The 72089-nt window shown below is 38.6% G+C and overlaps 2 protein-coding genes across 3 annotated transcripts; both read left to right on the forward strand.

Moving 5' to 3' along the window:
• The first annotated feature begins 14330 nt into the window (after positions 1 to 14330).
• On the forward strand, positions 14331 to 15239 carry Foxr2 (forkhead box R2). Its single transcript, XM_057758970.1, has one exon. The coding sequence runs from the start codon at positions 14331 to 14333 to the stop codon at positions 15237 to 15239; it is 909 nt and encodes a 302-aa protein (XP_057614953.1).
• A 9998-nt stretch (positions 15240 to 25237) lies between these two features.
• Positions 25238 to 59006, forward strand: Rragb (Ras related GTP binding B). Of its 2 annotated transcripts, XM_057759416.1 has the most exons (11): positions 25240 to 25897; positions 26680 to 26713; positions 30376 to 30475; positions 34776 to 34859; positions 36678 to 36744; positions 38674 to 38896; positions 45039 to 45134; positions 47256 to 47378; positions 49747 to 49838; positions 56986 to 57101; positions 58303 to 59006. In XM_057759416.1, exons 1-11 carry the CDS (start codon positions 25806 to 25808, stop codon positions 58398 to 58400), a joined length of 1125 nt encoding a protein of 374 aa, XP_057615399.1. In that variant the 5' UTR covers positions 25240 to 25805; the 3' UTR covers positions 58401 to 59006. The 2 variants fall into 2 exon arrangements, with proteins under 2 accessions (XP_057615400.1, XP_057615399.1); XM_057759417.1 differs by lacking the exon at positions 34776 to 34859 and having other exon boundaries at positions 25238 to 25897.
• The last annotated feature ends 13083 nt before the right edge of the window (positions 59007 to 72089 follow it).

Here is a 72089-nt window from a genome sequence, read left to right on the forward strand (position 1 = left end):
CTTAGTATATATAGATATGTAAATAAATGGATACCAAATTGTACAAAATTCTATCAAAGCCACCAGTAATCCTGTCCTATTGACTAACTGTGACAGTGTCCTCAGTATGCTTGAATCATCTATTTAATTCTTTCTCATTTTTGGATATTTTTATATTTTTCTGTTTTCTACACAAAGTATTAAACATAACTTTTTGTCTCTTTTCATCTGTTTTCTCTGTTTTCATTTGTTTATGTCTAAAACTTATTGTATATTTTTGCACATAGTGGTGATCTCTAAGAAATCTCTGACAATGTCTTTATTTTGTCTTCACACTTGACTAATTCAAAAAGCCCAAAGATCTAAGTTATTTCATTTCAATATTTCAAATATTTCTAGCATCCGCTGTTACCTGCCCCAGTGTAATTGATGGGCCTTTAAAAGAAAGGGTTTTGAAACCCTCAGCTGGTTCGTAAGGTTATTTTTACTTTTTGTTGTCATCACTGTATAATTCTTTTTACATAATAATCTATAGCAATAAAAGCTAGAAATGAACTGCCAGAATGAGTAAACACAGACTATGAAGAGAATAAGAAAATCCTCTCTGGCTAGGCAGATGATCTAAAAGTTATTCTGGGTGGCATTTACATATATGCATCCATTTTTCAAAATCGACCAAACTGAATATGTACATTCTATGCATTATAGGTATATTTCTAATTGTAAATGTGTAAGAAGGCGGCAGTACTTTGTAGTAAACATGCTGCACAGAGATCTCAGCACCTTCTGTGTAGAGTCAAGTATTCAAACATCTTAGTGCAGAAAGGTCTCAGTAGAGTCCGTATGAACTATTGGGAAAATTCTTCAAAGGAAAGAAGTATTGGTATCTGCATGTCCTCCAAATTACACAGCAAGTTTGCATCAAACAGAGCTACAATCTCCAGTGCCATCATTACATTGCAAAAGAAACCGATGGCTTTGTGCCTGCACTCTGGCTTTAACAATTAAAGTCTTAACATAACTAATTAGTCTGCTTCTGCCACAGCCTCAGCACCAGTGTCTACTATTGTTTTGCTGCTGCAGCAGATTAAGGTTAGATTGTCATCTCTTTAGTTAGGCACATTCCTCTGAAGTCTGGCTTCTAAAGGCATTGTAAAACCCATTTATTCATCATTGTGATGAATTCATTTGAAATAATCCTGTAAATGTGGAGAGAAGATTATTTTAGATAAATAATATGTCAGGAGGTGTCTGACCTCTCAAAATTCTGAGGACCACGATAACTCATAAACTTCCCGCTATTTCTTTCTTTTCTGCTATGAGGTCTTTTTTCACTGCATCTAGGAGTAACTAGATGTTTTATGCTGCTCATTTATATATGAAAATAATGTCACTACTTAAATCTAGAGAATTATCAGGAGTTTCTTTTCAGTTATTCATTCTTCATCATTCACCTTACACTCCTCTAAAAAGCCTCCATAATCTCGGTATGGCCTCCTTTTCTCTTGACAGTGCTTTTATATTTTATTATGATTCCTACTATATGTTGACTGAGTCTATGAGTACTAGTATTTCCCATTCATTGATCTCTTCTGTGACCACGACATTTTCATTTACCTATTGGAAAAAAGTGTTACATTTATTGTATGCATACGCGCGTGCACACACACAAACACTTGTGTGTGCACATGCATGTACCACATTGTACATACGGAGGTCAGAATACAACTCCTTCAGGCATTCCCTGGGAACCCGAAGGCCCCTCATGCCAGGAAGACGGATAGGCTAGCTGCAGATCTTTGCTTCTCCCTCTACTCCTCCAAATCCAACCCCCCATCCCCAGCCCTTCAGCAGAACACCTGCTGCAGCCTCCCTTCCCCCTCTTCCCCATCTCCAGTCTATCGTGCAAATCTTCCCCTGCTAGCCTCCCTCCCCCCAATCAATGCTTATCCCAGCCCCCAACTCCAACAGACACTCCCTGGACACACGCAGGCCACTCCTGGCAGGGAAGCAAGTAGGCTAACTGCAGATATTCAGCTATCCCCACTCTCCTCCAAATCCAATCCCCCAGCCTCAGCCTTAGCTCTGCAGCAAACCACCTGCTGAGGCCTCCCTTCCCTCCCCCGCCCCCATCTCCATTGGATGACACAGACCGTGCCCTCCTAAGCTCCCTGCCTGACTCAGTACTTTATCGCAGACCCCAACTCGGGCAAGCATTCCCTGGGAACCCGAAGGCCACTCCTGGCAGGGAAGCAGGTAGGCTGACTGCAGATTTCCGCCTCTCCCTCTCTTCCTCCAAATCCAATCCCCCAGTCTCATCCCCAGCTCTGGAGCAGATCACTTGCTGCAGCCCCCCTTTTCCGCTCTGCCCCCATTTCTAGTGAATCCACAGATCTTCCCCTCCTGCTCTCTCTTTCCCTACCCATTGCTTTAACCCAGCATCTAATTCCAGCAGGCAGTCCCTGAGAACGCACAGCCAGAGAAACAGGTGGGCTGACCGCAGCTCCTCACCGCTCCCTCTGCTCCTCCACATCCAATCCCCCCAGCCTCATTCCCGGCTCTGCTGGAGAACACCTGCTGAAGCCTCCCTTCCCCCTCTTCCCTCTTCTCCAGTGATTACCCAGATCTTCCCCTCCTACTCTCTCTCCCTCCCCTCATTGCTTTGTCCCAGCCCCCAACACCTGCAGGTCCTCCCTGGGAGCCTACTCTGGGAAGCCAGTGTTCTGACTGCAGACCTCCACCCCTCCCTCCATTCCTCTACGGTCCCCCAGTCACACCCCCAGCGCAACGGCAGATCTTTTGTTGTGACCTCCCCTCACTCTCTACCCCCATTCCTAGGGGACTAAGCAGACCCTGATGGAAGATTCTGCCTTTCTCCCTCCTGTGGACCCCCTTCCCTCCACTAGCCTATCTCCATCCCTACATGTCAGCTCCCAATACCCAGAAACACATGTTCACTGGAAACTCCCGACCCTGATGGCCACACCTATCAGGACCCCAGATAAATTTCCTACAGGGCAACAAACAACCACCACACTCTTCTAAGAACCAAAAAGGAACCAGAAACTGAACAAAACACCCACCCAACAAAGACAAGACCAGATATCAGCACTACAATCTTCCCGAACCTGGATGCTGAGACTCCAGCATAAAAACAAAATCAATAACAACCAGGGCGATGTGGCTCCATTAGAGCCCAGCAACCCTACCACAGCAGCCCCTGAATATTCCAGCATACTTGAAGCACAAGAAAAAGACCTTAAAACAATCTTTATGAATACTCTAGAGGACCGTAAAGAGAAAATGGAAAAATTCCTTAAAGAAATCTATGAAAACACAAACAGTGGAAGGAAATGACTAAAACAACAGTTCAAGACCCAGAAGTGGAAAAGGAAACAATGAAGAAAACATAAACTGAGGGAAATCTGGAAATGAAAAATTTAGGAACTTGAATGGAAACCTCAGAGGCCTCACCAACAGAATACAAGAGATGGAAGAGAGACTCTCGGGGTTTGAAGACACAAAAAAAGTTAAATCTAAGAAACGTCTGGCACAAACTATCCAAGAAGTCTGGTACACTCTCAAAAGAACAACCACAAAAAAAAATTAAAAAAAATAAAAATAATAATAAAAAAAAAAGAACAACCACAAGAATAATAGAAATAGAGAAAGGAGAAGATTCCCAGCACAAAAGCACAGAAAATATGAAACCATAGAAGAAAATTTGCCTAACTTAAAGGAGGAAATGCCTATCAAAGTACAAGAAGCACACAGAACACCAAAGACACTGGACCAGAAAAGAAAGTCCCCTTGAGACATAATACTCAAGACATTAAATGTAAAAAACAAAGAATATTAAAATCTGCAAGGGAAAAAGACCAAGTAGCATATAAAGGCAGACCTATTAGAATTACACCTGGCGTTTCAATGAAGATGCTAAAAGCCAGAAGTCTGAGACAGAGCAATAAGGCAACTGAAGGAGATCAAGTGGATACAAATGGAAAGAAAGAAGTCAAAGTATCTTTATTTGCAGATGATATGATAACATACATAGGTGACCCTAAAAATTGCATCAGGAAATGCCTACAACTGAAAACTACTTTTCAGCAAAGTAGCTGAATACAAAATTAATTCACAAAAATCAGTAGCCCTCCTATATACAAATGATTGACAGAAGAGAAAGAAATCAGGGAAACAACACCTTCCAAAATTGTCTTGAATAATATAAAATATCTTAGGGTAACTCTAGTCAAGCAAGTGAAAGATTTGTATGATAAAAAAAACTTCAAGACATTGAAGAAGAAAATTGAAAACATATCAGAAGATGGAAGGATCTATCATGCTTATGGATCAGTAGAATTAATACAATAAAACTGACCATCCTACCAAAAGCAATCTACAAATTCAATGCAATCTCCTTCAAAATGTCAGCACAATTCTTCACAAATCTGAAAGGACAGTCTTCAGCTTCATATGGAAACAACAACAAGAAAACAGGAGAGCTAAAAGAATCCCGTACAATAAAAGACCTTCTGGAGGTGTCACCACCATCCCTGATTTCAAGTTGTACTACAGAGCTATAGTAATAAAAATAGCATTTTGTAGCAGTAAGACAGTATTGGCACATACAAAAAAGACGTGTCGATCCGTGGAATCGAACTGAAGACTCAGACACAAATTCACATACCTATGGACACTTGACTTTTTTTAATAAAAAAGTCAGAAACACACCCTGGAGGAAAAAGCACCTTTAGCAAATGGTTCTAGTCAAACTGGATAGCTGCAGGTACAGCGATGCAAAAAAAAAAAAAAAAAGATCCATACTTAGCACCCTACACAAAACCAAGCTCCAAGTGCATCAAAGACCTTAGCATAAATCCAGTTACACTGAACCTGATAGAAGAGAAAGTGGCAAAAAGCCTTGAATTCATTGGCACAGTAGATGACTCCTGAACAGACCACCATTAATTAGCACAAGTACTAAGGTCAACAACTAATAAATGGGACTTCATGGAACTGAAAAGCTTCTGCACAGCCAAGGACACCGTCAGTCAGACAAAACAGCCGCCTACATAATGGAAAAGGATTTTTTTTTAACAACTACACTTTTGATAGAGGACTAATATCTAAAATATAAAGAATTCAGAACACTAATTATCAAGAAAACGAAGAACCCAATTTAAAAATGGAGTACAGATCGAAACACAATTCTCATAAAAAAGAAATTCAAGTGACCTAGGAACACTAAAATAAATGTGCAACATGATCGGGGAAATGCAAATCGAAATTACTTTGAGATTTCACCCTACACCTTTTAAAATGGCTAAGATAACAAATGTGAAAACTCATTCTGACAAGGATGTGGAATAGAAGGAAGACTTTCTCCGTTGCTGGTGATTGTGCAAACTTGTACAGCCACTATGGAAATCAGGGTGGTAGTTCCTCGCGAAGATGGGAATCAATCTACCCCAAAGTCCAACTATACCACTCTTGTGCATATACCCAAAGGATGCTTAATCCTACCACTGAGACACTCGTTCAAGCATATTCATTGCTGCTCTCGTCATCATAGCCAGAAATTGGAAACAACCTAGATAGATATATTTACACATCATGAAATTAACAGGTAAATTGGTGGAACTAGGGAAACGTCACCCTAAGTGAGGAACCCAGACCCAGAAAAAAGAATATGGAATTATTCACTTAGATGCAAATAATAGCTGTTAAGTCAATGGTAATCAAGCTGCAATCTGTAGAACCACAGAGGGCATGTATCAAGTAAGGGACTATAGGGATCAGATGGATCTCATAAGGAAAGGCAAAGGGGAGAGTTATGAATGAATTGGGGTGGGCTGGAAGGGGAGGATAAAATGGGAAGAGGGAACAGAGAGGGAAATGAGGGAGGGAATACAGGAAGAGACAACTAAATTAAGGACCATTTGAGGGGTAGTATGGAAACCTAATATAGTAGAAGCCTCCTAAAATATACACATATATGAAGGTGAGTCAAATGAAATAGACAAATAATGGGGGAGACAGAGTCCCAACTGACCATCTTCTGTCGCCAAATGAAGCTTGTCAAAACTATAGGTTGCTCTCCACAAACTGACAGCAAGGTCCCATTGTTGAAGACAACACCAACAGAACTCATTGACCATGGAGAAGCCAAGCAGGTGCCCACATAGAGCCTTCACCCCTATGTTCCAGCATCTTTGGTACAGGAAAATACTCTGAGGGCTACCAAACAAGAAATGTAAACACCAAGCCAGCCACAAACCCTTTGATCTACAATAGTATCCTGCCTACAAGATACGCTAAGGCAATGGTGGCACAAAGCTTGTGGAGGTGGGGATAGATCACTCCTCAACCTTGTGAGTCCTGGGAATTGAACTTGAGCCATCAGACTTGAGATCAGGTACCTTGCCCATTGAACCATCTCACTGAGTGATTTCTCACATTTTAAATGACTTCCTTCTCATTTATGTATATGTTCCTTTCTGTATATACATTTTAATATATCCAATTTTCAAATATCATAAGTAGATGGATTTATTGTATAATGTTTTTGGAAATGTATGCATTGTATAGTTGTTAAGTTTTCTTATTAATAAATTTTGTGTATTTTGGGGGAGTTTTCAGTCTAATTTTAATTAAAACTTGATGTTTGTATTCTTATATACCTTTACTCTTTAGTTTTTGCGCCTTGTGATGATTAATCTTGATGGTTAACTTCATTGGATTCAAAGGCATCTAAGAGATCAGTAATGTACACTGGGTATTCCATGAGAGCATTCCCATAAACGATTTAGTACAGGGGCTTCATCTTTTAGGTAGTACCATCCCATCACATAGACTTGCATTGAAAATGGAATAAGACTGGAGAAGGGAGAAAGGCAGAGGCACCCAGGCTAGGGCTCTCACTCTCTGTTCCTGTTGTATAATCAAAGGTGTTTTCCCGCCGGGCGGTGGTGGCGCACGCCTTTAATCCCAGCACTCGGGAGGCAGAGGCAGGCGGATCTCTGTGAGTTCGAGGCCAGCCTGGTCTACAAGAGCTAGTTCCAGGACAGGCTCCAAAATCACAGAGAAACCCTGTCTCGAAAAAACCAATAAATAAAAAAAAAAAAAAAAGGTGTTTTCCCCACCCTCCTCTTCTCTCCTTCCTGACTTCTGGAATCAGTTTTTGAGAACTTTTATAAGTTGGTCATACCAGCTAGAGAAAGCGTAAAACACTGTAAGCTGAGTACAATAGGTAGTAGAAGTGGGTTCCCAGATCAGGGCGCTTATAGAAATATAGTCAGGGAAGACTATGTTTAGGAGACTTTAGGTAGCCACAAGCACTGTATTGGGAATTAGAACACAGGGCATTCAGTCTGACAAAGAACTTATGCGCATTTTATCTTATACCCTAAGACTTTGTGGAAGACTGGGTTAAAACGCAATGGACTAATACAGTAAAGGAAATTTTATGGCATACTAGCATTGAGATTTGGAAAAGTTGGACAGACTTGGTATTTGCCTAGAAAAGAGAAGCCTATTGAAGCTTAGGAGATTGTGGGTGCTTTAAGGATTAGGACAATTCAAATGAAGTCAAGTAATTTGCATCACAGCAATAGGAACAATGACTTGAGGGAATCTGAGAAATTGGCCAGACCCCACCCATTTCCATGTCAAGAATGCACAGGATTTTTAGTTCATTGGAAATACTGTTTAGAGAAGAGAATTGGTAGGATAGGGCACACCTATGCAAGTATTCCCAGAGTCAGCTACTCAGGCACAAAGATTTGTTTTGGAATTTGTTGGGGCCAAAATAAATCTTTCGCCAAGTTGTTCTGCACATGTATTCTTCCACAATGAACAATATCTAACACATACTCTATTTCTTCCTAAAATAGTTTTGGTTGCTCCCTGCTGGCACTCGAACGTTCAATACACTGCTGGATGTCAGGAGGAGGATTCTGGAAAGATTACTGCCACACTCTGGACTTCTAATTCCTGCTTGGTGTTCAAAAGGTCAGCAAGTCAATGATTTCAGCTCTCTCATCAGCTGTGTAAAGTTTCTGAGATTTGTTGTCTTGTGTGATGTATCTCTTTCTCCGTGCAATTTTATTCCTTATATGTTTGAAGCAAAAATGAGGGGTTTACCATAATATGTGAGATCACTCTGTCAAGTTGCACTGGCTACTATATACATAGACATTTAATGTATGGGTGCTGCTGTGAATTGCCCTCTTGGGAATGACAAAAAACAGATGATGTGGTGTGAAGTATGTACTAGACCTAAGAGCCCGACACTTCTCTATGTACTCTATATTTCTACAAGTCATTTAATACCTATTATAAAACAGACTCTTGCAGTGGATGCTGTCACATTTGCCCCGGGATAGTTATCTAGACAAGCTTTTTATTTGATTTAATTTTAGTTTTGTTTCATAGAACCTCTTTTGCTTATCCAGGAAGGTGAGGCCATAACTTTAGAAGAGAAGTAGTAAGAGATAAAGGAACTATTAGCCTTCAGGCTGTCTTTTAATTTAAAAGACATTACAAATAAGTTAGGATATAATTTTAGGACTTTCAAAGTGTTAAAATAAATAAATTTGTCTGAGACTTTTGAAGTCATAATGCAGAGTTCAAAGAACCTTTAAAATTAACATTAAAACCAGTTCTCAAGAATATTTCCCCATATAGTCTCTATAACCAGTTCTTCTTATCTTCCAATATGGTTTATGTATGAAACATTCTTGATTAGGAGCCTATACTTCAGGCTGGAGAGATGATTCAGTGGTTAATAACACATGCTGTTTTTCCAGAGGATCCAAATTTGGTTCCCAGCATCCCTGTAGAAAGGCATACAACCACCTGCCACTATAGTTCCAGAGGCTCCAACAGCCTCTTCCAGCCTCCACAGGCACCTACACACATGTACACACACACACACATACACAGAAATAAAAAATAAAATAAATTTTAAAAATATTTTAAAGAATCCATACTTCTCTTCAAAAGAATAACATAAATAAGATCTTATATTTAATGGAACTTCATATGTCAAACATTAAAATTAGGTATTAATATACATTATAAATTAATTTACATTATTTCATTTTATATCAGTGACTAATTGGGGTAAGTTTCTTTCTTTCTTTCCTTCTTTCTTTCTTTCCTTCCTTCTTTCTTTCTTTCTTTCTTTCTTTCTTTCTTTCTTTCTTTCTTTCTTTCTTTCTTTCTTTCTTTTTTGTTTTTTCAAGACAGGGTTTCTCTTTTGCAGCCCTAGCTGTCCCGAACTCATTCTAGCCTGGCCTTGAACTCACAGATCTGCCCACCTCTGCCTCCCAAGTGCTGGAATAAAAGGTGTGTGCCGCCACAACCCAAAAGGATAAGTTTCTTATTATGCTTATTTCATAGATGAGGAAACTTAGCATGTCATGGCAGAGGTAAGTTGATGAATAAAATGACAGTAATTTATTCTCAATGCCTACTATAGTTTCTTACAAACATGGCTTCAAACATACCTATACTGTGTTCAAAATTCAATTCTGTTGTGACTTTTCTTGCATTTATTTGTTTATATGGGGGGGATGTTCAGATCACGCCTATATGTGGAGGTCATAGGATAACTTCGTGGAGTCCAATTCTCTCCTTCCATCATGTGACTCTCAGTGATCAGACTCATGCCATTGAACATGATGGCTAGTGTCTTTATCAACTGAACCATCTTGCCATCCCCAAACACCACCAATTTTGGTACATGGATATGAACTTTAATTTGATTGCTAGAAAGAAAAACTAGTAAAATAATAAATTCTTGTACATGTTTTTGTACACTGAGGACAACTCATTACTATTTGTGTTTTGCTTACTGTTCAACTTTATTAAATTCAAGTAGCTCATGAACCAGATGTTTAAACTATTTTTAAACCACCTTTTATTGGCCATCTAAATATTGGTTATCAATTTTGATGAACTGACTATCTTAAGGTTATAAACAGTAATTACAAATTTAATGTGGCTTTTTTAGAAGCAAGTTAAACTGCTTAAGAAGTATATGAAGTCTACACAAATACAGCAATTAAAAATACATCACATACTTCCTTTTAAGTCTAATACAAGATATAGACAGTGGGTTTAACTTATTGTTTTTATTCCTGCACTTGTACTTTTTCCTCCTCTGTTTAATGTTACACTTATTTTATTTTGATGTCTTTTCAGGATTTTACTTCTTTTGAATTTCATTAACTTTACCCAACTACCTAAAACACACATCTTAGCCTTGCCAAGGTAAAACAGTAAAACTGATTTTCTGGGCTCATCTCATAGGTATTGAAATGTGTGCAGTGGGTTGGGAGTTTTGCAGAACAGTAGTTCATTTGTATCTCTTAGAGCTGTTTCTTTGCAACTTGTTTTTATCAAAACTGAGGCATTCTTTAGTTTATGCATGGCTTGTAATCGCCATTATCCTGACCTCTTACTATGAATTTAGTCTTTTAGCATTATTCAGATTTAGAAATTCATTATTTGCATTTCATTATAATTTTCATAAATTTGTAGATAAGGGATGGAATCTTTTTTTGATTATTCTCTTCTTTAAAATACATTTTCATCTATTGGGTTTTTTCTACCTGATTTTTATGTGTATCCACCAGTGTTTTTCATTCTTCCAAGTCCTTAGTTATGTGTGAGTCCCTCTCTACACTTGTGTAATTTCTGGTTAATAAATGATTCTTCTGTATGAATTAGAAAGAGGCACCTCCTGCAGAATGACAGCCCCAGAACTTGGGTGCCTGGTTTTGAAAACAAAGACTGGACAGATTTTCATTTTCTATTTTTGGGCACCCTTGAACTTTACACAATCTAAATACTTATACATAACAGCCATTGATATGATACTTGTTTTTTCCAAAATAATTTATGATTAACTCATTGCTTTTCCTATGTTCTTTCCTGCTTAGCCACTTACAGAAACAAGTATATATCTATATTTGCATATGCTTAAATATTCATGTATTTTGCTATATAAAAAAAGCAAACCTTAACTACTCTGCAATATTTGTTCTTTTCATAAGTTTTGAGTATATCATCATATACTCAGTTATTTACTAAAATAGTTTCAATTAATGACAATACATGTGTTCAAAAAATAAAATTTAGTTATGGAAGCCCCTTGATGATGGTTTTCCATTCTTTTAATACTGCCTCTGACATTATTAAAACAATTCAGGAGATTCGTCATAGCAAAAGGATTTTTTTTTTTCATGACCTAAAACATTAGCTATCTCGTTTACCAGTTTTTTAGATGAGAAGCAATATCAGGGCAGAGGAATGCTTTGGAATATCGAAGGAGCTGGGTGTGGTGTCTCACACCTTTGACCCCAGCAATTCAGGCTAATGAGATGTCTCAGTAGGTAACCACACTTGCTGCCAAGCCTAATGACCTGAGTTCCAGTGGAAGGAGAGAACTAACTTCTACAAACTGTCCTCTGAGTTCTATTTCCATGCTTTAGCATGTGTAAATGTGCTCTCTCTTTCTCTCCCTTTCTCTCCCTTTCTCTCTCTCTCTCTCTCTCTCTCTCTCTCTCTCTCTCTCTCTCTCTCACACACACACACACACACACACACCTGTGCACACCTACACGAGAATACACAGTAATGAACTCGTTTTATTAAGCACTCTGAGAATTGGGCTCTATTCTCTAAAGATGAAAGAGACATTCTATAACAGTAGAGCCTGCCTTTAAAGAACAATGGGCTGCTGAAAAACTCCGATATTGCCAGGATGTCTGGAAATTGGCACAATCTAAGTATTTCAGTTTCTATCCCACGCTTTCTCCAGGCCAGTAAAAAAGATCCATTTATATGGAGGTGAAAGCAACATTTCTTCAATCTTAAAAGATGAGTAGGGGTCCAGCAAAACAATTTAATGGATAAAGGTGCTTTCTGTGCAAACTCCATGACTTGAGATATATTACTGGAACGAATATAAAGGTGGAAGGAGAGAATCAACTCCGCAAAATTTGCCTCTGACCTCTACAGACATAATGGCACCAATGTTCCCCCTTCTCATAAACACAAACAATAAATAATACTTAAGTGATGAGTAGGTATTAGCTAAACCAAGGTACTTGGGAGAAGGGCATTCTATGGAGAAGCTCTTGATCAAATGGACACAGGAAAAAGATATAGTGAAAATCCTAGCTGGTTAGTACTTTTGACACATGAATTATGAAACAATGATACTAAAACTATAGCTATGTTGTAGGGTTCTGTATTGTGATACAGAATCAACAGAAATTAATACAGTGAGTAAAGGCACAAGTTCTACATAGCTTTGAAAGTCAGCTTCACCATTATCTAGCTGTGTAATTTATTCTTAGAAGTTTTTACTACATAAGGGAAGAATGATTGCTTATTTCATAGAGTAATTTTTGGCATAGAGTTAAGTCATGTAAAATACTTACAGAATTCAACAAATATTGTCAATTCATGCTATTGTTGTTAATTCTTATATTTGTGCAATAGAAAAGTCATTCTAGATGCTTATGCGAACAATATTTTTGACCACATTAGTACCAGAAAATAGGAAAGCATAGGGAATTAATGCCCTTTAGTAGTTGCCATGCCAATGGTGTCACAGAGATCCCCAAACATTGCAAGTTACTGTCAATACTTCTGGTCACCCTCCAGAACTTGTCAGTTAGACCTTATTGCTGAAGACACCACATACTTGAACCACAGAACATAAAAACACCAAGCTGATACTTACCTGCTGGCTAGCATCCATCATACTGGAAGGTGCCAGAAGGAGAAAAGTAAATCTCAATCGTATCCAGCTGTGAACCCTGGAAGTTACAACAGTGAGTGGCCCAACAAGATAGGCTCACTACAAATGCTATGAAAGTATCTGACCACTTCCAGATTGGATCGAGGGCCCACTCTATGAAATGGAATCTATACTGACACTGTTATTAAAGGGGGCCAAGACCCTGTAGCTACATAGGTCATGGGCCCTAGGGGAGAACGCATCCTTATTCCTTTGCTCAACAGTATTCAAATAACTCCTAATACCACCCTCCCTTTAATTCCCCCAAGGAGAAATCATTTTGGCCCATGGGGAGGAGAACATTGTCACACTGTTATCCATCATGAAACTGTTAATCTTCTGCTGCTATTCTAGTCTAAAATGTTTTCATCAGCCAAAAAGAGCATTCCAGAAAGACTAAAATCATCCACCTGTTAGAGTGGACAGATCCAAGAACATAGAATTCCTGAGTCTTTGGGAAGGAGAAGACATCAGTCTGTTACATGTCCATGACACTCAGTTCACACATAGGTCCTATTTGTTCATGCCCTCTGTTGCCCTCAAGATGATCACTCTTTTAAGGTGAAAATGTGAATCTGGGATGCTGGTAAGCAACGTTGTTTCACACGTATGTGTATACCTTTGTGGAGATAAATTAGAGACACGAATAAACCATAAACCACCTAAAAAAAAAGTAGTTGCCATGGTCATTTGCTGAAACCTTTTCTGATATAGTCCTATATAATGATTTTAGTGAAATCACATACTTTATAGATTTTTTGAGACTGGCTAAGTGGCACCTTTCTGTTGTTTCTTCTTGAGAATTTCCTTAACATGAACCTACATGAAAGATAAGCTCTCAGATGATGTAGCAAACCTTTGTTAATGCAGTGTTTAAAGTACAGCTTAGAAGCCATAGTCTAGGAAGGCAAGCTGGAGAAGTAGAAGCCTGCAGTCAGAAGAGTGCAGAAAACAGCTTGAGTGTGAGTCTAATGGGCAACCTTCTTGTAGGTACAAATATAGTCTACAACTCAGTTTTGTGCTTACTTTATGTAGTACATTGGATAGATCAGCAGGCCATGGGTATTGTAAAAGGCTAAGAAAGGAGTATAGATCCAGCTACCCTATATTTATTTAGGTATGCAGTTCTAAATATTCTGTAAATGTCATTTCCCATATCTATGACATAGGGTTAATAATATGTACCATGTTATCTTACAGAGCTATCAAGACACCTTGTGGGGGTCAACGGTGAGACAATACTTGGAAAAGTTGGAAAGCAGGTTTTTCTGCTAAAATGATCTTCTTGGTTAGTTTTGAGCGGTGTTCCAGAGAGCTAAGGCTTCTCTGAGCCAGACTTCTGATCAATGAAGTATCAGTGTCCTCGTGAGAGCACTCCCAGCAGGCCTACTGATAGATCGCATTATAGCCGAGACATCTTGTGTTAAACAGTGCCCTAGCCAAAACAAAAACAACAAACAAACAAACAAAAACTTTCCAAAGTGCCAGAGAGACTTTACAGTTTGAAAGTTTCCCTCCATCTATCTCTCTGGTAAAGATGGATGTAAAGCTAAAAGATCGGGAATTTTGGTACAGTCTCCATGGTCAAGTCCCCGGAATGCTGGAATGGGACATGGGGAATGAATTTTTCCTGCCTTGTACCACAGATCAGTGCTCTTTCGCTGAGCAGTGTCTTGTCAAATACAAAGTTCAACTGCTAAAACCACCGGCGCTGCCTCAGGAGAGGAAACCCAATCCTGACGATGATGATCCTCCCACAGAACCCAGCTTGTGGATGTGGGTGAATCCCAACATTGTGTACCCCGCCAACAGCAAAGAGGTTACAAATCCCAGTCATAAAGTTCTGCCAAGTGCATCAATCCCAAAGACTGACGAGTCTAGCTGCTTAGGGACTCAGAGGGTGTTACAGTCCCTGTCTGTTCTCCGCACTGAGCGTTGTCAGCAACAAACGCTGTCCGTTTTATCCACTGGCCCTGATCTCAAAGACGAGGAGAGTGAGGAACAGGGATGCACGTCCTCTAACAAATACACCAAGAAGCACACACTGTACCTTGATCCACACCAGGACAAGGAGTCCTGGCCACGCCCTCCTCTCAACTACAGCCATCTAGTTGCCCTAGCATTAAAAAGCAGCCCTTCCTCTGGCCTCAATGTGCAACAGATCTACAATTTTACTCGACAGCATTTCCCCTATTTCCGGACTGCACCAGAAGGCTGGAAAAACACCATTCGCCACAATCTCTGTTCCCTGACCTGCTTTGAAAAGGTGCCAGCCCCGGTTGAGGAGGAGACAGATGGAAAACCTCGTGCTTTCCTCTGGAAACTCACTGACGAGGGACACCGCTTCTTTCAGGAGGACACCCGTGTCTTGGCCTATGCTCGAAAGGAGAGCATTAAGCAGTGCATGCGCCAACCAGAACTGATAGACCTTCTCTTTCAACTTTAATGTTTTCTTCTTTTCTTGTGTGTGTGTATGTGTGTGTGTGTGTGTAAGTGTGCGTATGCATGCTTTTGTATGTGTGGGCACATGTGTGTGGAGGCCCAAGGTTGACATCGAGAATTTTCCTCCATTGCTCTTCCACCTTATTCTTTGAAGTAGGGTCTTTCAGTCAAACCTAGAACTTATAGATACTGTTCGTTTTACTAGCCAGCTTGCTAGGATCCCTTGTCTCTGCTTTCCAAAGGCTGGGATTGTAAGCAGGTCCTCATGTCCACCCAGTTTGGCTCTGGGGATCTGAACGCAGTTCCTCCTGCTTGCATGGCAAGCACTTTAACTGCTGAGCCATCTCCCCATCCTCCTCTTTCGTCTTTGAAGTACAATTGCTCACTTTCTGGAACAGTGCCCTGCTTACTGTACCGGACTAACCTTCACTTATTTGTAATCCTACCCTGTTTGATTAGTGCCAAGCCTATCTCTAGCCACCGTTAAGTAGTCAGAGGCAGCTACAGATAGGGCAGAGATTAAATCCAGATGTAGAAGGATGGAAAGTTCCACGACAGCTGCAATTGCTCTGTGCTTTGGACAGAGACAGAAAATCTTAGGAACGATGGCAGACAAGCTAAGGATAGAAGAGCATGTTATGTTTATTGGAGTAAACTGTGAAATATAAAGGACAAATGCAAAATAAACCCAGGTTATGGGAACCTTGGGTGCCATGTGAAGGTATATGTGCGTAAAGAGATCTAGACTTGGTGTTTAAAGTCTGGAGACTTAAATATCCCTCTCTACCAATCATCGATTGCATCTTCTTTTGGAGTGACCTAACAGCTTTGTTCTCTTGCTATCCAGCTTTGGTAGTGACAAATGCAGGCAGCTGTTAATTGTTTGAATATTGAAAGTCTTTACATTGCTTCTGTATTAATTCTAAGCTTTATGATGACAATGTATGGTGCTCATTCGTGTTTTTCACCAAACTTTATTTGAGAAAATGTAAGGTCCATCTTTAGGTGTTAAATGCAAACACATATTTGTGAAGCCTAGATAATTTATGTGTAATTAAAAAGAGGTGGGAAGTTGCCATGGAAACAGGGAGACGTCCTTCCTGGAAACAGGAAAGCATTAAAATTGAAGTGCCTTTTGAGTTAGGGTTGAAGAATAAACGGGAATTCGCCGAACACATAAACTGGTGAAGAAACATTATAGGGGCAACAGTGTGAATCCTGTTAGCCAGGTGTTTGGCGAATTCTAGGAACATTCGTACACTAGAGCCCGGCGTCACTGTATTAAAGCTAAGCAAACAGCTTGTAAGTTGTACTTTGGTGTTTAGGGCTCTACAGTATTAAAGACATAATTTGTACATTGCTAAAAAGCACAAATAAAATACCAACATAACAAATACTTCAGGTTTTGGCTTTCTAATTTCAAAATTCATTTTTGTAGTTACTAAGTTCATTAAATTTGAATAGTTTTTTGCCTTTTGTGCTAATGCATTTTTAAATATATGCTAACATCTAGAAAATAGCTTCTAAATATGTATTTAGTTGCCAAGTATTCAATGAGAATATTAAAATGTCTGTACAATATAAAAGCAGCTAATTTAATATGATTACAATAAGGGAGATTTTAATGACTTACTACAGTAGACACAAAAGTGCTTAGGTTTAATTGCGAAGGGCGAATAATCAAACAAAATTATTTCTGAAAATAATTGTAAATGCTGCTTCTGTAACATAGTTACTTTGAAAATGTTGACAGGACACTCGGGAAATAATAACATTTTTTAGCTAAAAGACTTGATGTTTGTTTCTTGGCTTTCACAAAATGGACACTTGCGAGTGGAAGATGCTCTGCTGAAACTCGGAAGCCTTTTCCTTATAAGCATGATCCCTGATGTGTCCGTTCTGTGCTTTTCACAAGTGACACTCTTCATAGGCACTCTTTTTACATTTCCTATGGAGAGAAACATCCATTTTAGAAAGTCAACCATTGTTTGCAACCTGACACCTTTAGGTTTTCCATCCCTGGAGTGGCTCTGGTCCTTCCTTCTGCTCTGGCTCCATGAATGAAGCAGTCACTTGCCTCAGATAATTCCAGAGTCACTTAGTTTCTCTTAATTATTTGAGCCATTTGAAGTTAAACAGAATGGAAAAAACAGATATACAGTTGGCATAGGATTATGTTCTCCTAAACAGTGTTATCTATAGGTTTCATTTGTCTCATTTTAAGACTTACCACTCCCCCCCCACCCCCGTGTGCATGCTGGCACACAAACATGGATGCCCAGGGTTGATATCTGGAATCATCCTCAGCCACTCATTCACCTTTTACACTGAGCTTCAGTCTCTCACTCAAATGCAGGTATCATGAATTCTACTAACCTTGCCTGCTAGCTTACTCTGCGAATGCCCTTTCTTCTGCTTCCGAGGCTGAAATTATAGGCAGGCTACTACACTCATCTGGTATTTGTGTAAGATTTTAGGGATTTGAACTCTGAGCCTCTCACTGGATCAAGAAGTGCTTTAACCAACTTAGCCATCCCCCAGCACTGAGAATTGCCTTCAATAAGAATCAGGTAAGTAGCAGGTTTATACTCCTCATTTTATGCTTTAAAATTTAGTTTTATTATTTTTAATGATATGGGTGGGGGAATGTGCATACATAGGCAGTACCCCAGGAGGCCAGAGGCTTAGGATCCCCTGGAACTGGAATTACAGGCAGTACTGTGTGTCATGTGGGTCCTGGGAATAGAACTTAGGGCCTCTGGAAGTGCAGGAAGTGTTCTTAACCTCTGAGCCATCTCCCCGCAACCCATGCTTTATTTTTAACCTGGAGAGCTTTTGTCATCTTCATCGTCTATAAAAAACAGTATAAGGATTTCTGTTAAATCTACCAAATCTCCACCTTTAATTTTTCTAGATCTCACAAGTTCTTTATATCACCAGGCAAAATACCTTTGGATATTATCCCTGCCATCACCTAAGTTTCAAGCTCTTGCATTTGGGAACATTTGAAAGCAGCAGGCAACTCCTTTCTGTGTCACCGCTAGTGTCTTAGTTTTTTCTTCTCTCAAAAGACTTGTTTCTCTTATTATCCATGTCAAGATAACCTTTATGTCATTTAAATCATTTTCACAAAAGGATTTGCTGCTTCCCCAGTGGGTTCTCACCTGCCCTGAACACTTGCACTTTCCCTTCAAGTAGTAAGTTACTTCACTGACATCAAAGCATTCTGGCACGAAGGCAAGAGAGACAAATGGTACTATGGTACTGTGATATTAATTATCAGCTCTTTTCTGATGATGTCAAGTTTTCCTAAGACAATGTTCTGCTCAGGGAGGTCCCATAAGAGTGAATCTTTAGGGAAAGCAGCAGGGAGCAAGAGTAGCTGTTGGGATCCCTGGCAGCCTGTGGAGTTGCGTTCTTTGTTGTTTGTTAGGTTTTTTTTTTGTTTTGTTTTGTTTTGTTTTTTTTTTGAGACAGGCTTTCTTTGTGTAGCACAGGCTCTCATAGAATTTGCTTTTTGACCTTGAATTCACAGAAATGTGCCTGTCTCTGCCTCCTGAGTGCTGGAACTAAAGGTGTGAGCCACCACCACCTGGGACTAAAAGTGTGTGCCACCACCACCCACAGAATTGTGTTCTTGAATGATGATGGGAACAGATGCAGGGCCTACTATGATCTCAGGTTTCAGGAGAGGTAACAGGACCAGGATAAGGTTCAAGAATGGAAGAGGAGCCAGACAGGTGTTTGAGGTGTCCAGAACAGGAAGAAGTGGGCTGGAGAGCTAAGCCTCCAGCTTCCTATGTCTTCACGGCCATGAAGCCAATCAGCCAGGCTGGGTGATAGCATCAGTGAGACAACTATGAAAAGTACTCTTGGAGACAACATAGGTGTTTCTTTTCATTGTGGAACCTGTGTCTGACCACCCATAATGCCTTGTGGCCATCACTAAGGATGACTTTGGAGCATATAATTAGTCAAATATCAAATTGAATAATGACAGTCAAAGTCATTGTTGTCAATGGCACTGCAACAGGACATTTTTGAAAAAGAATAATTTGTATGCTTGAAACCTGGAGTTCAGTGCACCTTCAAGCACCATAAATCTTTCTGGTCTCTTTTGCTAACCATTCTGTCTTGATTAAAACAGCAAGCAGAGCCAGGCAGTGGTGGTACATACCTTTAATCCCAGCACTCGGGAGGCAGAGGCAGGTGGATCTCTGTGAGTTTGTGACCAGTCCAGTCTATAAAAGCTAGTTCCAAGAAAGGCATCAAAGCTACACAGAGAAACTCTATCTTGAAAGAAAAAAAAAACAAAAACAATAAATAAATAAAAACAGTAAGCAGCTAACCATTCCTGGTTCTAAAAAGATAAAATGGATAATGGAACTAGACATCATTTTTATTTTGTTTCTATTCAGCTGACCTGCTGGGATTTATTTTAGACAAAAAGACCTAATTTTTATTTTATGACAAATTGCCTGGTGCCTTAGGAAAGGTAAAACAAAGAGAAATGGAAGAGGGTTTGCTCCGCTAAGGTTAGTCTGACAGCATACAGAGGCTGTGGATTTGGCCAATTGTCAATGACTATTTTACTTCTATAAACAAATTATTTGAAAACCACTTTCGTGTCACCTGTAAAATGAAAATAGAATTAACTTCTGGAAAGTACATTACATGGAGCAGTTATCTGAAGTGGCCTGCTACCTGATTCTTCCTCAGAATTTATTACCGCACACATAATTACATGTTCTTGCCTAGAGGTCACCCTGGCCCAGTAGCTGGCTTCTCTCTTTGACAAAGAATGAAAATCTCTAGACTTCTTGTTTAGCTTATTATAGACAAAATAGAGAAAGATAAGATTGGCCCAATTATCTTTTAAAACAGCTAAAAGACCTCATAGTAGATCCTCTAAGTCATGTGAATGCTTTAGTGAGGAAACAAGTTTGAATTCTTAATTCTGTCATTTGGACAGTAAATAGGATTATATCAATCATGCAGAATAGAAACGTCCCGAAAGCCGGGCGGTGGTGGCGCACGCCTTTAATCCCAGCACTCGGGAGGCAGAGACAGGTGGATCTCTGTGAGTTCGAGACCAGCCTGGTCTACAAGAGCTAGTTCCAGGACAGACTCCAAAACCACAGAGAAACCCTGTCTCAAAAAACCAAAAAAAAAAAAAAAAAAAAGAAACGTCCCGAAAATATATAAGAAATTAAATTCTGACCATTTCACAACAATTCTAAAACTTACTTATTCAATCTTTCAGAATAGATAAAACATGAATCTAACACAAATACAAAATGACCAAGTCTGGCTTAGAACATACCTCAGTTGGTAGTAGCTGCCTAGCATGCACAAAGTCCTGGATTCAAGCCCTAGCAGTTCATACAACTGGTGCGGCAGCACGTGCCTATATTGCTGACACTCAGGAGTTAGAGGCAAAAAGATTAGAAGTTCAGTGTCATCTTTGGCTATATGGTGAGTTCAGGGCCAGCCTGGAACACACCACATCCTACCTCAAAAAGAAAAGAAAAATTTTAAATATATATTGGGGCTGGGAAGATAGCTCATTCAATCAGGTGTTTGTCATGCAAGAAACAAGACATGAGTTCAATCCCCAAACACACACCAAAAACACTAGGCACAGTAGTGCATGCTTATTCTCCCAGCACTGAGGAGGTAGAAATAGGCAGATTCCAGAGGCTCAAGCCAGCGAATCGCAGTTGCCATTAGAAATTTAGTCTCAGGCTTCTGAGGAATGACACCTGGGGTTGACTTCTGGCCACACACCTGCACACACATGTAATTTTTTCCCTCATTCATTAAGAAAATTTCACATGTTACAGTTGTTTCTAAGGCAAAGTCAAACCTCAGATTTGTATCATTAAAGGAACACTAAGATGAACTGCAAGTGTTTTTTCCAACTAGGGATGGGAGAGCTCAGTATCCCTGGGCCTAAAGGACACATGTGCACTGTGCTTTCCTGTTCTTACAGTCCGAGAGTTTCGAGGTGACTCAGACAATAAACAATACTCAATTTTTGACAACCGAAATGACACAATGAGCAATTTCCCATTGAAATACAAAATAGCTCTTTAGTCTTCCCTCCATTTTTTAATAAAAAATAATCTCAAGGAAACATTATTCTTGCTTACAAAATCCCAGTAGTGACCTTATTAGAGTGAGTCTCATACTTTTTCCTCTTCTAGCAGGCTTCATGTGGGTTCCCAGGTGAAACTTGAAACTTTCTGGATGCTAGATAGCACAATCATTGACACACATTTCCCCCACAATACTTACAAATTTGAGAAAAATCTCTTTCAAAGTCCCCAAACATACTCAGCTGGTTGGGCCCACCTGGGAGTGACTTTATTTACATACTTGAAATTTTGGGGGCCTTGTAAGCTTGGTGCCATTCTGACTTTCTCAGTAGAGCTTTCGAAAAATTGATTCCAGAAAGGCAACCTTAGGTCTCTAAAACTGCATGCTCTTATCAAATTAAACGCGTTTTGTTCTCAAACCTGACATAGCAGTTGAAAACTTGACAATCTAACAACTGTCCAATTAGATCCAGGTAACAATGAAGAGAGACTCTTGTTGCCTCTCCTTATGCCAAGTTACCTTGCCATTAGCATAATTATATTCAGTAAGAGCGTCCAAATTCTGGAGGAGTCAGACAAAGAGACAAAAAAAATTAACTGTTTTAACTTTGAAAATCAAGATGGATGAATTAAAGTACTCAGCAGTGACTTTTTCCTTCATAAGGAGAACGAAGATCTATAGCCACATTTTGAAATGAATGACTACGGGGAAAGTCAACAAGAGGGTGGTGTAACTTTCTAATATTCATAGACCTTAGGAATCGTAAAAAGAGAAAGAAAACATCCGACATATGGTACTCAAGCTTCACGGCTGCAGGAAGTGAAGACTACCCTTTGCAGGGAAGAGGCAGACTCACAGTAAACTCTCCCAGTGTGCATGCTGGCGACTCAAAACTGTCTAAGTCCTCACAAAATTGCAGCCCACTTCTACAAACAGTGTGAAAAATGCACAATAACCTTGCCTTGGGAAAGGACCTTACATCATCTCCCAGTGAGCCACCAGGGTGCTGGAGCCAGAAGTTATCTCAACAAGGAGCTATTGTGTGAGCTGGCTATTGAATGGGTCAGAAATTCCTGCATTCTCCCCCTCTGTGGGAACCTGAAGAGCCTATTGCACTGGCTAAGGGATTAACTGCCTAAACCCAATCTGTCAGTAAGAGTGATTGTGAATGGAGCCCACTTAGCGCCTTGCTCTGTAGGGTATGTGTGCTGTAACACAGCAGGGATTGCAAATACTGCTTTCCTAAACCAGATCAGCCTTTCTCCGTAACACAGGCAGCGTGGCCAGCAGCATGTAGACCCATGCCATGGCCAGGACTAAATGCAGGTGCCCATAAGATCTCCACCATCCCTCCCCACTGCACTATGTATGCTCAGTGCCCCTTACAGGTAGGATGATAGGGGCTACTATGGTTCCCATAGGCACATGCTGAGGGGACCTTGAGCAACCTGAGAGCTCTGGCCATCACAGTAACAGCCAGGAGCACAAGCCCAAAGAGACTGAGAGGAACTATGCCTGATTTCAGCTCTCTTCCTGCTCTTGGATATACACAGAGTCAAGGGCAAAATGCCAGGCTTCACCAGCTTCCCAGAGGAAAACGTCATGCTATGACAGTCAGGCGAGGATCCTTCTGCATCAGTCTCCTGAGCATCTGGATAACAGGTCCATCTATCTCACCAGCAAGAACTCTTTTTTAGGTGAGCATGTGATCTTACATTATCTATGTCAGGGATTCTAGGAAAATTGAAGCTCTGAATCCTTTGTGGGAATTAACCAGTTTCCTTGAGGTATTTTCTCCCATGGAAAGCATGAATACAGGTTGGGTTCTTTCTATTGGCATCTTTTCATCACTTCTTCAGAACATGTTGACATAGATGCAATCTCATACTATGTACCACGTACTGACAGAATGTTTCTTCTTATACGATCCTCTCAGGTCCTTACAAGTTTATGCCTCAGGGCTCTCAGACATTCAAAGTGAGAGTACATTGGGTCTTTTGGGCCAAGAGCCATTCTGCCTTAGGTCATTTTTTTCTTTGTAACAATAAGTCAGTGTTCATAGTAAGAGAGTTTAAGAGAGCTTGGTTGGAATTTGTTCTTCCTACAAACAGTAGTTGAAATATAAGCAACTATTTTCACTTCTCTCTACCTCAGATTACTATCTGTAAAGTACAAATTTAGTGTGCTGCCCTTTAGATGCCCCAAAGTTTTAATATATGTACTCTAAAGTCGTCCTATTTACAGTTAACGTATTTCTCTTTTTCGTTGAAAGGCATCTGTCTCAGTTTCTTTTCTGGACTGGAGATAAAATACTCTGACGAAAGCAACTTAAGGGAGAAAGGGTCTGTTCATTTTGTTTGGATCAGAGTTTCATGGTACAGTCTGTCATGGTGGAGAAGCCATGGCGGCAAGAGTATGACAGAGCTGCTCGTCGTCCATCCACAGTCATAAGGGAGAACAACAGATGCACACAATGCTAGTGCTTGGCTCCCTTTCTTCACTCCTACAGTTCATGACATGTCGTCTACGGAACGGTGCCACCCACTTAAGCGCCAGTCATCTCATCTTGGTTAACATAATTAAAATAATCCCAGAGATTATTACTCAGAAGGCAATCTCTCAGGTGATTCTACATTTTTTCAACCTGGCAATTAAAATCAATCATCACAATATTGTATATGTTTACAGTACATACAATGTGATGGGGTGATAATTTTATGAAGAACATAAATCTTCAGATTAAGTAAATTCATTCAAATCAAGATAGAATACACATAGTAGAGTCATAAAAACCAACTATTGCATCATATGATACACATATGATAAAAACAGGAGTGAATTGAGATTTACCAAAATCCAGGATAGTCATTACATCTGGAAAGGAAGATGAAAAAGCTCATAATATATTAGTAAGTCTTATACTCAAACGTCTTATAGGGTGAACGGAGTTTTTTTTTGCTTTGGTTTGGTTTTTTCGTCTTTTTGGTTTAGTTTTTCAAGAAAGGGTTTCTTTGTGTAGCCCTGACTTTCCCAGAACTTGCTTTGTAGACCAGGCTGGCCTCTAATGAACTAAGATCCACCTGCCTGTCTTCCGACTGCTGGGATTAAAAGCATGTGCCACCAACACTCAGCTGTGAACAGGTATTTTTGTTTCTAAATTACACACACACACACACACACACGCACACACACAAATATATTTTGATAAGTAGAAAATTTATGAACTACTTCCATTATTGCCAAGGGGCATTTAGAAGTATTCCTCTCTTAATTTTCAGGAACATCTTGGGAAAGATGAGGAATATTTTTTCTTTAGATTTTGAATAGAATTTAGCTATGAAGCGTGGTCCCTTATCAGTTTTGTACTTTCCTAACTTCTTATGAGAGTACATTCTCTTATGAGGATTTATTTTCCACACTAAATTCTGTATGAACAAATATTACATGTTAATCAGAAAATTTAAAAACACATTTGCAACTTTTTAAAGCTAAGTGGTGAATGTGCTACACCCTGTGTGTTTTTGGTCCTGGCAATAACAATTTATTGAGAATTTTCTATGTGAACGACAGTTTAAAGCACTTTAGATGTACTAATTTTTTTAAATTATTAGAACTGCCATATGGGCTAACGGAAGGAAAAGTTACCACAATAGCCTTTTCTGTACATACTCCTAAGCCTGAGCAGCCCTGAAAACAGGTACCTTGCTGGTACTGAAATTGCAACCTTCTCCTTTAACTCTGAGCAGCGGGTGGGCGGGGCCAAGTCCGCCAGTTTCCCAGCACCTGCGGGCCGCCTTTAGGGCCTGTGGCGCGGAAATGCGAGCCCAGGCCACGTGACGGCGGGCAGTACTCTCTGGCTTCCCTAGAGCCGACTCTATGGTATTCTCCCCAGCCCCCTCAGCCCCCCAGGATAGCGGCACGTGACCGGCCCGGGACTACGGCAGGTTCCCACGTGATCCTGGCCTGCAGTAGCGAGGCTGCGGTGAGGCTCCTGCGCTCCTGAAGGGCGGGCGCAGAAGTCAAGGCGGCCTCAGGCGGATTCTCACTGGTGGCGAGGTTGCGAAGAGCCCCCAGGCGGTGACCGCTTTGCTCGGGTCAGCTCGTTCCCGTTAGCTCAGCCTTCGCGGGCTGCGCTGTGGCGGACCAAGTTCCCTTTGGGTCTGGAGCCCTTGGGGAGTGAGGCCCCAACTCGGGACCAACTCCTCAGCCACCTTGCCCTCCCTCTCCTCCATCTCTTCTTCGCACGCCGCGAGTCGCTGGTCCCTTTGGGCTGGCCTGCTCGGCCGTGCCGGAGACTAAGTTCGGGGCGGTAAGGGTAACTGTGGGAAACGCGGCCCCCCAGTGGACAAAGGTGGAGGCAGGGCTAGAACAGGCCCAGGGCCGCGGGCAGTGAGCAGAGGCAGTTGAGGAGGTGAGCCAGAAGACAAGAGTACTGCGCATTTAGAAGGCACTGTGAAGGACTTGTTGCGCGATGGAAGAATCTGACTCCGAGAAAAAGACGGAGAAAGAGAATCTGGGCCCAAGAGTGGAGCCTCCACTCGGGGAACCGGAAGGATCGCTTGGGTGGGTGAAGGTTATATTATGTTGTACCTAGGAGGGAGGGTGTGCTAATTGGAAAGAGTATTGCGAACAGCAACAACCCCTAACCTCCAGGGATAAATTGCTGTAATTTACCCGCATGGTTGATTGATATCATGCCCTTGATGATAGAGAAAAACGGAGACCAGAAACAGCCCTTTGCCTGAAGCTGAGATTCCTGGTTTCTGCGTAGTGCTTTAATTGAGGCAGTTCTGAGTTGTTTTGCGTTTTCTACAAAGGTGATTTGGTGATATCACCTCGTTGGTGATAAAAAGGGGGAGAGGACATTTACTGACCAATGACGTATAGTTTGATATGCCTGTTTGCGAGCTGCGTTATGTGTACTTGGTGCTTTAATGAATGAAATGCAGCTTGGAAGGACGATTGAAGGTCCAAAGATGCTTCCAGCTTTGAAAATGAGCTAAATTAAAAACATAGTATTCAAATTAAAAATATTGTTTGACTTATAGAAGTGCACAGAGTATTGTGTTAGTTTTATGACAAATATCAGATCTTGAATTTAAATTGTTTTTATTTCTAAATATGTCTTCCCAGGAAGCATCTCCTGAGCTAACGAAGGAAACAGGGAACATAGACCCAGTTTTATAATTTAGAAAAATGAAGACTAATGAAACGAGGTCTCCTGCGTACTTAGCTGTTTTAAACAGTATTCTGCTTCTCTCCGTTTACTTGCCTTTTTTTTTTTTTTTACAAATTTGTAAAGCAATTAGATCATGGAAACACTGTCTTTTGGTTTATATCTACAGGTGGGCAATGCCAAACGCAGCCATGAAGAAAAAGGTAAGATGTGTTAGGTACATTAGAAACATGAAGAAAAAGGTAAGAAGTCACAGTTCAGGAAATCTGTCTTTTCCTGAACTGTGGCAATAACTTATATGGTCTTTTGGACTCTCATCCCTTTATTTACTGCCAGATTCCCTTTGTCTAAAATTATGGAGTCATGGAGTCAAGCCATATACAACTATTACACAGCCCTCTGCGTGCACATTGATTCTTTAACACAAATCAAATGTTCCATGTGTTTTGCTAGCTGGAATTGAATGTTCTTTGCTTTGCACTTTTATTGGGACTTAGTTATTATCCCTAAGACTGTAGCTATGAAGCAAATTTCTTGACCTTTGTGAGATTTAGTGCCATCTGTGAAGGGGTCATAAACCTCCCAAGACTGTTAGGAACTTTACATGAGTAAACTCCCTGTAGAGCTCTTATATAATTATCCTTGCCTTTTCATGAAAAGGCCTAATACTTTTAGCCTGACTTCATCTAAAATTTAATTCTGTGCCTTAAGTTTGCTAGGAGGATGTTTTTGATGAAATGTCTGAAGTTGCTATCAACAAGCATGCCTAAAAATGCCAGAAATCTCTACATGATTAGGAGCAAAAATTAGAAACAATTGAAAATCTCAAAAAATTGTGAAAAGAGAAAAAGGGTAAAACTTTATTTGATTTAACCATTCTACAGTGTACATGCATTAAAGAATCAGTTTGTACCCTCAGAAATATGTAGTTATTGTTTTCAATTACATTTTTTTGCAAAGGACGGGGGGAAACTTCCATATTAATTTTAGACTGGCTAAGCAGTTACATTTTCTTAGGGAGGTAAAGCTATAAATTGTTGGATTGAATAAATCCATGTCCGGTATGTTTTCATTAATGTTCCTTATAATCAGACATTTCAATAAAATATATTGGGACTGAAGGTAGAGACTAGGTATCCCTTTCATTTGAAAATGAGACGATTATGAGAATTGTATTTCATCATTTTTGTGTTTAGAAGGACTCTTTGAAAGTCTTTTTTAAGTTTTTTATTTATTCTGCACACCAACCACAGTTTCTCCACCCTCCCCTTCTCCTCTCCCCCTCCCCCACTCTCCATTCACTCCACAGAAAGGGTAAGGCCTCCTGTGGTGAGTCAACAAAGCCTGGCACACCAAGGACCAGGCCCCTCCCCCCTGTATCAAGACTGAGCATGGTAACCCACCAAAAAGTCAGTTCATGTTCCAGGGATAAATGCTGATCCCACTGCCACGGGCCCCACAGAAAAACCAAGCCACACAACAGTTACCCACATTCAGAGGGTCTAGTTTGGTCCCATACAGGCTTCCCAGCTGTCTGTCCGGAGTGTTAACAGTCTCTGTGGGCTTCCCCATCATGATCTCGACCCCCTGCTCCCTGCTCATTTAACCCTCCTCCCTTTCTTCCACTGGACTCCCGGGAGCTCAGCCCAGTGCTAGGCTGTGGATCTCTGCTTCTACTTCCATCAGTTACTAGATGAAGGTTCTATGATGACAATTAGGGTAGTCCTCAATCTGATTACAGGGAAAGTCCAGTTTAGGTAGCCACTCCACTATTGCTAGGAGTCTTAACTGGGATCATCCTTGTGCTTTCCTGGCAGTTTCCCTAGACCCGTAATTGCTCCCTCTATCAAGATATTGCCCTCATTGCTCTCCCTCTCCATCCATCCCGCAACTCGACCATCCTGGTCTCTGATGTTCTCATCTCCCTTCCATTCCCCTCTACCCTCCCCCACCCCAGTTTACTCAGGAGATCTTGTCTGTTTGAAAGTCATTTAGTGCAAGAATATGTGGCATTATTCACAGGTTAAAAATCGTAACACAAGAAAGATGTGTGTCAGGTCTTGCTTTCAGACAGTTGTCATTGCATTTTAGTTTTAATGGCTTGTTCATTTTTTGATGAAAATACTTCAAGCTTTTGTTACATATTAGGCACTGGAGATAAAAAAGGGCACAAAGGATACAAAGAGACTCCCTCTGTCCTTCAACAGTTTGAAGTCCTGAGAAGAGTTCCCAAAACAAGGGACTGCAGAGCTTTATGGTCTGCAATGATATAGTAAGACCACTAGAGGGCAGGCAAGATACCTAAGTCAGCCTAAGGCAGTGGTTTTCAGCCTTCCTAATGCCTTGACCCTTTGGTACAGTTCCTCATGTTGTGGGGACACCCAACCCTAAAATTATTTTTGTTGCTACTTCAAAACTGTAATTTTGCTACTGTTATGAATCATTATGTAAATAACTGTGTTTTCCAATGGTCTTAGGCAACCTCTGTGAAGGAGTCATTCAACCACCTTGTGGGGGTTACACCCCACAGGTTGAGAACCACTGGCCTAAGGCATTTGGGTCAGAGAAACTATGGGGAGAATACTGGGGACTGAACCCAGGGTTTCACTTGTAGGAGGTAAATACCCTAGTACCGAGACACATCCCCAGCTCCAGAGAAAATTCCTGAGATGATTGTTAAAGCAAGTGTTGAAGGATAAGTGGGACTTAGTTGAAAGAAGACTAAAGGATGGTAGAGAATACAGAGTGAATACAGACATAATCAGGACTCCCTAGAGGGCTGGAAACAATGAGACTGTATGCCATTCAGTTAAATGTGACTGGATACTAACATTTCTGGGCTAGGAGAATCAGAAGGTGAAGACAGAAGTAGATAAGCTAAACCAAGAATGGCCTTGTGTATAATTTTAAGTGCCCAATTTTGTAGGACATAGGAAAGTTAAAAAGAAAAGACAAAAAACTGATTGAAAAAAGTTATAGAAAGATGCGAAAGGGATGAGATCATGGACTGGAGTGAAAAGAACTGACCTTGAACAGAGAAGTAGGAGGAACTTTTCAGTTACTCTGAAATCTGCTAGTTGGGTCAATGTATGTACAACCTTGAATTATAGGAGAATAGGGTGAGTTTCCCATTAAGATGATAGTTTTCTTTTTTAAAAATTTATCTTAATTATTTGTATTTTTCAAGATATATTTTTATGTGCATTATTTATTTATCTGTTGTCTGTGTGAGGGTGTCAGATCCCCTGGAACTGGAATAACAGTTGTTAGCTGCCATGTAGGTCCTGGGAATTGAATCTGGGTCCTGTGGAGGAACACTCAGTGCTCTTAACTGCTGAACCATCTCTCCAGCAAGATGGCATTTTTCTAACATTGTTCTAAATACATATTATGTATAATAACAAGAAACTGCAGAGATGGCTCAGTGGTTAAGAGCATATACTGCTCTTCCTGAGGACCTGCCTGAGTTTGATTCCTAGCAACCCCATCAGGTGGCCTTAAAACTGCCTGTCATTGCAGCTCCTAGGGGACCTCACATCTCTGAAATCTGCAGATACTTGCATTGATTCTTGTGCACATACCTCCCACACACATATGCAAAATTAGAATAGTAGAAATAAATCTTTAAGAAAATATTATGCATAATAATAAACTCATTGCCATTATATTGCTAAAATGATGTGCACGTGGTAGCAGGTAAGTGCTTGGCATTTGGAATGTTATTTGGGGAAGAGTTGAACTAATTACAGATGTCCATACTGGTTATTGGTACTTACACTTCAGTAAAATGCCAGCTCCAGAGGACAAGTGGTTCCCTTTACACTAGATTTGCTCTAGATTACTAACGTTTTTCCTTTGTCTTTAGGTGCTGTTAATGGGTAAAAGTGGATCTGGTAAGACCAGCATGAGGTCTATTATCTTTGCCAATTATATTGCCAGAGACACACGTCGCCTTGGTGCAACAAGTAAGATGTTTCATCTTATTGTAAAGCAAGGTGACCTTGGCTATTAATAATCCGCATAACACACTTGATTGCAGCAGCTTCGGAATGCACAGGTTGATGAATTTGCTTTGGAGCATGCTTTCCCTTTTTGCATTTCTCCTCAGAATGCGTGGCCTAATTCTGGTTATTATTTCTCACTATCCTTGGGAGCTGCTCTCTTTTCTAGGTTGCTTGCAAAATGGGATGTTCTTAGCTAACTTCCTGTGTATCCTGCTGTTTCATAGTCAAGAATAGGAACCCTTTGCCTGCTTATTTTGTGGGGAGAATGTTTGTTTGTAACTTTTTATACCAAGAGGAACATTATAGGCATTAGCTAGCATACAGTAAAACCGAAGATGTTTTTAATGCAGGAGTTGGTCCTTGTCCTTATTAAAAGGAAAACTTGGGAGTAGTAAGGCGTTCTACACTCTGCCATTTCTCTTTCTTTATATGCCTATAGCTTCTCTTTGGAGCATCTTCTCTGAGTTGGGAGATAACTTAATAGCACTTTGTGACTAGACTATTAGTATAGACTTTTGGGTTAGCAGAACAATGAATCAAGAATCCTGTGAGTACCTTATTCTGAAGCAGATTGCTATTTCTTTCTGAAGCATCTAAGCATTTCTGAAGTCTGCTTTGTTCTTGGCTTCTGGATGAGCAAGGCATCACTCTGCCTAGACTTCAGAGATTTCTGTCTGGGTTTTTAGCATCTTTAGTATGTTTAGCGACAAGTTAGCATTGTTCTATCAGGTGTCCCAATCTGATTTTAAGAATAACAAACATCTTTTAAGCACATTATGCTCCAGACTCTGAGATATAAAGGAAAAGGAACTTTATTTCTGTTTGGGGTTGGTGTATAGTATAGACTTCTATAATTTAAGCAGAAGCTTGGTGATTAGAAAGCTGTTTCCGCTGGGTGGTGGTGGTGCACACATTTAATCCCAGCACTAGGGAGGCAGAGGCAGGCAGATCTCTGTCAATTCGAGGCCAGCCTGGTCTACCAAAGCTAAAGAGAAACCATGTCATGAAAAAACAAAACAAAAAAAAAAAAAACAAAAAAAAAAGAAAGAAAAGAAAGCTGTTTCCTAGATAGAATTCCAAGTCTACTTTTCTTTCTATTCTGTTCTCTACACATATTTGAGAATACACAATATCTCAATTTATCTTATTCATTCCCTGCCTCTGAAATTTTGTTATCCTTACTTTAAAACATCTCTGGTTCCTCATTTGACATAATTTTGAATGTTTTTAAGGACTTGCTCAAACTTGTCACTATTTTTCTTATATGACATGAATGCAAATGTGGTTTTATCAGAGCAAGGCAGGCCTACTACATCTCTTATTTTGGGCATTGCTTTGCTGTCAGCATGGTGAAACCCTACGTTCTTATTTTGCAGCACCCTTTATTTTACGGAATTGTAATAAAAGTCCCAATTCATATTTGCATATATTTTATTCAAGCGTACACATCGTTTGGTTTTTGCACAGTTCATAACTTGAACTTAGTAGTGAATCCTTATATTAAATGGCTCATGTTTATTTTAGAATCCAAGCCATTGGGTTAGTTTTTTTATGCATAATAAAAAGGACTTCATATTTTCATTGTAACTACTTATTCTCTCACTTGATATGGTTCTTATTCCTCATAGTTCGATACAGTTTTATTGATAAGTATCTCAGTTACTGTAAAAATGTTGGTCCAGATAGTTTCCTATGGCTTATAATACTTGTAGAGCTGATTTCTAGCCTCTAAAAAGTGTACTCGTCCAAATGTTTTTCTGTGTCTTGATTTGATACAAACTTTGTCTTCCAGCTTAAATAGATAGGCCTCCTATCTGTGTGTTTTTAGTAGAGTAGAGATGCTTATTGAAGTACTATGACTTTTATTCTTGCTCTCATTTACTTTAGTTTTCATATTACCTTTATTCCTATAGCTAATAAAAGTATAACTTAAAAATTAATCACATTCTGCTAGTGTCAGACTTGGGATATTAGTCTGTGCTCTTCTCTTTATTATGACACAGCCTGTTTATATTTCCACTACTCAATTCCTAGAAGACCTTTTCTTCTTATTTTAAATCCTACACACTTCGTTGAAACATCTTTTCTTAATACCACTGATTTCTGTTTCTAACTGATCAACAGTTGGTTTATAACCCTGAATCCAACGTATAGTTTCATAGCAAGATTTTCACAACTATTGAAACTGCTGAAAATAATGTTGATATAATTCAGCAGCATTATAAGCATAATGTTGCCCATTGTATAATCCTGTTCATTAAAATAGGCTATTTATTCAACAAGTATATACCTAGCAGTGTCTCTTGCCAGACTGTCAGTAAGATAGGGCACTTGCCCCTAAGAATATGTCAAGTAGTAAATTGGTTGGTTAATATTTCCTGAATTTCCTTAAAGAGGGTATAAATATAATGAAAAATATTGGTATTAATGTTTTAGCATATCATCAAAAACTGGTTTGTCACTAATGAAGACAGATCTGTGTTTGTTGCTAAATGTATAGACGAGTTCAGATTACATTTAGTGCATTGCTTCTTATTTGTTAATCTTTTTGATGCAGCTACTGATTTTCTTTAAAGGTAGTAAAAAGAGTACTACTTTTACAATGTTGTTTGACTTAAATGTGTTAGTGTTTTCCTGGTTTTTCATTCCTAAAATATGTTGTTTTATTTTGTTAAATTTAAAGCCTCCTGCATTTTGAAATTTGAAATAAAGAAGAAACCATGATGTAATTAATTCATTAGGTAGATGTTAAAATTTGTTGTGATGGTAAATTTGCCACTAAAATGATTATGAAGTATTTTAATATCAAACACTGTTGACGGCTCCAATATTTTCTATCTTAAAATTCTATTCTCTTGGCTTTTTATTTAATGCTTTATTGCCCTGATTTTTTCCTTTATCTTTAACCAACCTTCCCTGCTTTTTAAAAATGATAATCTTTATCATAATGTTTTCTTCTTTCTGCCCCGTAAGTGTAAGTGATTCCCCAAAGCTCCGTTCTTTATTCTTTTCAGTTGCTCTCATGATAACAGAGCAGGAAGGTTATAAAGAACCATAGGTACACACAGTAATACAACATTTAACCCGGAAGCAGGAAATGGGATTTACATGTAAAATGCCGTATAAGCCAAGCTTGACATATAAGATAGTCAACCTATGAGAGAACTTTAAACAATAAAAAGTAACATGATCAGAGCTACAGTTTTAATTCAAAATAATACTTGTGAAAGCTTCGAGTGTTATTTAAATATAAAAAGTCTACTTTGTTCTTTATTGTCAAGCCACTTTCCTAGAGACAACCACCATTAGTGCTTCTCAGGTACCATTCTGACCCTCTGCTCAGTGCATACAATTATGCATGCACAGACATGGTCTTTTTAAAGAATGGTATAAAACTCAGCAATTTGGAGGAATTACTATATGTGTAATGTGGACGGAAGTTTAGCGTGATGGAAGAGTAGAAAAAGGTACCATCTCCAAGCCAGAGTGCTGGTTTGCACTGAACTGGTGGCTGGATTTCAGAATTTTCAAGATTTTGGAACCGTGAGAAGTAAATTTCTATAATTTTAAAAAACTTTGGGAAATGGTAGGGGCTTGATTTGGACTAGGGTAGTGGTAGTAGATATGGTACAAAGCTACAATGTTGGGGGATATGCTTGGTGACAGAGTCAACAGAACTTTCTGGGGAACTTGAAGAGAATTATAAGGAAAAAGAAGACTTGAAGGATGAGAGGTTTTAGACTAGGTGGCTGGTTACATTCACCAAGGTGGAGCCAACTGAAAGGAGAGCTGAATTACATTGAATAGATTCCATTTGGAATGCTTACAGTACAGACAGAACACATTGAGAAATCAGTACTGGTGTTACCTAGTTAGTGTCCAGATGATAAAGTAATATTATATGACAGTTATCTTGTCTTGGGGAAAAATGTTTTGATGAGAAGGTGGCCACTGTTAGAGTCCCAAAGAACCCTAACATTTAAGGGACAGAAAGAAGAATAAGAATCCATGAGGGAGGATCTTCCAGAGAGTTTGTAGATGTGATGCCAGAGACCAAGAGAAGAGAATTATTTTTGAGGAGAAGTGAGTAGTCAACAGTGTCATGCTGCAGAAAGTAAGGACTAAAACGTCCACTCTGTGCTATGGGAGTAGAAACCTGATTTCTATCCCATATGCCCCATATTAAGTCACTGAATCCTGTCACTGCTTTTGTTATTGTCTTTCCCTTTCTCAGTAGCACTTCTTTCCATTTTTTTTTTAGTACTAGACCGTATACATAGTCTTCAAATTAATAGCAGTTTGAGCACCTACTCTCTCGTAGACTCTGTTGGAAATACAAAGACATGTAAGATATGATTTCTTTTCCAAGGAGGGGGAAGTAAAGGGTAAAGGGGAAGTAGTTTGTGCATCTACTATGTGCCAGGCACTTTTATGTATATAGCTCTTTGAATCCTCATAGCAATCCTGGGAGGTCAGTACTATATTCCTTCCTTCCTTTTCACAGAAGTGGAAGCTAATTCTAAAAGCTTTTATGACTTGCGCAAAGTCATACAGAGGTAGCACTGTCATATAAACTAAAGTCTGTTTGACTTTAAAATCTGTATGATGTACATTATCATGAATGGTTTTTGTCTATATATTATGAAACAATAAAATTGTATAAAAGTAGATAGCTGTTGGTTTAGGTAACAGCTTGGGGATAAACACAGGAAATATTTCAATGTGACTGAGTTGACTAGAACATAAATTATATAGAACAAAATTGTTAGACTGTGAAAAATATTCATGGCAAAATCTTAAATTATTCCTTCTTGAGGTTTTTAGTGCCTGGCAGAGAGTAGTTGCTTAATAAATGTTTGAATGAGTTCAGCTTATGGTAAGTGGGATTTTTGTCAGGCAAGGAGGACTTTTGGAGGAGGTGGGAATTAGTTTGGATTTTAGAATTACCTTTGAAAGGAAGAAGGGATAGCACTTTGTAGCAAAAGATGGAAAAGGTAATGGGTTGTAGGAGGGAACCATTAAGCAGAGGTCGCAAACAGCCTGTGTGCTGGAGAAGGCCAGTGGTTGTGCTTTCTTTGACTTTGTGCATTGTTTTAGAACAATTTGAACTTATAATCTCCTGTAAACGTTTTCATAAAAATCTAGAATTCAAGCTACTACTTAAAATGTTGAAGATCTAGTAAACCTGAGCCAGTAGTAATTTTGCATGGCAAATGAACAAGATTTGAGTAACTATCAACCTCTGTGAGCCCATGGTAGATGTTTACCATCACGTTTAGCTAGCTTAAATGGTATAGGTTTGCTCACATGGCCTGATTTAGCAAGTTTGCGACCCCTGAATGTGAAATATGTTGGGGGGTGGGGAGGTAGTAGGTTTGGGAGGACTATGAATAAAACATAATAGGTTGAAGTGAAAGGATTTGTTAGTGGGAATTTCTGGGGATTATAAAGGTAGATTGGAAGCCAAAGTGAAGGACCTTGAGTGAAGGACCATTAAATATGTAGGGGCCATTGAAAGTGTTTTGAATGGGGAGTGATATGTTCAAAGTAGTGTTAAGAAGATGAACCTTGCAGTAGCCTAATGGATGATGTATGTAGTGTAGGCATGAGGTAGTAAGGGCCCTCCTTGATGTTGAATGATAGAGTATGAAATAAAGAATGAAATTAAGAGATACTAAAAATGATTCAAAGAGAATTGAGCATGGTCAGGTGAGTCAAAATTAGGAAAATCAATAAAGTCATTAACTGCTGAGGAAATCAGTTAATTTTGTTATGTTTTATGTTTGTTTTCTGTCTTTAATTTTTGGGGGGAAAGTTGGAGAAAGAAGGTGGGGTTGGGAAGATCTGTTAAATGGTGTATGTCACTGTCTTGCGTGTTAAAACTTAACATTAATATTATAATTGGGGATTGTTTCTGCTTTGGGTACTAAACTACTGAAATTTAAAAATTACTGACACAAGGCAATCCTTTAGCTTAGGGTAGTGTAGGTGCCTACCTTGCCACTAAACCACATGACTAAGCTGAAAATCACCTTCTTGTTATGGCTTTGAGCATTTCACTCCACTTTGGTCCTTCTAAACACCACGGGTTAGTGGTTTTTTTTTTTTTCTGATCTTAATGGTCTTTACTGCAAACACTAGATTTGTAACATTTATCTTCCAGTTGATGTAGAGCATTCTCATGTTCGATTTCTGGGAAACCTGGTTTTGAACCTGTGGGATTGTGGTGGGTAAGTACTATGTGCCTACTTGTTTGTGAAGCTGATAGCAATAATGATGTCATCTAGTATAATCAGCAACTACACCTAGAATAACTATTTTCATGGATCCACTGCCTAAAAATATTTCAGAATTGTCAGTTGATTAATAAAGATGTGTTTTGTACAACTCTGAAAATGCCCTCTACATAAGAGATATTTAAGTAGCTCCAATCTAAGCTCCATCTAAGTATATATAATATGGGGATAGATCAGCCCTCTTTTGCAGTGGCGTAAATTAAATCTGCCTCAGATATTGACACTAGTATTGAGTTGAGTTCTTAGCTATTTTTATTATACTAGACTGTTTATAGTCATTTTGGTAATTACTTCTAGGCAGTCTTATCACTTGTAGATTGCATTCTGAGCATATAATATCTGACCAAGTTACCTATTATTGGGAGAGTAAGAGAGCACTTCCTTTCATAATCAATGCAATCATAAAAAATCCCCACACAAATGTACACTTACTATGCCTGTATGCTGAGTTCATATACATCACTGTGCTGAAGCAGCGGTAGTGAATGCATAGTGATTAAGAGCATAGGTTCTTTGCCTGGCATATGTTCAAAGTCTCTGTGCTGTAGCTTCACCTGTACAATAGAGCAAAATAACCAACTTGTTGGTTTATTATGATGATTAAGCAGGTTGAAATATATACAATATATACTGTAGTATCTTACAAAATAGATATTATTGTCTGGTGGTTATTTCCTAGCTCTAAACATACAAAAGATGCTCAGTGAGTATTTTGACAGAATAATGTAAGACCTAAATACTCTTAAGAAAGTAACTCTTTTCTTGCTAGCACCTGGATTAATAATATCCTAGGATATAAATCTTCCCTCATTTTGATTGCTTCTAATTCTCTATGTCAACAGATATATCCAAGTTCCTTGCTTTTAGGTACTAAAATATGAAATTCAATTTTGTAGTTCAAGTATCTGTTGTAACTTAGAGAATTTATGATTCTTCCAAGGTTGCACAGCTGTAATTAGCAAGGTGCAGGATTAGGATTAGAAATTTGTAAACACCACCCCATATACACCGCTAAATGATACTACTGTTTTGTTGATGTCCTGCTATTGAGATTGTTTTTGGAAAGTGGCACCCAACCTAGGAGCAGAGAGTAACATTCTGCTGAGAAGTCACCGTTAGAGTCATTTTCATATAGTTTAGAATATTTGACTAAAGTTATTCAGCAAATGTTCATTAAGTATTTACCACCCTTCTTTAAAAATCTGTGAGACAGTGGGAGATAATATTAGGGATGATCCTTGGCTGGTTGTATAGAGAATTGAACACTATTAATTAAAAACTCATCCAAATAAGTGTAGTATTGCACTTGTGGTAAGTGTTGTAAATGACAGGGATGTGTTGGTAAAGAGCCTACAGTAAGTGAGCTGGCTCAAGGTAGGGACGGTTTCTATGAGGACATGTGGATTGGACTGAAATCTAAAGGAAAAAGGTGGGATTAATTAGATGAAGAAGTGAAAGAGTGATCAATATGTGTAAAAGACTCATGAGTTAAACCATCAGCCACTCAAAAAATGAACAGAAGGTGTTTAAATTGAAAGGAGAGAGGCCAGGCATGGTGGCATGGTAAGTATACAAAGGTAGACTGATCTTTATGAGTTTGAGGCCAGCTTGGTCTACACAGTGAGACCCTGTCTCAAATACAACAGCAACAACAAAACAAAACATAAGAAGAAAGGCAAATAATTTTACAGGCTTGCAAGTTATGACTGAAATAGAGTAAGGTAGAGCTCAATATGTTTGCCTGTTCTTTGCTCTTTGAATTGAAGTTTAAGATTATCTTTCTCTTGATCGAGCTAAGAAAATTTCAAGCAGTAGTGATTAAACAGAGGACTTGTTTACGATCTAGATTTTCTTTCCTACCAGACAAGACACCTTCATGGAAAATTATTTCACTAGCCAGCGTGACAACATCTTTCGAAATGTGGAGGTTCTAATTTATGTCTTTGATGTGGAGAGCCGTGAACTTGAAAAGGACATGCACTATTACCAGTCATGCCTTGAGGCCATTCTGCAGAATTCTCCAGAAGCCAAAATCTTTTGCTTGGTACACAAAATGGATCTGGTCCAGGAGGATCAACGAGACTTGGTAAGAAACTAAAAAGGTGCTGTACCAAATGGTTAGCATGCTTTGTAGACTTTCTTTATAAAAGTGTAGGTAAATTTGTAGCATTCTGTATTTCAGAATTAAGAAGATACGACCATGTACTTTTACTAAGTAACTGTTATCATTTAAAAAATAGTTTACTACCTCTATTGTATTATCACAGCTAAAAGACCCACCAGGGGTAAAAATGAGGAGAGGTGGCTCCTGTCACTGGACTGATTTCGGGAACTGCTATGCACCAGTTCAAGTGCCTCCCAGTTTGTCAAGCACTATTTACAGTCCCTCACAATTGTGCTGGCATGAATGAATTTGTATACACGAGTATAACTCAGACATGACCAAGAATGTTAGAGTAGGAAATATCAACCTTCACCTCAACAAAAACACATAAAACTAGTGACCTGTAATTCAGAGAACTCAGTGACTCAGTACAGAAAAGGTGTAGTAAAATAGGCAAATTCTTAGGTAAGAATCTATGAGATCTGGTGCTAAGAATCAGGAACTAACCTTGAGCCCTCTGCAGAGGCAGTAAATGTTCTTCACTGCTGAACCATCTCTCTGACTCCTTATTCTGTTATTTTAAAAATAATTTTAAGTGCCGAGGGTGTTACTTAGTGGTAGAGTGCTGCCTGGCCCATTTGATGCCTTAAGTTAAATCCCCAGTACACCACAATTTTTAAAAATTACTTTTTAGGGGCTGGAGAGATGGCTCAGTGGTTAAGAGCATTGCCTGCTCTTCCAAAGGTCCTGAGTTCAATTCCCAGCAACCACATGGTGGCTCACAACCATCTGTAATGAGGTCTGGTGCCCTCTTCTGGCCTGCAGGCATACACACAGACAGAACATTGTATACATAATAAATAAATAAATATTTAAAAAAAATGACTTTTTAGCCAAAATTGCAATTTAAAAGCTAGAGCATTCCAACAAATGAGCTCCTTGTTGATGTTTCAATCACTTGTAATTTCTCTTACAGTTTTTTAATTGGTCATATAAATACTTTCCAATATATATTAATGGTCTTTTAATATATATAGCTAGTATATTTCAAGTTAAAATACCTATATATCTAAATAAATATTCTGAGAAAGTCATTAATTTCATTGAATATCAATTTTCAATTAATATTGTATTGTTAAACAATATATGTTATAGTTAATATAAAATCAATATTAAATATTAATTATTTTAAACAGAAAAGTTTCAAATAAAAATGATTGTATGTGCTTCTCAAAATAACAATTTCAGCTAAGATAAATATTTCTTTTTTTTTTTTTTTTTTTTTTTTTGGTTTTTCGAAACAGGTTTTCTCCATGTACCTCTGAAACCTATCCTGGAACTTGCTCTGTAGACCAGGTTGGCCTCAAACTCATAGAGATCCTCCTGCCTCTGCCTCCCAAGAGCTGGTTTTAAAGGCGTGTGGCACCACTGCCTGGCCCTAAGATAAATATTTCTATGTATGTTTATGTATGTTTGAGTTTTCCAGAGAAACAGACCCAATCAGATGTGTTTGTTCATAGAAAAACAAAGGTACAAACAAATGGGAGGGTATTTATTTCATTTAAGGAACTAGCTCAACTGATCCTGGAAGCCTCCTAGAAGGAATCTGGAACCTGGAGAGCAGAGAAGATAAGCTAGAGACACGAAAGTGAGAGTATTATACATAGAGGAGGAAGTAAAAGTATCCTTATTTTCAGATGATATATTTCTGTACATAAAGACCCTAAAATCTCCACTAGAAAACTCCTAAGCTATAAGCACATTCAGCAAAGTAGTGGGATACAAAATTAAAACAAATAAGTAGCCTTCTTATACACAAAAGGAAAAGTTGATTCCTATACCAGTAGAAGAGTTGGTATTTTAATTGTATCTGGTCCAGTAGTTGTAACTTGCAGTCAGAAACTTCTTAAGCATATGATACCCCACCTTCCAAGAGCCATGTCTTCTACTGAAATTGAATAAGCAGACTGAATAGAATTGCATCAGCATCTCCTTAAGTTGACCCAACCTCCTCTTTCATTCAAGAATTTCTGGATTTATAAAGTGGCACAGATCTGGACACCAGTCGAGAAACTATGGCATTTTATGATTTGTTCTAGATTTTTGGTCATTTGACTTAAATTATTTCGTTTATGTAGATCAAATAAGTATGTAGTAGATATTCCTTCTAGATCATTTATAGGAGCACCATGATCAGCTAACCAAAGCTATAGGTTTCTGTGAGTCTGACCTTTCTGTTCATTAAAATAAGGGTACTCTCCTTGTTTTTTGGCGAGGGAGGAGTTCAAGACAGGGTTTGTATGTGTAACAGCCCTAGCTGTTCTGGAACTTACTTTGTAGACCAGGCTGTCCTCTAACTCACAGAGATCTGCTTGTCTGAACCTTCCGAGTGCAGGGATTAAAGGTGTGTGCCATCACTGCCCGGCTCTCCTTGTATTTGATGATGAAATATTTCCACATTGTTATCACTAGTATAGCACCCACTTTCCCTTTGTATTTAGGTTTCCCAGTTAAATGGTAGCAATTACCACTGTAAATTTTGGCCTACAGAGAAACATGATCGGAGGGCAGGGAATGGAAGTTGGGGTTCCTACAAATTTGTTTCTCATCAACATTGTGTTCTGGAACCTCCCACTGTTGATGAATAGGTTATAAATGACAAACCTTGGGGACTGTGAACTCCCTATATCATTAGATTCTTCCTGGGTAGTAGATCAGTGCAGATCTGACATTTTAGCTTCAGTAAGTATAGGTTATGTTTTGATTCATTTCACAGGCAATTACAAGAATATTTTCTTTACCCATCACCTACAAATCCTCTGCTTATTGGACCCGTATACTAAATTTGGCCTGCGTTAATGTTATGTCCCTTCCACCATATTCTACATCTTTAATATCTGTTCTCATAGTTATCTTTGTTTTTTATCTGTATTTATTAGAAAAATCATGTGCTTCTTTTAGAGGCTAGACTAATCTTCGTGGTTCATGCTTTGTATCCCACCTTCAGGATACTTCTGATATTTGAATGTGTATAGACATAAAAGCAAAGGGATATGCTAGGAGTGAATCAGAACTCTCTTGTTCTTCTTGGACTTCTGAGGAGTCCATTTCAGTTTCTTCAGGAAAAGTTGGATTATTCTTAGATAAGAATGTAGTGGCTGTCCAATCTTCATTCTACAGGCCCATCGTAGTATCCAGCAGACTTTTCCATGAAGCAGGAAATTTCAAAGACAGTTCAGTCACTTTCTTCTGTGTCCTGCAGAATGTTGTCTCTTACAAGTTCTTGATTAGTATGATTCAGTATCTGAATTTCTTTTTTAAAAAAATATTTATTTATTGTGTATACAATATTCTGTCTGTGTGTATGCCTGAAGGCCAGAAGAGGGCGCCAGACCTCTTTACAGATGGTTGTGAACCACCATGTGGTTGCTGGGAATTGAACTCAGGACCTTTGGAAGAGCAGGCAATGCTCTTAACCACTGAGCCATCTCTCCAGCCCCAGTATCTGAATTTCTTATCACTAACAGACTCCCTTGAGTATTCTCATTTCTCCTTGAAATGACATCTTTAATTCTAACCTGATTAGAGAATTAATCTCAGTTACATCAAAATCAATTCAGAAAACTCATTTTTAAGATTCTGCTCTAAGTCTTAGAATCTTTCTGACTCCTGAGTAGATTTCCTTATCCTTTGGTGTCAGGGGCAGGATTACAGACATCCCATATAGGGCTGAGTGTGCCAAAGTCTCTCAGTCTGGGTACCATGTCCAGTGTGGGTCTCTGTTAATTACCGTCTACTTTAAGAAGAAGCTTCTCTGAGAAGGGTTGAGTGATGCACTGATCTATGGGTATAACAATGTGTTTTGATTTCCAGGATTTATTTTATTTTATTTTGAGAGAGAGAGAGAGAGAGAGAGAGAGAGAGAGAGAGAGAGAGAGAGAACACAAGAGAACATGAAATTGAGTGAATAGGAAAGAGGGGAGGATCTGGGAAAGGAGTTTGGAGGAAAGATTTGATCAGACTATATTATATGAAATTTTTTTTAAATATTTATTTATTTATTTTGTATACAATATTCTGTCTGTGTGTATGTCTGCAGGCCAGAAGAGGGCACCAGACATCATTACAGATGGTTGTGAGCCACCATGTGGTTGCCGGGAATTGAACTCAGGACCTTTGGAAGAGCAGGCAATGCTCTTAACCACTGAGCCATCTCTCCAGCCCATGAAAAATTTTTTGAATAATTAAAAAAGGTTTTACTCTAGAACCCACTCTTAGTATTAAAATCTTGTATTAAAGGTTCTCCAGAGTAGCAGAATAACAGAATGTAAAATAGGGGAGAGAGGGTAGAAGTTGAGATTGATTTATTGAAAGCAAGTAGTTCAACTGAATGAAGTTTGGAGAGTAGGCCAACATAAAACTTCATTGTTGTACTTGAAGTAAAAAGGCAGTGTAGACATGTCTAGAGAAGGGTGTTTCACAGGACTGCCTCATAGTCTGGCTCTTAAAATATTTCTGCCCCCTGTTCTGCAATGTAGAATAGGTGGATGCAGGAGTTGTGATGTAGAACTATCCGTTGGGGCTGGACCCCACAAGATTTGTTGGGCTCAGCATTGTGTCTAGTTGTTTTCTGTGATGTTCTTCATTTGCTATTAAAAGAGGCTTCTTTGATGAGTGGTGGTGGCTACACTTATCTGTGGGTATAAGAAGTAAGATTTAGAATATAATAGGGAATTAACATATGTAGAAAAGTAGTAGGTTCTCTTCTAAGATTCATGGCTTCACTAGTCCCGAGAAGTTGACTAGATTTCTAGTAACAGGCATGATTTCCCACTTGTTGGACATTAAGTCATATTAGACAGCGTTTGACTACCTAGTACAAAGTGGTTAGCCCTGAAATAAAATACACACAGTCAGCAAAAATGAACTCAGGACAGGCAGTGGTGATGCACACCTTTAATTCCAGCACTTGTGAGGCAGAGGCAGGCATATCTCAATGAGTTTGAGGCCAGCCTGGTTGACAGTACATATTTCAGGATAGTCAGGACTGTAATATTAGAGAAACCTTATCTCAGAAAACAAAACAAAATGGTTGTATTTATATATCCATGCCTGTGTGTGTATGTGACAATAAATACCAAAGAAAAGACAATCAATTTAAGAAGTAAGGGGGACAAGAAAGGAGTGAAAAGGAGGAGACTTGGGAGCATCTGGAATAAGGAAAGGGAAGAGGAAAGGCAATGTAATTAGATTTTAAATTAAAATGTAATTTAAGGGCTGGAGAGATGGCTCAGCGGTTAAGAGCACTGACTCTTTTTCCAGAAGACCTGGGTTCAGTTTCCAGCACCTATATGGCAGCTCATAAATGTCTATAACTACAGAATCCAACACCCTCCGAGAGATATATATGCAGGCAAAATTCCAATGCACCTAAAATAAAAATAAATAATTATAATGTAATTTAAAAATGAAAGTATGTGTATACACCCATACTAGCAATTCACCTACACAAGGAAACATCTTGAGTATATATGTTTTATATAACTATTTTCTCTGTATATGTGTGGATGTATACATAGAAACAAATCCTAGCTGGCTAGAGCATAGTTGTTTGTATGGGTTATATATTTGTTGTAAATTAAGTATACTACACATATAAATATATGTATTTGCATATATGTATGTAATTAGAGAATATTTCTATAATGGAGAACTAAAACATTTTAATTTACAAAATTTTAATATAAGTGTTGCCATATTAAAATGACCTGGATTTGGCAGATTTGAGGGTGTGTTTATGTGTATGTGTGTGTGTGTGTATGTGTGTAAAACACATATATGCTATATGTACATATAATATATCATACAGATAACTCTGTATGATAAATTTCATTTTCTAACAGTGCTCTCAATAAATATTTAGCAAAACCAGGATGAGTGAAGAAATCTAGTAGCCATTATCACATTTGTACTCTTGTTTGAGAAATAATAATACTGATGGTTCCTATGAAGACAAAGTAAGGGTCCTTGTCAAAATATGGTAAAATAATTACACGTCAGATTTTGTAGTGAAGGAGGAGAGCTGTTACATGCTGATCTGTTTATTGGATTTTTTTTAATTCAGATTTTTAAAGAAAGAGAAGAAGACTTAAGGCGTTTATCTCGTCCATTAGAATGTTCTTGTTTCCGAACATCTATCTGGGATGAAACTCTGTATAAGGTGTGTATGATTCCTCCATTTCCTATTTTTGGAGCATGAATAAAAGTTAGAAGGATATTAACAAAACTAAACTATTTAAAACTTTCATAGCCATCTAGATTTGTTGTACTAAAAAGAAAATAATCTTTAACAAATTGTTCAAAGAACATCAGAGTTAACATCAAAAAGAATTGTATTTTAATCTTAGGTTGGTTTGACATTGTTACCAAGTTTGCCAGTTTGAATATGATTAATCAGCTACTTTTCTTTGTCATAGCAAAAATGTTGCTTAATATCCTCCATCCATTTTGACCTGCTGTGGTCTCAGAGATTATTTTGGTATCTAATACGCAGGTATTTCTACATGCTTATGGTATAAACTAATCTGCCTAAATTCAGATAGCAATGGAAGAAAACCATTTAGTGGAGAATGGGAGAAGTGAATTTTAGAGTGAGATATGATACATGTAAAGTATATTATAACTTGAACTTTCAGGCCAAATTGGAGACTAGCATTCATCCTTCCTTGATAGCATTGCTGGAATGATTATCACACTGTTTGCAAGTCTAGAGGTTATCTCAGTAGTTCTGTGGATGAAGTTGAAGTTACCTTAGTGGTACATAGTCTCCTGCTTCTTCCAATTGTCTTGCATACAAGTGGTTTAAAGATTGATTATTTCTGTATCCTCGTGTGGTCAGACCTTTCCTTCAGACCGCTTCTGGTGTACATTGACAAGTGTGACGCTGGGTGGCAAAGGATCCTTCTCTATCACTGGTAGCTAGAGCTTCAGTTTCAACTCGTCTGACAAGTGTCTACAACCAGATACACAGAAACCTGACTTGCCAAGGAGAAAAGCCACTGGACTTTTAAAAATAGCATTTGATTTTTTTAACTAATTCATTCTTCCCCAGTCTGATGTTGACCCAGGCTCACTCTAATTACAACATTTTGAGATACCTGTCTAGGAAGTACTGTTCCAGATTAACATGGGCCGAATTTCTCTCAAAGCCTTATTCCCATAGAACAGGTAACCGTCAATAAGGATGGACATGACGCACTGATAAGAACCAGCTGCGGTGTGAAGGATGGCTATACATAACACGACCAAAGACAATTGGCTAATCACAACACTGCTGTGAGTGACAATGTCTCTGCTGTGGTTAGCTTTGGTGCCTTCTCCAAGGTAAATTCAGCAGTGACATTAACACCAACCTGGGAACTTGGAACACTATGCCTAAGTAGTAAAACTAATTGGAACAGAGACATGGCGCTACTACTATCTCTTACATCAATGTTGCATAGAACTGACTTAAATTTTTATATTGTTTTATTCAACAAGCATTCATTGTCTATCTATTGGATGCTGTCACATTCACAAATGGCTAAGATAGGTTCCTGACGTCTTAGGAGGAGAGAGAAGAACAAAGTACACCTAACCAGAAAAATAGTAAGAGTAATGGAAGTGTTCTAACAGAAGTATGAATACAAGCACCTGAAGAGGATTCTCAGAGGGTGAAACTAATCTCGTATGCATGCATTGGTCATACTCCTGGATTAACTCAGTTTCAGGCAGTCACACGATAGACTTTTGAAAATTCAATTGAATCAGTAATTTTTACAGATGTGACCAAACATTTAAAATTTATAATCCCAGTTGTTTCTTGCATAATGACATGTTATATCTTTGAAGGGAGGGGCTACTTGTCTTTGTGGCTCTGATACCAAATTGGCTCTTGAATGTATGCAGAATATAGCATTATTTCTTCTTTTAAAGCTGTGTATAATGTTGGACTTCAATATTTGTTGGATGTCTGGGTTAGAATGGTTTTAGCACAATAGATCATACTTTGCAACTTTTTTCCTAAGGCTGCATGATGGTACTAAATTACCTGTTTACTCATGGAAAGACATTTCTCCAGCATTTTTCAAGTGTTTGAACTCTAAAAATTCAACTCAAGGATACAAATAAAGTATTAGGTTAATTTGCTTGTTTGATTTTTGTTATATTTAACGTCTGTATTTGTTTTGGACTCAATTACCAATGTATTTTGCTGTCTGTGTCTTGTAGGGTACTTAATCATTTCAAAGGCCTAGAACTTTCTATCTGTTAGTAATAGTTGATTGTGCTTCTGTCCTGTTAGGCTTGGTCCAGTATTGTTTATCAGCTGATTCCTAATGTTCAGCAACTGGAAATGAACCTGCGAAATTTTGCTGAAATTATTGAGGCTGATGAAGTACTTCTGTTTGAGAGAGCTACCTTTCTGGTAAGGACTTTCTGCTCTACAGATGTATTTCAAGCAGTCTTCTTGCATTCAGAGGACAGGATTTTACTACTTTTAGGAAGAACCACCCCCTTTTACATCAGCATATATGGTCTTATAAAGCTTTATTGTCTGCAAGTGGTGTGGAAAAAGTCCTTTGGTAAGTAACCTTTTAATAATTAGTAAAATTTAGATTTTTGTAGATATGCCTTATTAGAGATTTAGATTAGTTCTACTGATAACTATTTAACTATGATAAAGAAATCTTATTACCTACTGAGCTTTATTAAGAAATACAGTGCATTTTTCTTTTAAGAAAATTCTTTCCCCACCCATTTATCAAAAAGATTGATACAATATGAAAACTTCTAACATGTAAAAGGCTCAGTGACTTAAGAGTTTAGATTGAGAAGTGGAGCAGGTAAGAGGAATATTAATAGTACCACTTTTCTTATAAATTGAATTTAGCAATGATATCAGGGTATGCTGTACAGGCATGAGTCGGTGATACAAAAATCTTTATTATATATATATATATATATTTTTTTTTAAAGATTTATTTTTATTTGTTTGGGGGGGAGGCTGCCACTTATATGTTGGGTGTCCATGAAGTCCAGAAGAAGATATTCAGATTTTTTTTTCTTGGAACAGGTTTTCTCTGTAGCTTTGGAGCCTGTCCTGGAACTAGCCCTTGTTGACCAGGCTGGCCTCGAACTCACAGAGATCCCACCTGCCACTGCCTCCCAGTGCTGGGATTAAAGGTGTGTGCCACCACTGCCTGGCTGGTGTTCAGATTTCTTGGAGCTAGAGTTACAGGTAGTTATGAGCTGCCTGGCATGGATGTACGAAACCAAACTTTTGTCCTTTGGAACACCAAGAAGGATTCCTAATCACTGAGCCATCTCTTCAGCACAGTGAATACATTTGGAAAATAGTAGTGGTCACTGTGCAGTGGTGGCACTCACCTTTAGTCCCAGTTCTAAGGAAGCAGAGGTGGTAGATGTCTGAGTTCCAGGGCAGCTTAGTCTACAGAGTGAGTTCCAGGATAGCCAAGACTATGAAGAAACCATGTCTCAAAAAAACCAAAGAAAGTAATTGTAAAAGCTAATTTGACAGACACATTTCCTGAATAATTGGTAATAGACTCATTTAATGTACCTCTCAAAGCAGCTCCCAGTGAAGAATTTAGTTTTTGATCTTTACCTGTGCTGGGTGAGTTTAGACAAAATGATTTAGTCATTTTGTGTTTGTTTCTTCTTCTGTAAAACCAGAATATACTGCTTATATCACAGATTTATTGTGCGCTTTACAATGGGACAGTGTAATGGTAAGCAGCCAGCACAAACCCTGACATTTAATTGGGAGCAAAAGAGAATATATGCATGTACTTCTTCTTTGGTAGAAGAATTATATTTCAAATATTTAACATCATGTCAGAATTTCCATGACAATTTTCTTCTGGCAAAAGAGGTGGATTTTCCTCTGCTAGAAATTTGCAACGGATTTTCAGCTCTTAGGGTACTCGTGGTTTATTAAAATTGAAAAGTATTTTTACCTGGTGTGTGTATTTGTTCTGAGTACATTAGTTTATGTCAGTACTTGGATAGTCAGTACTTGCAATCATCTAATAAAGGTTTTTAATATGATTCCAACAGCCACTTTGTTACAGACTTCTTCACAATTATGTTAGAGACAGCCAAGAGCAGCTAGATAATTTTATTTTCTCTTTATACCATTTTAAGTCAAAGATCAGCTTGTGAAATGTTAATAAGCTAAAATTTAGTGATTAAGGTAATTGAGAAAAGCACCGAATGCTCCTTGACTAGAATAAGGTATGCTCTGACAAACTCTTAACTTGAAAACCTACCCAACACTATATCTTAGCAATGCAAATGCTCCAAAGATGATCCGTTCTTTATTTTTATAATCTTGGAATTCACCTTCATAGATTGGGACTTATGGCTCGCTAGTGCTGTTCAGTATTATAAAAGAGTATTGTATAATATGTGTACAAATACAGTATATGTACAGTATATTCCAAGCCTGGAAAAATTCAAAATATGATTTCTATGGAATGTGTATTGCTTACCCACCATGATTAGTCAAAAGTCATATCATCATGAGACAAAAATCATTTCTGGAGAATACACAAGTTATCTAATAAACATAACAAAATGATCCTGTTTATGTTATCTAAATGAATATGGAAATTGTTGACAAGGACGTGGGACACAGGGCAAGAAACAGGATGCCAGGTAACAGCTCACTTCTTAAAACCAAGATGACTAAAGTACTAATAGATGTCTGTTTTAATTAGTAACAGAGGTGTGGGTATTTGCATGGATTCAAATCACAATCTCTCTCTTCACAGGTCATTTCTCATTATCAGTGTAAAGAACAGCGTGATGCCCACAGATTTGAGAAAATCAGCAACATTATTAAACAGTTCAAGCTGAGCTGTAGGTAAGAGACTTTAAATGTTAGCTGTTAATTTCTGGGTAATATTTATCATTTTTGAAATTTAAAGAAACTAGTTGACTGTACATTTATGTTTACAATAGTTTGCTTAGTCAGATAAATGCTGAGTTCTAAGAGAACCTACAACTGACTGAAGTGCAGTCCATTGTCTTTTCAATATAAGCATAATAGTCATATTTTGAACATGAAAAGTTCAAAAAGGGCAAGTATATTATGTTCTTCATGGGAATTTCAGAGAGTAAGTTACTAAATTCAGGAATTTTAAAGAAAAATAACCAAATCCATGTATTATGTGACCCAAACTTGTACAGAACCGTATAAAAATACTTGTCAGTGATGATGGCACACACCTTTAATCCCAGTACTCAGGAGTCACAGGTAAATGGACCTTTGCGAGCTTGAGGCCGGTCTGGTCTACGGAATGATTTCCAGATGGCTAGGGCTACACAGTGAAACCTTATCTTAAAAAATAACACAAAACAAAAAACTCAAGTATCAGCCGGGCGGTGGTGGCGCACGCCTTTAATCCCAGCACTTGGGAGGCAGAGGCAGGCGGATCTTTGTGAGTTCGAGACCAGCCTGGTCTACAAGAGCTAGTTCCAGGACAGGCTCCAAAACCACAGAGAAACCCTGTCTCAAAAAACCAAAAAAAAAAAAAAAAAAACTCAAGTATCCTTTTGAGATATTTGATACCACTTAATAAATAAAAGTAGAGAATATCCTGCAAGGATTAGAAAAGGAGGGGGGAACTTGTGAAGGAGAAAAGCCTGGGATTTTATAAAGAAGGAAACACTGTTGCTAAGAAGGAAATAAGGTGAGACTATCACCAACATAAAGTAGAACAGCTGAAAAGTGTTGGCATGGAAGAAGTGAGAGGTATTGAAAAGAAATAAGGTGAGTTGAGATTGAAATAATTATCTTCAGTAGAAACAGTGAACAATTATACCAGAATATAGCACACTGCCTCCACTGAGATAAGGGCACTGATAATACCAGGGAGAAGCTGTCCAATCCTGAGCATGGTTGTCAAAGGAACAGTTATCTGGAGATAGACAAGTTGTGGAGACACAACTAGGCACTGGATACACCATGAGCATTGAGACTACCAGGGATAGCAGAGTAGAAATGCAACAAGGGAATATGAAGCGAGAGTCCCAGAGTGACTAACATGAAGTAACATAGTAACAACGTAATAACGCAAAGGAATTGTGCTGGACCTAGCATGCTGTTATAGATGGACACAAGTATATTCTTGGGCAATATGTATGGGTCATTAGCAAATACATAGCAGGGATCTGGGTTCAAAGATGGATCCTATGACAGAAGTAAATACAAGTATAGATCCTCATGGAAACTGTGGTCAGGAATAATCCAGTATCAGTCAGTAGCTGCCAGATGGATTGTTTATGATGGGAAAACTCCTAAGAAAGCAAGTACAATACAGAAACACCTTGCAACAGGGAAGACATACCCATAAAATGCATTTAAATTGCAGGCACTAACAGCTGTCTCTTCACCTACAGAAACAGCTAAAGGAGCCCACCAAAGTGGAGAGGAACTATATTCATCCCAAAGGAAGAAATACTAACATAATAATTGTTGTCTCATTTTAGTTATTTTTATTTTGTATTTAGTTAATTACGTTATATTTCATTAATTTACATGCTTGTATTTTAATTATTTAATAGTTTTGTTTTCATTTGTATCTTGTAAGAATAAGCTTTTATGACAGTCTTTACTTTTTCTGTACCTGTTCTCTATTGTTTCTCATACCTGTAGCCCTGTACTTTCCCTTTATTATACTTTATTCTTTCTTTTCCCTTTTTCATACCTTTTCCTATTTTTACATTTTAGTTATTAAATACCTTACCTATAGCAAATAAGGTGCAGTTCTCCACAGTACCTTAGTCCCTCTGTCTTGAACCTTAAGGACAGAAGTGAAGTATATACCAAGTAAGGGCAGCTCACCATGATGACTCACATAAAATAACCAAACCAGTAAGAAAAGAAAGAAATAGGAAAATTAGAAACTACACCCAACAGATACAAACACAACAAAGCATCACTAGAGAGAGAATGAACCACTGTGACACTGTGTTCATGTGTACAGATGCACACAGCTCCTCCGTACTGGAAACCAAAGATATTGAAATACCGGAAATTTAGAAAAAGACTTCAGAGTACTGCTTTAAAAAATAATAGTATTCAAATAGAGGATTCAAGAATCAAGATTACTTAAGTAAGGAAATCTATTTAGGGCCTAGATATGAAAGTTGTCAAAATGGATGGAAAGATCAGCAGTGTGGAGGAGAAATTAAAAAAAAATGTAGAAAATATTTACTAAGGAAATTGAGATTCTGAAAAAGAACGAAATTAAACTTCAGAAAAGATTCTATCAAAATACAGTGGGAAGGATTACTAACCACAAAACCAAGCAGAATAAAGGAATACAAAACTTTGAGGATAAATTGCATTCAGGTAGGCAGGCAGACAGACAGACAGATGCATAAAATTAGCATGACCAGCTAGTCTGTGGTAGCACACATCTTTTTAATCCCAGTACTTGGGAGTTTGAGGCCAGCCTGGTCTATAGAACAAGTTCCAGAACTACTAGGACTACAGAGAAACCTTGTCTCAAAATACCAAAAGAAAAAATTTAGCATGACTAAACTTTGTAAAAATTTTGAGGATATGTTCAAGAGCACAAAGCTAAGAATCTGGGAGAAGAGCTAAGATAAAATGTTAGGGCATCCAGCTAAAGAAATGGCTCAGTGGTTAAGAACACTTGTTGCTTTTGCAGAGGACCTGAGTTCAGTTCCCATTATATTCAATGAAATTATAACAGAAAATTTCCAAAATCTAGGGAAAGAAATGGACAGCCAGACACAAGAGGCATTTACAACCCCAAGTATCCTTGACCAAAGAAGAGCCTTAGCATGACAAATCACCCGAAATACAAAGCAAAGAAACAACATTAAAAGCTGCAAGGAGAAATTGTCAAACCTCCAACAAGAGCAAACATCAGAATAACATAAAATTGCATGTAACTGAGCTTTAAAGATGGAAAAAAAATCACATGATATGTTTCAAGCCCTGAAACCCAACAGCTGACAACTAAAATTGCTATGTCCAGGAAACCTACCTTTTTAAATTAATAAAATAAGAACATTTCACAAATAAGTAAAAGCTGTGGTAGTTAATGACTACCATATGAGCACTTTAAAAAATATGAGAAAGTACTACAGTACAGTAGAAAGACAGTCCCCATCATAAAATTACAGGAAACACTAAATTTCATAGGAAAATATGCAGAAAGGATAGCTGGGAACAAACACATAACATTTAACACAATAAAATAGCCCTGTAGGAAATAGTAAACCTTAAATGCAAGTGTCCTCAGTTCCTCATTTAACTGCTTCATACAATAAATTCACTTCACTGGCAAAGAAATCTAGACACATATAGCAAAGAATGGAAGTCAGTCAACTCCTCAAGCAAGTGGAAGCAGAAAATAAACTACCACAGCTATTTTGATAAAGTAAACTACCACAGCTATACTTGATAAAGTATGCTTCAAATGGAAATTAGAGAGAAATTGGGAAGCTACATAGTAATATAAGGAGCAACTTATTAACAATTTATAACAGTTATAAATAAATGTATATGTACCAAGTGTTAACAGCATTTAATTTGCTAAAACAAAAACACAACAGCATGAAAACACAGATGGGTCCTGATACTTTTGATTTTAATATGCTGCTTTAGGTAGGTCATCCAAAGTGAAAACTAACAAATATCAGAGCTCTGTCATACCACAGATTAAATAGATTTTATAGATGTTTGCAGAATAGTCCATCTTACATCCATGGAATACACATTTGTTTCTGCCGTCCATGAAACATTCTCTGAATTTGATCACATAAGCTACCAAATAAGCCTTAACCAAAGAGTTCAAATAATTATTTTTATTTTGTCAGATTATAATGGGACTAAAACTAGAAAGGCAAATAACAGAAACACAAAGGAATTGTAAAAAATAACATATTTAAATAAACAATGAGTGATAGACTAAATCAAAGAGGAAGTTTAAAAATTCCTAGAATCAAGTGAAAAGGATTGTGTAATTTACCATCATCTGTGGTATACAGCTAAAGCAGTTCTAAGAGAAAAGTTTATAAGCCATGAGTGCTTACATTAAAAATCAGAGCTATCTCAAATAACAATGGTGTACGTTGAGGTCTTAGAAAAAGGCGAACAAGCTGGGTGGTTGTGGCACAGCTTTAATCCCAGCACTCAGGAGGCAGAGGCAGGTGGATCTCTGTGAGTCCAAGGACAGCCTGGTCTACAAGAGCTAGTTCTAGGACAGGCACCAAAGCTACAGAGAGGGAGGGAGGGAGGAAGGGGAGAATAACCAAACCTCAAATTTAAATAAATTAAATTTATTAAAGTAGGAGGCAAGAGATAATACAAATCAGGGCAGAAGTTAGGAAAATGGAGACTAAAGGATAAATACATAGAATCAGGCAACAAGATGCCTCCTTATAAGGCTAAACATGAGAGATAAGCCTATAGCTAAACTAAACAGAAGAGAAATAATTAATAGAATCAGAACTGTAAATGGGGATGTTGCAGCAGATTCTAGTTAAATCTAGGAAATTATTAGGGAACACATTGAATACTTATATTAAAAAATCCCCCGAAAAACCAGGAAGACATGGATAGATTCCTAAATATCTATAACCTACCTAAATTCAGTACAAAAGGTATAAATACCTCAGACTCATATCATGTAGCTAGACTGAAGTACTAATTAAACATCTCTCTCCACAAAGAGGGCTAGAACCAAGTGGATTACTGAGTTTTACCAAACATTTAAGAAACAGGTAAATCTAATACCTAATAACCTGTCCCATGAGACAGAAAGGGAAGGAATACTACCAAATTAATTCTATGAAGGAGTTATGTTGTTACCATAACCCGATAAGGGCACATCAGAAACAACCCAGATCAATTTTCCTGATGAACATAGATGCAAAAACTCAACAGAGTACTTGGAAACTAAATTATGGAACAAAGATTATATACCATGACCAACTTGCTTTCGTCCCACAGATTGAAAGTTGGTTCAACGTATGGTACTCAATAAGTATAATATAAAAATAAATGAACATATGGATAGAATGTATATTACTAGATGTAGGACAGGCTTTTGACAAGGTTTAGCAATTTCTCATGACAAAGGCCTGATAAAACTAGAAATAAAAATAATGTATCTCCCCAGATGGTGACAGCACATGCCTTTAATCCCACCACTTGAGAGGTAGAGGCAGGCCGATCTCTATGAGTTTCTACAGACAGGATTGTTACACAGAGTGAGTTTCTGGACAGAATTGTTACACAGAGAAACCCTGTCTTTAAAAAACTGTAACTCTACATAATAAGGGTTATGTGTGTCAAACCTGTAGCTAATCAACATATTCAACAAATTAACAAGATACTAAATCAGTATTAAAATAGTAGTCATTATATAGACTGAACAGGTTGTATTTTTATATTTAGGAATACACATACAAGAAAAGGAGATGTGTAGATAAATAGAATAGATGATACAGAAATAAACACTACTACCACCGGCCCCTCATATTGGCAGAAATGTCAGAAGTAAACACTAGGGAAAAAGATGACTTAGTTGCCTCTGGGGAAAACCATCTGGATATTCACATGTAGAAGGATAAGAGTAGACCCATATCTCCTGCCCTGCAGAATAAAAGTGATCGAAGTTGTTATTGACCTGAAACTCTAAAACAACTAGATAAAAATAAGTGCAAAATAATTCAAGATATAGGCAAGGACTTTTCTCAAAGCAAATTTAGGTGCTCAAGAAGTAATCCCAAGATTTGTCAAGTGGGATTACATGAAATTGAAAAACTTCTATATCTCAAAGGTAACAATCAGCACATTGAAAAAACTTTACAAAATCTGTCAGATTAGATTATGAATATCTAGAATCTATTAATAACTCTAAATCTAAAAAAGTCTTCCAATCAATAAATGGCAGATGAATTACATAGTTATCAGAAGAAATGTATATGGCCAGTTAATTGTTTGACTAACAATTATTACCTTCATCATGAGGGTAAATGATAGTTAAAACATCTTCATTATCACAGTGCAATCAGTCTGGCTTTCATCAAGAAACAAAGACAACACATTTAGAAGCACATCAGAAGGAGGAGCAAGTCCTTGTACACTGTACAAGGTATGAACTTGTGCAGGCACGATGGAACCAGCATGTAAATTTACCAAAAAAATAAAAGTAAAACTTCTGTATGACTCAGCTAAAATACTTGGCATATACTCAAAGGACTCTATATGTACAGAGATATTGAACATTCATGTTATTGGTGATCTATTAACAGTATCTTCAAAATAGATCCAGCTTTAGGTACCCATGAACAGATTCACAGATAAAGAAAATTTTGTGCATATACAGTATGGAATATTATCCATCATAAGGAAAGGAAAATTGTGACATTTTCAGGAAAATAAATGGAACAGGTAATAATATGTTTAAGTGAAATAGGCTACTCAAAAATGCCATGTTTTCTCTCATATGAGGAATCTACATTTAAATTTGTGTCTTCGTATACAGGTCATAAAAGTAAGAAATGGGACCATGAGAGAGTAGGAAGATATCTTAAGTAGAGAGGGAAATATGGTGCACATGACTTGAAAATAGATAGGTGCACAATTTGGGGAATAAGGAAACTAGCAGTAACGAGGGGAGAGGGTTTTAGGAGAATGGGGGAGTAAATAAGAACAAAGAGAGAGAAAATGACATAATGAAACCCATTATTATTATTGTCTGCTAATTAGGAGAAGTATTAGAAAGTCTTTGGGAATACTTTGTAATACGTGTCAAGTTTTAAGCTCATTTTCATTTTTTGGTCTTTATCAATCCATATCCCGTTTCTCAGTCCACTCACTCTCTAAACATGTTGATTCATCAGTACAGTTTCCTTGGAAACTTCGAAACAATGAAATGAGATACAATACTATAAAACTTTCTAATATAATAAAGGGCAACTTATTTTAGTCTTTTCTTTAACTACCATTTTCCTTTCTCCCATAGCAAGCTGGCTGCCTCTTTCCAGAGTATGGAAGTGAGGAACTCTAACTTTGCTGCTTTCATTGACATATTCACATCCAACACTTACGTCATGGTCGTGATGTCTGATCCATCCATTCGTAAGTTTAAACTTGCCTGACATAGTTTAAACCTCTCATAATTTTTAAATAAAGGCTGAAGAGATAGTACTTTATTAAATATTTAATAATTATTTTATAATGAGGGTGGTTGTATAAGAACATCTAAGTTACTTAATCTCACTGTTCATTTAAAAATGATAAGTGTGGTAAATCTTACATATACATATATAATATATAATGTACATATGTTAAAGCTACAGTTAAAGAAATTAGTAGTGGTAGTAGTAGTTCTAAATAATTTTATTTAATAAACTTACATTTTAGAACTGAAAATGAATTTTTCTCATGTATTATGTTTTGCTTAATGAGAATTTAAGAAAGCAGGCTTCTTAAGATTTTTATTGCTGTGAAAAGACACTTTGACTATGGCAACTCTTACAAAGAAAACATTTAATTGAGGTGGTGGCTTACGGTTTCAGAGGTTAAGTCCATTATCATGATGGGGAGCATAGCAATGCGTAGGCACACATGGAGCTGGTTAAACTTGACCTGAAGACAGCAGGAAGTTGACTAGGTGGTTTCCTGTGCATAGGAAACCTCAAAGCCTGCCTCCACAGTGACACATTTCCTCCAAAAAGGCCACACCTCCCAGGAGTATCAGTCCTTGTGAGTTTATGGGAGCCAGTTACATTCAGACTATCACAGCAAATTACTAATTGCGGAGTTTGAAAAGGAAAAAAAAAAAAGAACCCAGATCCCAGAACTTTTAAAATACTAGCCACGTAACCTCTAAGTTATTAAAGGTGAACTCCATGTTCCTGTATATTTCTGTTATGAGCATTAGGGGGTAGTATTTTTTATTTCCATGCCATGGAAGTCATGTTTGCTACAACCATTAGACCAAAGGTTCTCAGCGTTTCCAGAATATTCCCACATATTTACATTATCTGTCTTCTGGTTTTATCTATTTTATGTTAATATTTAAAGGTAGCATCAGATATTTCTTGAGGTCTATTTTATTAGTCTCAAACCAAAAGATTGTGAAATTTTATGTTTAGGATATGTGAAAATCTGCTTTAGAAATATCAAATCTTCATAACTTAAGGCTTCCTGCTCCTGTAAGTTTCTCTGGCATACACTGAAGGATTTGGATCTTTTAATTTATTTGCTTTTACTAGAGAGACATTCCTTTGACTGCTCTTCTTACTCTGTTGGGTGTCTCCCCACCCCCCACCCTCAGCTTCTGCAGCTACTCTGATCAACATCCGCAATGCCAGGAAACACTTTGAAAAGCTGGAAAGAGTGGATGGACCAAAACAGTGTCTTCTCATGCGCTAAGCATTGCCGAATATTGTTTCCCACACTAAAATTGAAACACTGTTTCTTAATTTTATTGTTGTATTCATAAATGTAGACTCTAAAATATTGTGATGCTTAACACTTCTGTATTTCTTCTCTACTCCCCAGTCTTACCATTTAACTTTGAATGCTATTTATTCAAATAGCCAGTGAGGAGTTAGAAGATGGGGTGTCCATGAAGTTGGTGTAACATATATGTAGGTGATATATGTAAGTGTTCTGATAACATGATTCTAATGGTGTTTGTGTTCCGATAACCTGCTTTAAATAGTGTATGCCAAAGTCCTTCCCAGCATCCTCTTGTATTCATTATCAAATATATACATGTAAGTTTGAAGTATTACTGTTTTCTCAGCATGCATTAAAAATATTCCATGACTCAGCCAGGCATGGTAGCTCATGCCTATAATCCCAGAATTTGGGAAGTAGAGACAAGAGGATTGCTGCAATTTTGAGGCCAGTTTGTCTGCATAGGGAGGACTAGACCAGCCAGGGATATATATCAAGATCTTGTCTCAAAAAAATCAAATATATATAAGGAATATATATATTCCTTAACTTGGATTGTAAATAAATGTTTGCTGTTAGGGATTTCAGTGTCTGTGTTTCTTTTTCTCATATCTTGAATTTTGCACTAAGAGTTAAAAGTTTCATTTATTCTAGAGAAGAGAATTTGCTTATTGGAAAAAAGTTTAAAATAAAATTAATTGAGAATGTAGCCAGAATTTTAGCACCAAGTACTAGAAAAGACTTTAAATGCCTGATATCTGTGATATATGAATTTTATAGTAAAAAGAAAAACACAAGAAGTTACTGCACAGAATAATTATGTGAAATCAATATTTAAAAAATAACTTATCTATACCTTATGGATTGACAGCAGTTGGAAAATTTATGTTAGTAATCCTGGCCTGATCTTGATTGAAAATTTCCAATGCTGGTATAACTGGTAAAATCCCTGACTGCCAGGACAATTTTGCAATATTTAAATTTTCCCTTAACTGTTATTGTGAAGGATTATAGTCTCTGTTTCCCTAGAGTCCTTTTAAAGGGGGGATGCATAACTGTTTTAGGTCTCCAAAAACAGTACTTTGCAAAACACAGCTTTATGGTTTCCTACTTAAATTCCTGACTTTTCTTTGAAGCAGGAATGCTTACTAACAAAATTGCAGGCCTTATTATTTTAGGCAGAAATTTAGTCCACAATTTATATGATTCAAATAATACCTTCAGAACCTGAGACACAGGGGTCAACAAAACAAACCCCTTGAACTCATGGGCTCTTTATTTAAATAAAGGAAATGGACAATAACCAATTATGTATGTTATATTGGAAGACAAATGTACTATGAAGAAAATTACAACAGTGTTGGAGGAAGGCATTGAGGTAGGCAGTATAGTTACCCACTTCTAATTCCTTGAATTTGTCCATATGTTACCTAGCAAGGAGAAATTAAGGTTACATACATAATTAAAGCTACTGATCAGCTGCCCTTCAATGAAGTAAGATTTTCTTGCATGATCCATGTAGCACCACATATAAGGACACTTTAAATTTGGATGAGGAAGACAGGACAATCAGTATCAAAAGAGACTGTGAGAAAGACTAAAAATCACTGTTAAAAATGGAAGCAGGTGGCCACTAGGAATTTGACCATGCACCAGTGATATATGGACAACATAAAATAGATTTGTTTTTTCCTAGAGGCAGGGTAAGAGGTGGGGGGCAGACATGGGAAGACAGGGAGGTGAGCACCGTTGGGGTGTATAATGTGAGATTCCCAAATAATCAATAAAAAAATTAAAAGGTGGAAGCAGGTAGCCACAAGCCTATTGTGGAGCCACTAGGAACTGACAGAGGGATGAAGTGGCTTCTAGAACCCCAGCTGCCTTAAGAAGAAAATAGCCGTATTGACACCTGGAGTTTAGCCCTATGAAACAAATCGTTCTTTTGACCTCTAGAACTATAATAAATTTCTATTATTTCAAGCTACCAAATTCCTGATAACCTGTTAAAACAATAAATGAAAATATATTGTGCCTTCTCAAGAGAAAAAGAGGTGGGGTGGCGTGGGGTATGTGTGTGCATGCTGGCGCATGTGTGCATGAGTGTGTAAATATAGGGGTTGACTCATGTGATTATGGAAATATGAGAAATCCCAGGGATCTGTAGTTGGCAAGTGAGACACAGAATAGCCAACCAATCATGTCTCAGTCTGAGTTCACATGTATCAAGGATCTTGGTCTGGACTCTTTTTATCTCCCAGACCCTTGTGATCTCCATCAAACGAATTCAGGCAAAGCACAAACATAGTGTCAAAGACAGACAAGACAAAGTTAGTTTAGGGCATACAGTCATGAGGCAAGGACAAACAATGGCGGGGGAGACTCAGCCTTGATATGCAATTTAGGCAGATGAAATACTATATTTTAAGTGTTTCTCTAGACTAAGTGGCTATTCCTGAGGGACTTTGTCCTGTCCAAGTGACTGATAGGCTTGTTTGGGTTATATATTAGTTACTTTTCCATTGCTGTGATAAAATACCATGACCAAGGTAATTTATAGAAGGAAGCATTTTATTTTCTTGACTTTATGACTATCATGGTAGGACAGCATGGACAGCAAGCAACATGCATGTTGAATGGAGCAGCACCTGAGAGCTTCATAGCACCTCCTCCTAATCTTTCCCAACAATTTCACCAACTGGGGACTAAGTATTTAAGCATGAGCCTATAAGGGCCATTCTCATTCAAACCACCACAGCTTATGACTTACAAGAGGGGGAATGACACATCCTTCTTTATCAGTAATCATGTAAGGTTTATGGATCCTGGCACCAGGTTTAAAAAAGTTATCTGTTTAACTTTTTGTGCAGTGAAGGATATGACTCAGATCTGACAACTATTAAAATCCTGATAATTTTTCTGGATATTTTATTTTCCAAGTTGTTGACTATGAAGAAGGGGTCCAACATAAAAGTCCTTTGAGACTCAAATACCTAACCTGCTGTCTAATACAAAAGCTAGGGAAACAACAGGATTGATTGTGTAAGATCTAGTCCAAATGCTGGCAAATGTAAATACTGGCCCAAGAAAGCCAGTGTTGTATAAAACAGGAAGAGAAAGGATGGCTATCCCCACTTAGGTCAGTCAGGCCAGTCTCTTGCTGCCAGAAGGATCATCCCGTATTTTCTGTTCATTTTCATCAGATGAGGCTCACTCACATTAGAGAGCCAATCTGCTTTATTCAGTCTACCAATTCAACTGTTATTTTAATACAAAAACAGGGTCATGGACATGATGTATTTGTACACCTTATGTCTATTCGAGTTGACAGAAACAAATAACAGGGATGCATTTTGTTAGGGAAAGCAGAATTAGCCTCCTTGATGAAATGATATTTGAATAAAGACATTCCTTAGGGAAGCATTATCCAGGCAGAGGTAATAATTAAGTATAAGGTGTATGTTTTGGGAGGATTCTTAAAATACTAGTGGAGTAGCAGCAAGGTTAACATAACTAAATGGGAAGCAAGAGAAGTTAGATGAGGCAGTATGGTGAGTTTATTTTAAAACTGGGGACAAGCAAGATCGCCTGGCAGGTAAAGGCGCTTCCCAAACAAGCCTGGCAACCTGAGTTCAGTCCCCAGAACCCAGGTAAAGGGAGAGGGAGCAAACTGGCTCCACAAAGTTGTTTTCTGATCTCTATGTGTGACCATCACATGTGTGTGCACAAGCATACATGATAAAATTTTTAAATAGAAAGTAAAAGTGGGTGAGAGAGGTGAGTATCAGGGTTTTCCTCCTTCCTTCCTTCCTTCCTTCTATTCTTCCTTCTATCCTTCCTTCCTTCTATCCTTCCTTCCTTCCTTCCTTCCTTCCTTCCTTCCTTCCTTCCTTCCTTCCTTCCTTCCTTCTATCCTGCCTTCCTGCCTTCCTGCCTTTCTTTCTTTCTTTCTTTCTTTCTTTCTTTCTTTCTTTCTTTCTTTCTTTCTTTCTTTCTTTCTTTCTTTCTTTCTTTCTTTCTTTCTTTTTGTTTTTCAAGACAGGGTTTCTCTGTGTAGCAGCCCTCACTGTCCTGGAATCAGCTCTGTAGAACAGGTTGGTTTGAGCTCATAGACGTCGACCTGCCTCTGCCTCCTGGAGTCCTGGGGGTAAAGTCGTGCACCACCACTGCATGCTAGGTGACTGAAGAGTCTGATGTTTATTCCCCATTAATGTTGGAAAGTCACTAGAAATGTTTTAGGCTGAGGACTGATATTATACTTTTAAAAAATGATTGCTGCTAGAAAACAGACTAGAGATAGAAGGAATGAAGTGTAGGCATTTGTAGCAACAAATAAGAATTTGCAATTTGGGGCCAGAATAATGAAAATTCGAAGGATTCTAGCTAGTTTCTTAGAGCCAAAAGGAGTTCTTAATGAGGTGTGCCCAACAAGAATCAGGTAAAAGCTGAGGTATTTCAGCTTGAGCAACGAGGTTAATAGAGGTGTTTGAGACCAAGTACCTGCAGGAGGACCCAGCTTGAAAAAGTAGTTGGGAACTGCATTGTGCTATGTCAGGCATGAACAGAGACATAGCTGCATATTCCAGTATACCAGTCTTCACTCAGGTGACATGAAGCCTAGACATTCACATTTAGTCTTGAACCAAGTAAACAGTGAGTAGAGATAAAAGGAATTAGGAAGATATTTAAAATAGTAGCTCCTAAAAAATGGAAATGACTTCTCATGGGCATTGCGATAGATGGTTAAAGGGTCTTAGTGTGATTCTTCGACGGAAAGTAAGCAGGCCAAGAGAGCAAGCTTCCGTCTTCCATGTCCTTGGCATAGGCTGCCAGAAGAAGACATATCCCAGATTAAAGGTGGATCTTCCTACCTCAGAAGATCTGAATTTAAAGTGGGTCTTGCCATTTCAAATTATTTAATTAAGAAAAAATTCCCCACTGGGCAGGTGGTGGCTCATACCTTTAATCCAAGCACTCGGGAAACCAAGGCAGGTAGATCTCTGTGAGCTTGAGGCCAGCCTGTTCTACATAAAGAGTGAGTTCCAGGTTAGCCAGGCCTACACAAATAAACCCAATCACAAAAAAACAAAAACGAAAGAAAGAAATCCTTCATAGGTTTATCCAGCCATGTGGGTTTTAGTTAATTCCAGATGGAGTCAAGTTAACAACCAAAAAATAAGCCATCAAAATCCACCCCTTGTCAACTTGATACACAATCATCTCCTTATGCCATGCTTTATTTCCAAGTGAAAACATTAACCAGGTCATAATTGTGCCTAGCATGATAAAACTATCTCATATACAATTGTTAATACATTATATATCTAACCAGATCATAATTATGCCTATCATGATAAAACTATCTCATGTATAATTGTTAATGCATTATATATTTAGCCAGGTCATAATTATGCCTAACATGATAAAACTATCTCATATGCAGTTATCAATGCATTATATATTTAACTAGGTCATAATTATGCCTAGCTTTATATCCCTCATACAACCCAAATGAATTATAAATTTTAGGATAGGTGACAATGTCCCTTAAGGGGCATTCTTTTTAAATATGTTAACCACTGATATTCTCTTAATTGGTGTCCACAGAAGAGGTCATCCTATCCACTTTGTTACTGAACTCCTCTGCTGAAGTCACGTTTGATGAGCATGTACATGGGACATAGGTATCTTCACATCCTTCTCCCATTTGCAAAGATCTGTCCACATATATCTTCCCCAGAGGTCTTTCTCGCCAACTTTCCAATCATGTTCTTTCCAAGTCCCTGACCATCCAGGCAATCCATTGGCTACAGCCCGTAAATCAATGAACAATCACACATCTGGCCATTTCTCCTTCCAAACAAAATGTATGATCATGTGTGCTACTTTAAGTTCTGTCGACTGTGAAGATTTCCCTTCACTGGTGTCTTTCAGGGTTGCCCCAGAAAGGGGTTGTAATACTTCAGCTGTCCCCTTCTGGGTGATACCTGCATAATGTACAAAGCCATCAGTAAACCATTCCTTTGTCTTCTCTTCCTTAGTCAACTGATGTTAAGGCACATCCCATGAGACTATAAGGTGCATACTTAGCAGCAGGCAGCATTGTAGCAGGAGCAGAAACCATAGGCATTTGGGTAGTGTCTTCACGTGACTTGTTTGTGTCTTCAGGATCTGCTCAGTCCTGATCACATAGGTACCACTTCCATTTGATGATAGACTGCTGCTGTGCACATCCTACTTCGTGACTTGGTGGGTCAGATAACACCCAGTTCATGTTGAGCAGCTCAGGTCTCATGGTAACTTGGTGGCCCATTGTCAAAATGTTCAGTTTCCACTGAGGTAAAATAACAGGTCAAGAACTGTCTCTCAAAGGGAGAAGAGTTGTCTGCAGAGATGGCAGAGCATTGCTCTCAAATCCCAAAGGTCTCTCCTGTGATTCACCTGTAAGGGTCTGTCAAACGCTCCAAACAGCTTCCCAATATACCACTAACAGCTCATGTTCCTTTGGATTTGCCAGATCATATGCCCCAAGTGCTAGAACAGCCTGCACAGCAGCCTGGGCCTGTTGAAGAGCCTTCTGTTCCAGGCTACACACAATGATAGCAGTTTTGCAAGTCACTTGGTATATGGGCCAGAGTAACAAACACCCTAGTGAGGAATGTGCTGCCTCCAGAATTCAAATAGTCCCAGTAAGTGTTGTGCTTCTTTCTTGGTGGTGGGAGGGGCCACCCTTTCCACCTTAGAAGGAATATCTCTGCATATCCCATATTGCTGCACTCCAAAGAATTTCACTGAGATAGAAGGCCCTTGAATTTTGGTTGGATTATTTCCCATCCTCTGATGCATGTATTTGTTACCAATAACTCCAAAGCACTTGCTACCTCCTGCTCAGTGTGTCTAATTGGCACAATGTCGACAATATGGTGAACTAATGTGATGCTTTGTGGAAAAGATAGATAATCAATATCCCTTTGAACTAAGTTGTAACACAGCTGTAAAGTTGATATATCTTTGACATAAAACTTTGCAGTTTTATATTGCTGGCCTTGCCAACAGAAAGCAGATTGCCTCTGGTGGTCCTTATGAACACATACCAGAAAAGAGCATTTCTTGATGAATAGCTGCATACCATGTACCAGGACATGTGTTATTCTGCTCAGGTAAGGACACCATATCTGGTACGGCAGCTGCAACTGGAGTCACTCCCTGATTGAGTTTTCAACAATCAACTGTCATTCTCCACGATCCATCTGTCTTATGCACTGGCCGGATAGAAGAGTTAAAGAGAGATGTGGTGGAAATTATCCTCCTGCATCTTTCAAGTACTTGATGGTGGCACTGATCTCTGCAGTTCCTCTGGGGATGCCATATTAATTTTGATTGACGATTTTCCCTGGCAGAGGAAACTCTAAAGGCTTCCCTTTAGCCTTTCGAACTCTAATAGCCCTCACTCCACAGTCAAGGAACTAATACCAACTTCTAAGTATATCTATCCCAATTACACAATATAAGACTGAGGAAGCAACCACAGGATGAGTTCTGGAAACCTTTCGACCCACTGTAAGATTGACTTCAGCCAAATCTTCGTTAATCAATCACCTGACCTCTACAATCCCTTACATTAAGTGGAGGGCCACAGTGTTTCTTGGGGTCTCCTGGAATTTGTCAGTTCAGAATCAATATCCAATAGATCCTGGAAAGTCCGATTGCTTCTTCCCCCATTGTACAGTTATCTTTGTAAAAGGCCATAGGTTATTTGGGAAAGGACTGGAGAAAGGCTAACAGTTAAACTCAAACAGAATTGATCAAGCTCCTACCTCAGGAGAACCTAGCCATCCCTTCATTCAAGGGATTCTGGGTCTGCAAACTGGCTCAAGTCTTGAAATTGGGTTACAGTCTGAGATTCCCTTTTGCCACAATCCAATGGAACCTTTCTCGTTTGAGAGTTTTCCCCACTTATACAGATCAAACAAAAATGCAGAATGCTTATCTATTTCATGTCTGGAAACACCATGATTGATTAGCCAGTACCAAAGGTATATATGGGTCATGCCTCCATAAAAACCACATTGCCTATGTCAGCCTATTATGGATATTGCATTGTTTATGCTGTCCATTATAATAACTATGATCACCTTGTCTCTGGAAATTCAATACTGCCACCTGGCCCCTGCTACTTCAGGGCCCAACTAAACTCATTGCATTTAATTCATTCAGTTGAGCAGCAGCATATCCAGCCCTAACTAAGGTCTGGCACGAGGAAAACGGCGACAGCGAAGGTCTTCAGATGTTCTGGTACCCCCTCACCGTTTTGCGTCATACAGGATTCAAGAAGGCCATGTCTTCTGGGCCTTCTTCCCATTGTGAAGATTGAGCCTTACAAAGCGTACTAACACTACGATTGCAATTTCCCTGAGTCTTAAAATCCTTTCATCAACATTAAATCAAGGGATACCTGGCATCTCCAACTCATTTTCAGTAGGTCATCTTTTGACAATAGCTTCAGTCAACCAATCAAATGCTGACATCTTTTTTTTAACTATTTAAGTTTCTATATTAGACCTGCAATCTCCACTCAATAACCCCTTATCAATAAACTCAGCCTGATCTAGTTTTATGTTCCTTCTACTATTATCCCACACCCTTTGAATCCATTCCCACACGTATTCTCCAACCTTCGGCTTGAATGAAATAGCAAATTCATTAAGCTCTCTAGTAGCTTAGTGCATCTACTCCTGCACTACACTTTCTACCTCCCCTCTAGGCTTGTGCTTTGCCTTGAGTCTGGTTATAGGTCTAGAGGCAACTGTTTCTGGGCCCTGAGGGACAAACAGTATTGTCTTGCCTGCCATCACCTTCAGTGAAAGTCACTGCTGGTTTAGCGGACAACTCGGGATTAATTTCCTCAATCAAAGCAGAAAGGGCAGTATTTCGGCATTGGACTGAGGGTACATCTGCTGAGGACAAAGGAACTACTTCCTCGGGTGAGATAAACCCTTGAGAATCTAAAGATTCAGAGTTCTCAACTTCAGTGGGGTCCTCCCATGTCCTCATCACAAGTTATATAATCCCATTTTTTTGGGGGGGGGGAGACTCGATACGTCATTTAAAGTGGCCCTCAGTGTGCTTTGCTGGTACTACAGCCTCCTTGTATATCCAGTGATCAGAGAGTTGGTGAGTACTCCGACTACCAGCACCAGCTGATGGCTGGAGAGAGCTGTTCTCAGTCCCACCCAACCTCAGGGGGCTCAGGGATGAGGCGGCCAGATATAATCCCATTTTTAACCAGTACCCTTACTGTAATTGCTGACACCCTCCAAGGTTGAGATTTGAATTTTTGCTGTAATTCAGCATTCTTATACTGAGGGCCTTGGTTTGATTTTCCACAACTTGTGCTCTGTCTGCTGGAGAAAACATGGTCTTCCAGGGCACATTTTGAAATTATAAGACTGTTTATGACATTCGGAACCAGTTTATTTTATCACTGAATTCACTGTTGTCTTTCACAATATTCTGAGATGGTAGAAATCAGTTAATTTCATCATGGAGTTCTTTCTTTTGTCAGTTTATCCAGGATAAACCAGTGTCATCATTTTCCAGATTTTCCACAAATGTCTAAAGTTTTATATAGAGTCACCAAATCAGTTGCCTGTCACAGTTAGTAAATTAGGATAATCAAATGCATTTGTCTGTAAGTTTGTAAAATAGTTCACACATAGCTCTGTACTCTACAAGCTTCTAGGAGAGGCTTCAGTAAAGCCTATTCTAGATAACTTAAAAAATTTGTCTTGCAGCTGAAGAAATGGCTCAGCAGTAAAGAGCACCAGTTGCTCTTCCAGAGATCCTGAGTTCAATTCCCAGCAAGCATATGCAGCTCACAAGCTATTGACCCATGGGATCTAATGCTCTCTTCTGGTGTACAAATATACATACAGACAAAACACCCATATACATAAAGTACATAAATAAATTTTTAAAAATTATTTATCTTGGTTTTTCAAGGCAGGGTTTCTTTGTGTAACCCTGGCTATCCTAGAACTAACTCTGTAGAAAAGGCTGCCTTTGAATTCAGAGATCAACTGCCTCTGCCCCCCAAATTCTGGGATTAAAGGTGTGCACCAGCATCATCCCACTAAATAAATCTTTTTTTAAAAAAAAATCATCCTTACACTTCTGTTGTTCTAGAGCAGTGGCTCCCAACCTGTGGGTCATGACCCCTTTGGATTGCATACTAGAGATCCTGCATATCAGAAATTTACATTATAACTCATAATAGTAGAAAATTGCAGATATGAAGCTGCAGTGAATCATTTTATGGTTGAGGGGTCACCACAACATGAAATGTTTAAAGTGGTCACAGCATTTGGAAGGTTGAGAACTACTGCTATAGAGGAACAGAACTGATAGAATGAAGCTCTACCTAATATATATGTATATGTACATATTTATTAGAGTGGCTTACAGGCTGTGATCCAGTTGGCCAAAGAAGGGTGGCTATGAATAGAAAGTCTAATAATCCAGTAGCTGTTCAGTCCATAAGGCTGAATGTCTCACTCTTCTTTTCTCAGTATATGCTGGAATCCCAAGTAGGCTCCAGTACCAGTGAAGGAATAGACTTACCAGCAAAGCGAGAAAAGCAGTCATACCCTTATATATGCTTCCATCAGAATGTGTGATCCAGAGGACATGTGGATCTTCCCACTTCAAATGATTTAATATTGAAATTTATAGTTTATATATCCAATGAATGCTTCCACCAGGCCCCTCAGTTGTAGCCAGCAATTTCCATGCATTCACATAGCCCCAACCTTACTATTTAAGACAGGATGTGTCGCTGGCTGGCCAGCAAGTCACCTAGGATTTGCTTGCATCTTCCCATTCCCAGCTCAGAATTATAGACACTGTCACTACACTTGACTTTCACATGAATATTGAGGATCTGAACTCAAGCCTTCATCTTACATAGCACCGCTTAACCCAGTGAGCCATCCCCAAAGTTTCTTGTGCTTTGATAGTCTTTTTTTTGTTTTGTTTTGTTTTTCAAGACAGAGTTTCTCTGTAGCCCTGGAGCCTGTCCTGAAACTCGCTCTGTAGATCAGGTTGGCCTTTAACTCAGAGAACTGCCTACCTCTGCCTCCCAAGTGCTAGGATTAAAGGCATGCATTACCACTGCCTAGCTGATATTCTTTTTAAAAAATACCACCTTATAATTCAATATCACCATTTTTTTCATTTATTTATTTATTGAAGATTTCTGCCTTCTCCCCGCCACCACCTCCCATTTCCCTCCCCCTCCCCCATCAAGTCCCCCTCCCTCGTCATCCCTAAGAGTAATCCGGGTTCCCTGCCCTGTGGGAAATCCAAGGACCACCCACGTCCATCCAGGTCTAGTAAGGTGAGCATCCAAACTGCCTAGGCTCCCACAAAGCCAGTACGTGCAGTAGGATCAAAAACCCATTGCCATTGTTCTTGAGTTCTCAGTAGTCCTCATTGTCTGCTATGTTCAGCGAATCTGGTTTTATCCCATGCTTTTTCAGAGCCAGGCCAGCTGGCCTTGGTGAGTTCCTGATAGAACATCCCCATTGTCTCAGTGTGTGGGTGCACCCCTCGCGGTCCTGAGTTCCTTGCTCGTGCTCTCTCTCCTTCTGCTCCTGATTTGGACCTTGAGATTTCAGTCCGGTGCTCCAATGTGGGTCTCTGTCTCTGTCTCCTTTCATCGCCTGATGAAGGTTAATATTCAGGAGGATGCCTATATGTTTTTCTTTGGGTTCACCTTCTTATTTAGCTTCTCTAGGATCACGTATAGTAGGCTCAATATCCTTTATTTATGGCTAGAAACCAAATATGAGTGAGTACATCCCATGTTCCTCTTTTTGGGTCTGGCTCACCTCACTCAGGATAGTGTTTTCTATTTGCCTGCAAAATTCAGGAAGTCATTGTTTTTTACTGCTGAGTAGTACTCTAATATGTATATATTCCATACTTTCTTCATCCATTCTTCCATTGAAGGGCATCTAGGTTGTTTCCAGGTTCTGGCTATTACAAACAATGCTGCTATGAACATAGTTGAGCATATACTTTTGTTGTATGATAGGGCATCTCTTGGGTATATTCCCAAGAGTGGTATTGCTGGGTCCAGGGGTAGGTTGATCCCGAAATTCCTGAGAAACCACCACACTGTTTTCCAAAGTGATTGCACAAGTTTGCATTCCCACCAGCAATGGATGAGTGTACCCCTTTCTCCACAACCTCTCCAGCAAAGGCTATCATTGGTGTTTTTTATTTTAGCCATTCTGACAGGTGTAAGATGGTATCTTAAAGTTGTCTTGATTTGAGTGAGGTAAGCCAGACCCAAAAAGAGGAACAGAATGTTTTAGAATTTTGGTAAGTTTCTCTCCCTTTCCCTTTCCCTCTCCCTCTCCCTCCCTCCTTTCTTTCTCTCTCACACACATACTCACACCATTCCCACCTCATTGGCCAGAATCTAGTCATGAAATTAAGAAGTGTTAACTTTTCATTAGGTAAATGGAATCCCCAAATTAAATAACATGCTTTTCTGTAAAGAAACTGGAGGATTGATATAATAATAATAATAATAATAATAATAATAATAATAATAATAATAATAATAAAGTCAATTTTGCTACAAGCTTCTATATCTGGAATGAACTGGCCAACTGCAGTATGCATAGACCACCATTAAAGAAAGTCTTAGCAATCTTAAATCTGTAAAAGGAAAAAATGTTCCTTTGGGTGCCTCACTGTTTCTGCCTTTAACAATAAGTAGGGGGAAAGAACGCAGGATATTGTGTTTATTTTTCACTTGGGAAGGTTGTTTCTCTTGAATAATTCAAATGTACATCTGGGCAAAATGACTAGTTGCTAATTCAAGATTTCTCATCATGAGTTGGTTGAAACAGTCACTGAAAAAGATGAACAGGTAATTTGAGGAGGTATAAAAGCATACAGTTTATTGTTAGTTATTTTCTTAAAATTAATAGATCTGAGAAGAAAATGTACATTTTAGGGCATAGTAGGCTGGATATATTCATTTATCTTGCCACGGAGTAGATTTAGCTTTAGGATATGGGAGGAGAGCTTGGTGTATGGAAGATTTTGCTGCTTATTCCTGCCATCTCTGTGGAGGGCCATATCAGTGAAATAGACAGTGCCATAGCAGCATGGTAGCTCTTCTTTTTTTTTTTTTTTTTTTTTGAGACAGGGTTTCTCTGTAGCTTTGGAGCCTGTCTTGGAACTCCCTTTGTAGACCATGCTGGCCTCGAACTCACAGAGATCTGCCTGCCTCTGCCTCCCAAGTGCTGGGATTAAAGGCGTGCACCACCACCGCCCGGCATGGTAGCTCTTCTTGCCAGGAGCACATATCGACATGTGGCTTCGACTTAAATGGCTTGCTCCAAAGGACCACCGAATGTAAAGTAATCCTACACAAGCCCACATATGTCCAGGAAATCATTACTTGCAGAGACTATGCAAGACAGGCTTTGGTAGTTGACTGGTTGTCCCTGGCCAGCCACTGTGCTTGAGTGTGCTGTTCATGGTACTTACTCGGGTTTCTTCCCTGCGTGTCCTTCAGTTGCTGTTGGACAGATACCAGAAAAGGGGGCTTTTTGTGACTAGTGCTTTGATGTAACAGGATGGGGT

This window comes from Chionomys nivalis, chromosome X (genome assembly GCF_950005125.1).
Source record: "Chionomys nivalis chromosome X, mChiNiv1.1, whole genome shotgun sequence".
Classification (NCBI taxonomy): Eukaryota; Metazoa; Chordata; class Mammalia; order Rodentia; family Cricetidae; genus Chionomys; species Chionomys nivalis.

What these genes read in the sequence shown, in the direction of transcription:
- Foxr2 (XM_057758970.1), top strand. Translation starts at nt 14,331, where the DNA reads ATGGATGTAAAGCTAAAAGATCGGGAATTTTGGTACAGTCTCCATGGT.
- Rragb (XM_057759416.1), top strand. Translation starts at nt 25,806, where the DNA reads ATGGAAGAATCTGACTCCGAGAAAAAGACGGAGAAAGAGAATCTGGGC. An exon ending in ACGCAGCCATGAAGAAAAAG is followed by an intron (nt 26,714 to 30,375) that starts GTAAGATGTGTT and finishes CTTTGTCTTTAG; the next exon opens with GTGCTGTTAATGGGTAAAAG. An exon ending in TGTTGGAAATACAAAGACAT is followed by an intron (nt 34,860 to 36,677) that starts GTAAGATATGAT and finishes TTTATCTTCCAG; the next exon opens with TTGATGTAGAGCATTCTCAT.